Source organism: Enhydra lutris, unplaced genomic scaffold (assembly GCF_002288905.1).
Source record: "Enhydra lutris kenyoni isolate GAN:26980312 unplaced genomic scaffold, ASM228890v2 scaffoldscaffold66, whole genome shotgun sequence".
In the NCBI taxonomy this organism is placed as follows: Eukaryota; Metazoa; Chordata; class Mammalia; order Carnivora; family Mustelidae; genus Enhydra; species Enhydra lutris.
In genome coordinates, this window is record NW_019154150.1 from 9,848,597 (window position 1) to 9,920,685 (window position 72,089).

Here is a 72,089-nt window from a genome sequence, read left to right on the forward strand (position 1 = left end):
GGGTGGGATAATGAGCAGTAATGCCACCAAAGACAGATGGTTCAGCTAGGATTACGGTCTTGTCAGGGTGTGTTCGTCCAGCTGAACCGGGCACAGGAAGTGAGTGCTTTCAGGTAAAAACATGCACTGAACCCCTGCCATGATAACCCTGATCATCCCAGATGTATCACAGCAATGAAGGGAATACAGAACTCTCCAGAGAGTGAGCCAGAGAGCATGACGCTTGAGCATCATAAGCAAAACAGGCCATTGGAGTAAGGTAAACATTGGCAGGATACTTTTTTGAGATATGAGCTTATGGTTTTCTCATGCTATTTTAATCACCTTGGATTTCATGCAAGTAGCCTTTGTAATTCTTCCCTTCAGGGTATTTTTTACAGAGCAGGATACAGATGGGACTTGAGGTCAGAAGCTTGTCCTTCTCCTGTCCTCTGTAATGGCTCCCTGATAAATACTAGGTGTCCCAGGTGTGGAGTGGAGAGAGAGAAGCCTATGCTGGCAAGAAGAGAGTCCGGGACAGGGCTGGGAATATCTATGAGTCCCACATCTATGATGTTGGGAATGTCTGAGTCATGAGGACAGCACTTTGAGGAAGGTGGGGAATGAGGGGGTCACAAGACCTCAAAAGGATACTAAGGTGGGGGATGCTAGGCCCAAGGACCCAAAGCTCAAAGCTTCACCAAAGATTCTCGCATTCTGAGCTGAACCTATGCAGCCCCAACAGACTGAGACAATGGGTATGTCTCAGCATTAATCAGTGCGGACCTGTGACTTATGACTGGAAAGGTCTCCCCTTGGCTCTACCATTGTGAGTGACCCCAGGACCCTGGCACGACCTCAGGCTGGAGAGGAGCCTACAGTAACACCAGAAGTGAAATTTCCAGGTGATCCTCCCTGCACACCTGAATTCAAGACTGATTCACACCACTCCAAACGTATTGGCAGGAAGAGACTCTGCAGGAACCTGACACTAGAGTTACAGAGACCCAGAAGGAAACATAAAATGGAGACTGACGGTAAAGACTCAGCAGTATGGAATTAAAATCCAAACATTTAAAGCCCGGAGCCACACACAGTGCCCACAGTGGACCTAGACAGGCCTGGTGTTTGACCACATTGGTGAGGGTGACTCGCAGATTGTCAGCAAGGACACACAAATCAGAGCCTATGATTGGTAGCAATCATGCTTTGTGTGGTCCCCTTGTCTTTTGAGACCTCACTAACACTGGCCAGAGCATCCTTTCCCACAGCCTACAGGAAGCACAGTGAATTCCTGGGGTGGGACAACCAGGGTTTCGCCCTCTTAAGAAACTCAGGAGAATGGACAGGATCCCCGGAGATGTCAGTCTTCCTCCCTTTCGAGACAAGCCCTGAGCCAGCAATTCACTTTCCCTCAGATACAAATTCTATTACTCCATCCTCTGTAAGACTTAGGTCTATAGTCAGGTTTGTCCTCAAAAAGCAATTACATGGTTGTCAAAAACCATTAGGTTGAATACTTAACATTCGTGCATTTTATTGTGTGTTAAATAACACTCACCTTAAAACACACACACACACACACACACATACACACACACTCTCACTTGTTATGGGCATCTGTAAAATCTGGAAACAGACAAGTACATATGTCATCAAAGACATCTTCAATCTGTAAAAAGGGATACTTCCATGCTTTAGGACCCTCGAGACTTGGATTAGGTTAATGAAGACAGAATATATATAATATTCTCATTCTAAGGTGTGGGTCGGTCATTCTCAACACTAGGAATTATCTGGGTAGGACAGAGCACGTGGGCAGCCCAAGACATGGTGCTGGCGTGGTGGTGTGCACAGATTTGGGGCTGTGGTGGAGGAAAATACCCTTATGGCTTTTTTAAAAACTCAATTGGGAGGGGAGAGATCTAAGCTCATTACGAACCCACCGTCTTTCCTGGAGCAAGTTTATTTCCCCTCCCTAGGCATTAGACATTCAACCATAAAAGAAGTAAGATGGGTAAGATGATCTCTACATCTTAAATTTTATGATTGATTCTTTATTTAATCTATCTTGCAGCACCCGGGTGACTTGCATTATGAATCATAAAAGATGGAAGTGAGGCTTCCGATAAGCTACTGTCCCTAAGAAGATGCCGCTATTCCAAGTCTCCGAATGGAAAACCTAGGCCACACAGCAACTTGAAAATGAAGTGCCTTCTGATGGCCACACCTCTGAAGACAAATGCACATTGGATTTCCATGGTCCTAAATGTAAAATCACCACAACTGCATTTTTATAGGCTCCTTAGACTGGTTGAGGACCAGAGCAGACCCACGCCGTTGCCTTAGCACTGCACCTAAGCCACCAGCCTACAGGCGTGGGGCTGTGGAGTAGACCAGAGCTGAGAAGCTGACTGCCTGTGTCTAAAGACGGTCCGAATGTATCCTAGCAAACCCTCGGCAGCTAGCGCTAGAGCCCCGGCTGCTTTTATAGCCTAGAAAAAAATAGAATGCAGCCCAAGGACCAAACCACAGCCCCGTCACCAGCCTGTGCTGCATTAGGGCTAACCTTGGCCCAGATAAGTTCATTGCAGACACGGTGTTTTTAAAAGATGAAGAAAACAACAAGCCTACTGCAATGCAACCGCGGCAAATTCTATCCAAAGCAGACCCAGGAACCCAGCGCGGCAGACCCCAGTGTGGTTCCAAAAGTCAAGAGCACCCCCTGCTGTCCAGACTGCGGAAAGGCTGGTTTGTCCGTCAGCCTTTCTCTTCAGCAACCTCAAACCGAAGGTGCCTTCAGCTCAAACTGGGGGAGCCTGCTCAGTCTCCGAAGTTCTCTCCAAGATCTGTGAGCTGTTTGTATGCCTTTGTATTTATGATGGCCTAAAAAACGCCACACAAACTCAGTCACATGCTGGATCATTCGACTGATAAAGGAAAGGAAAATCATCAAAACATTCCTGGCCTCTGTTTTGCATTTGTTAGGATATCACTGGGAAGTTGTGTCCGGTGCTACTGTTTTTATCTGTGGCATGTTCATGGATCAGAACAGCGGCAATGGCATCCTCAAGGAAATATTTCTACTAAGTAAAAGTCAAAGGACTCAGCTTCGAGCTCTATAGCGATTGTAGAAAAATGGGGTGAAAACTGAGTCATCACAGGGGACTCAGGAGGGTAGAAGCCCACCTAACTCCAAAGAATGTAAACAGAACAGTAAGGACCATATTGGAACTGCAAAAGGCAACTTAGTGGAAATAAAACATCATCTATCCGATCTAACTGATATAAATTATGAGGCAGTTTTACCTGAAGCTAATTTGTAATTTTATTTTGCTTGTATGATGGAGTATGAATTATAAGGATAAGAAATGTATACCTGGTATTGTTTGAAATATTTGTTAAATTAGGGGTGCCTGGGTGGCTCAGTGGGTTAAGCCTCTGACTTCAGCTCAGGTCATGATCTCAGGGTCTTGATCTCAGAGCCCCACATCAGGCTCCCTGCTCAGTGAGGAGCCTGCTTCTCCCTCTTTCTCTGAGCTCTCTCCCTCTTTCTGGCTCTCTCTCACTCTAGCTCTCTCAAGTAAATAAAATCTTCTTAAAAAATTTTGTTAAATTATATAGAATGATTTACTTCTGACTCCTTCTAACTGCTCTCCTTATTTCTATCCCTCCCCCTCCAATACACACATACACTCGTATTCAGTGTTAATTGTTGAACGAATGGAAAAATTATGTCAACACAGAGCGTTCGCTAGAAATTTCTCCTTCTAAAAGGGACCCCGTATATGACTCAGCATTAATCAGATTTTGCCTGCAGTGGTGGTGTGCTTCATAACAAACTTCATAACAAGCTTCATAACAAACAACCCCAGGTCTCGATGGCTTACAGGGACAGCTATCTGTCTTCCTCACCCACATGTGCTGTGGGTCAGTTAGAACCCCTCTGGGTCTGCAGGCCAAGTTCAGGTCGGCTCCACATGTCTCTCATCTTTGAACCTGGCATGCACTTTTTGTGGCCAATGGCAGGGGCACAGAGGCCACACAGAGGCACATTTAAAGCCTCTGTGCCCATCACATCTGCTCCAGTTCTTTCAGCCAAAACAACAGGGTAAGGAAGTGTATTTCTCCCACAGAAGTGTAAAGAAGCCAGGATGGGGAGAGGAGGGAAGGTAGGGTTGTGGACAGACCATGCAACCTATTACAGACCCACATTTTAGAAATACTGCCTTTAAGGAAAGGGAGCATTTACATTCATATTTCTCCCTTTAAAAAAAGAAAATGTGTAGAAACTCCGATCCAAGTGGTAATTGAGTCTCTGCATTGTATTCTCTTTTCTCATTTCTGAAATCTCCACCAGAATAACTTAAACAAACTGAGAACTAAATCACAACCAGAGGCCAGACCTAAAACTTAAAAAGCTGAGATTGTGGACCAAAGGCCCTCAGAGGAGCTCTGGCCTCACAAGTTACAGACTTGTGAAAGACGAATTCCAGGACCCAAGCTCTCACCCCAGCTCTGAACCAAAGTAGCCAAAGATGGGGGTGAGTGGTGTTGTAGTCAGCCAAAAGAAGATCCAACAGGAATAGCCCTTAGCCCGCTGCCAAGGCCTGAGTGATTCGGGTCACAGAGTGACCTCACTTCTCCTCAGAGCTCCCCACCCTGCACTGAGGGTGTGGGTAGCGAGCTGCATGGGACACGGTTCCTGCTGAGAGTAGCTTTGCCAGGGCACTGGGCAGGCTGGCGAGGGGACCTTGATCCTGGCAGCTTCCGTCTGCCGATGTGGACATGGAGGGGGAGTACCCCACAGAAAGGAGGGGTTCCCATGGTGAGGTGGCTCCCTCCGTGGAAAGAAAGATCTGCACTGGCTGTCCCCCAGCGTCTGATATCATACAAACAAGACCAGTCTAATCTATGAGAAAGAGCACTTAGAAAATGACATGAAGGAGGGAAGGTGGGGGAGGGGCAAAACAGGTGAAGGGGAGGGGGAGGAACAGGCTTCCTGTTGTGGGATGAATAAGTCACAGGAATGAAAGGCACAAGATAAAGAACATAGTCAATGGTACTGCAATGGCATTGTATGGGGACAGGTGGGAGCTACACTAGCAGCGAACACAGGGTAACATACAGACTTGTCAAATCACCACGCTGTATCCCTGAAACTAATGTAGCATTGTGTGTCAACTGTACTGCAATTAAAATAACAAGAAGAGAGGTGCCTGGGTGGCTCAGTTGGTTAAGCGAGTGCCTTCGGCTCAGGTCATGATCCTGGAGTGCCGGGATCCAGCTCAGCATCCGGCTCCCTGCTCAGCAGAGAGTCTGCTTCTCCCGCTGACACCCACCCCCATGCACTCTCTCTCTCTCTCTCTCTTTCTCTCTCTCTCAAATAAATAAATTAAATTTTAAAAAAAAGAAGAATCACCCGATGTACAAAATTACAAAATGACTTCACAGTGTAGAAGCAGTAGCCCATAGTCATTAAAACATGGTGCTTCTGGCACATGGGTTAACAGGTTAATGAAACTGAATATAGTCTAGACATAGGGATGCGTGTACTGATGGAACACATGAGAAAATTTACTATATAATAAATAAGATATTCATTAATTTTTTTTTAATGGATAAGTTAAAAAATTGTCTCAGGACAGCTGGCTAGCCACTAGGGGGGAGGAAATAAAACTGAACTCCCTACCTAACTCCTTGCACCAAAACAAATTCTGGATGGACGAAATATTTATAGTTTAAATGTTTATAGTGACTAACATAACACAATAAAAATAAAATAAAATGGTCCCTTGGAATGGGATGTCATTTCTAAGAAAATAAATAAATAAATGTTTAAGAAAAACAGGAAACAGTGTTAATATTTAATCTCAGTGTTGGGAGTAGGGGGGTGCTCTGTAGGCAATAGATCAACATCAGAACCCAAAACAGGCAAGACCAGGGAGTGAGACCTCGAGAAGGGCATCACGTTTCCTTGAAAGGGAAGCGTACCAGGGGTGTGCCCCAGAGCACTGGGCAGCAAGCCGGAAATGATGTGTAGGGATGGCACTAGGAATGCTGGCTCTCTCCTGCCCAGTCCACACTGTCCTCTTCTTAGAAAAACTGCTCTCAATTCATGCTTCTCCAGAAGGAGCAGCCCACGTTCCCATGCCACTTTCCACCACCGTCACACATACCTGATGGGGCTAGCTAGCGGTGGGCAACTGACCCAAGCTAGCCAATCAGAATTCCTTTCCCAGGAATTTGGAAACAGATCCCTATGGGTGAGCCAGTTAGCTCCAAGGAGACACGCTATAAGGTCACGGAGAATCCAAAGCCAGAGCAGGCACAGGACGGCCGTAACTGTGAACAATCAAGACCCAGATGCTGGTGTGAAGCAGGCTGGTGTGCAGGGGAAGGGGAAAGAATGCCCAGCCCCAGGCCTAGCTCAAAGCCCCTGGGCTACCTCTCCACGAGGCTGGACAGTCAGTGCAGGTGACCTCTGGTTCTCGTGAGACCTTTTCTGTGGGGTCCCCATGACCGACCTTGCAGTAAGCCCTCTCTCCACCTGACTCACTTGCCCTGCTCGTCGCCCTTGCAGCATCATGACTCCTGATGTAGACGCAGCTTTTATGGATACACAGGCTAGGAAAAGCGCCCTAAGAAGAAAGGAAAAAATCAGAGCTAAGGGAGGTGGGGGAAGGGGAGGTCACAGCTGGCTGTATTCTGTTTGAGAGAGATCAGAAGGGACAATGAAGCAGACCTAAGAAAACCAGACGAGTGGAAACAGCGTGCAGTCACTCAGTCCTCAGAAGGTGGCCTGTGTCCCAGAGCTCGGCAACAGAATATACTCAGAAGCTGCAAATGTGGGACAAAACGTCCCATGGTGCTTCTGTTATTTTCAAGGGAGTAGGCAAAGCAGAAAAAACAGCGATGTGCAGCCCTTGGATGATTTTTAGGAGGGCTGAAAAGCCAGCCAGGCGGCTTGAAAGGAGCTGCCTCCCCATTACAAAGGCTGGGCTTTGTGATTCCAGGCGGGGGGAGCAGCCCTACTGACTTTTCATAACCTTCCATTTTTTCCCTGGGATTGGTTTCCACCCCTGAGGGCGAGTGTAAAGAAAGAAGCACAATAAAAGGAATTACCCTCTGGTATTAAGACTCAGTCCCTTCCTCAATCAGAGTGGTTGTGTGGGGGCCTTTGGGCCAACATTGGGCCTTTTGTTAAAATAGAATCAAACTTCACAGATCACATTTTGGAGAATGGAGGCTCTTCTTGAAAAGGTGTTTTTGCTTTTCTTTTTGCTTTTTAATGAGTGCAAAGGTGCAGAGCCACCACAGCTGGGAGAAAACTGTTGAGCCTCAAAAAAATGAAGGAAAGGGAAGGAAGAACCTTCTAAGCAGATGAGGGGCCGCTCTCCTTCCTGTCATGATTTTTCTAGCCAGGGAGGCTTTGTCAAGTGGCCACATCTCCCTAGCCAAGAATCTCAGCTGAAAACGGCTTGAATGGCAGCTGCTGCCTGAGGCGGGTGAGGAAGCAGGGGCCTTGCTGGGGGCACACCTGTCCAGGAGCCTCTCCTGGTGATCTGCAGGGCAGGCAGGAGGGCTGGGATGCGTTCAAGAGCCCCACCCCCTATCACAGTGTGGCTGGACGTGTCTTGGGATAAAAATGGATGGTTTGTCCTCCCTGCGTTTCCCTCCCTCTTTTCTTCAATTCTAGCTGGTTTTCAAAAGGTACATGGCAAGATAGAAAAGACAAGTAAACACCAGGATGTACTGGTTTTGTTTCCAAAATCCCATGGCAAACATTAAAGTGAGGCAGGTGAGGCACTGTCCTGTGGGCAAAATCTAAAGACACCCTCCCCACAAGAAACTCAGAAGTCAGGATAGATAATATTTTAATGTAATAGTTAAAAAATCAAAATGACTGAGTCAATTTCCCCTCAGGCTTGTTAAGTAATATTCAATAAATATCCTTGGTGTTGCTTAAAAAAATTTTTTTAATACAAAAAAACTCTGATTTGTAAGGTGTATCCTTAAATTTAGGGGCTGAGAGAGATCTTCATTCACCTCATCCCAATCCCAGCCCTGCCCAGGGGAGTATCTGGAAGACCTATGGAGAGTGTAAGAAGGGAGAAAGGAGCTTACAGAGAGAAAAGGAGAAAGAGTGCCTCCCTCTCCCAAACCATACAAAGGGATCCTTCCCAGCTTGAGGAAAGAGAATCCTACAGGCTCCAGAAACCCCAGGGATCCAAGTGGATGCCTTCTCAGGGGTCAGGACCCCAAAGGAGAATAATCAGTGTGACCAGACTATGGACTGTTGTACAAAGGATTCCCAAACCCTAGAGTGGCAAGGGAGAAGCAGAGAGGTAGGCTGGGACAGCGCATGTGACAGCAGGAACCCATGGGGACAGATCGCTGAAAGCTGTCCCCCTCCATGTGGCACTTCACAAGATCCCAGAACTGGAATCCCATGTGGAACAAATGGCTGAAGTCACTGTCCAGCAGCCAGCAGGATGGGGGTACAGCCAAAACATCATTCAAATGACAGAAAATAAAATTGCGTCATAACTGTTGCATATCCGTAGTTTCAAACTATTATTAACAACTGCCATATCCAGACAGGGAAACTGAAGCCAAAAGGTTAATTAAGCAACTTGCATTAAGCTTGGATTTAAAAAAAAGAAAGGCTGTATGCATCTACATTTGATGGAGAAACATATCAGTTTCAATATATCCATTTAAAAGGAAGCCTTAGTTTTAGAAAGAATGCTTATCAAATATTCCCTGTTTCCAGGGTTACCTCCATGATCCTCCTGCATAAAACTCAATGTCAAAGGCCTGGGAGCCTTGGCAAAGGCTGATGAGACAGGAGAGCGATCTAAGTGCCACCTGCCTTCCCCCACCTCCCTCCCGATATTCTTTTGGGAAGTTGAAACCGAGAATTTATGCACGCGTTTCCTATCAGATCAGGGGAGGGCCCAAGATCTCTCAAGTGAAATATACTTTCAGATCATGATGAAGCTATTGGCTTTCTGTTGACATAAATTACACGGGAACCACAATAGATGAAGCATCGTTTTCTCCCTGCTACGCGGTTTTGTAACAGCAGCTGGATTTCTCAATGCAATTTTTCTTAAGGTCAAATATTCTTCTCCAAGTATATTCGGCGATATGAAACTTGTCAGAACAAATCTAGATATATCTTTATGTTCTTGTATTATTCACTTCCCAGATCCTATCAGGGAGATAGACAAGGAGGAAAAAAAATATACCATTAACAACAAAGGAAATATCCGATGCTACTCTGTATGGTATCTGTGTAAAACAGAAAGAATATAACCTAGGAGGGAAAAAAAAAGAAAAATCTCCACTATTTATTCCAGTAGCGCTGCTTTCTTGAAAACAATTAGAGTTTTCACTGCTCTGGGTTTCCAGTTTCTAGGACATCATCACTGTAGGATACACGCTAGGTTTAAGAAGAGATTTCAAGGGGAAAAGGAAAAGATATTCAGTACGCATCAGTTGTAAAATGCACTTGAGCTGAAGAAATGCTCAGCTGGGCATATGGGAAAGCTTCTATCTTTGAATGAGGGAAAACAGTTGTGGAGATTCTGTCTCACAGCAACTCAGCTGTCAGTATTTGCCATGAGAGGGACGGCCAGAGTGATCCCACACTGACACCAACAGCAAGGTCATACAACGTGGGATTGAGATCCAGCAAAGGGGAAAGGTATGGTTTTCCAGGTTCTCTAGGCAAGATGACATGGAGAGAAGAGCCATGGCCTTCCACAGTTATGGATTTGGATCCCAACTCTGCCACCTTCCACCTGTGAGACATGGGTCCTCAGTTTCTTCATCAGTAAATCCGAGATTTCTTCATTCATGCAACAGATATGCATTAGGAGCCTAAAATTTTTCAGGCACTGTTCTAGACATGGATGATACCCAGGGGAACAAAACGGAGAAGGTCCCCTCTTTCCTGAAGAGTAGGTTCCGGACCCTGGGGTCACTGAAGGAAATGAAACAGGGGGATGGGACAGCATCTCAGGGAGGCAGCTTCTCGAGGAGACAGCCTTTGAATTGAAACCTCAGAGGGCTGAAGGAAAATCATTCCAGAGAAAGGAAAGAGCCAGGATGAAGGCCTCACATGATGCTGACTGGGCTTGAGAAAATGCCACGGGGTTTGTGTGAGGACAGCAGTGCTAGGGATGGGAGAGGAGTGAGAGATGCGATCAGTGAGGGAGGGAGGTCTGCTCAGCTTCTATAGGCCACAGTGAGGAGTTGGGCTGCATTCCAAATGGAACTGAAAGTCATTTTAAGATTTTATTTATTTATTTGTCAGAGAGAGAGAGAGAGAGCGAGAGTGAGCACAGGCAGATAGAGTGGCAGGCAGAGGCAGAGGGAGAAGCAGGCTCCCTGCTGAGCAAGGAGCCCGATGTGGGACTCGATCCCAGAAGTCTGGGATCATGACCTGAGCCGAAGGCAGCCGCTTAACCAACTGAGCCACCCAGGCGCCCCTGAAAGTCATTTTAAATGGCAGTGACAAGATTTTTTAAAAATTCCACTCTGGCTCTGATCATTCATGCAAGAGGTGTGGGGTGGGACACTAAAGCCTCCACCATGGGATTGTCTGGGATTCACTGAGAAAATATCGAGGTCCGAGCAGAGTTCCTGGCTCCACATCTGTGCTCCTAAATGACCACTATTAATTATAATATCTGTGGAGCCCTTTGAATATCCCCTTCATTCCATTTAATACATTACATGAAATGATCAGCTTCGGAGCCAGTCTCCCCGACAAGACAGAGCTCCTTGACAGTGGATACCAGTCTATATCCATCACTGTATTCTCGGGATCTGGTATAGGGCCTGACTCGTGACAAGCACTCTATCATACTTGCTGAGCTCAGAGCTGAATCCATGAATGACTTTTTCTTGATGGAAGGAACTCAAATAGTTTCTGTTCTTCCACTGTGAGTGTTAAGAGATGGAAATTCAGGTTTGCAAAAATGAGTGGGTTAGTAAAGATGGCTGATTCTCCTTAGCAGGCACCTTAGAGGAGCTAGGATGCCAAAATGGCTATAGATTCTAGTCTCCTCAAGATCCTTCCATCAAGTGGTGAAGACTGTTTCTTCATCCCTTAAATCTGAGCCAGCTGTGTGAATTGCATCAGCCAGTAACTGGAAGCCAATGGTGGAAGCGACTTCGTGCAAGCTCCAAGGCTAAGCCTGAGAGACCTCACAGCTACCAACCCCATGCCTGGATCCCTTCCTCCAACATGTCATCAAGCCCAGGCCGGCCTGCTGGATGGATGGCCATGTGGAAGCCGTCTGTCCCAGCCATCCCATCTCCTCTAACCAAGAACAACAAAGCACTGCCTAGATCAGGGCTGCCCCACTGAGCCCAACCCCAAGGAAAAATGGGCATTGGTGGTTAAAATCCCAGCTCCTCTGGCCAGGAGTGGGAGGATTCTAAGGTGTATCCTACACACGGTGTCTCAGAGCCCCCCACGCCCCCCGCCCCCCTTATTGGGAGCAAGCCTCAATTGTCCACAGCATTCCTCAGGCATGAACTCCTGCTTGCTTGGCTTTTCTCTCCTCCCCAGACTCCCTGCCCTACTCTCACCATATTTCTCAGGAGAGAGGTCCCTGTCTCAGCCTCTGCTTTCGAGAACACCATGACCCCAGAACTTTTCCCAGATGGGTTTAGCTTCCCCATCTCCTGGCCAGAAACCTCCAGTGCCACCTGCTGGAGCTTCCCTCCACCCCACAGCCCAGCTACAGGGCTGGAGCCCTGATGTTCACACAGGCCCTGAGAGTCTTGCTCACATGCTGGAACTAGTTCTAATCTCCTCCTTGGAAGAAAGGAAACCACAGCTGAGTCTATAACCCCTCTCTGAGCTTATTGATCCCTGGATTATATCACACTACCAGAGTCACCAGGGTCCACCCATTGAGGAAGCCCCAGACCCAAAGCCATTCTGTGTCCTGCCCTGGAGTTCGCCTCAGTCTGGGCAGCCAAGAATTAGGGGGTCCATTCCAGGTATGCAGGGGCCCTGTCAAGAGGGTCTGGAAGGACTGGGGAAGGTCCCTGGAAGCATGGCCTCCTGCTCATACTAGCTGGATATGAGAAACTCACAATTTCCCAGGAAAGCAGACTAAAAGAGGGTGTCTGTGTTTTGAACTTGCTCAGCAGAACTTCCATGCCATAGGGAGCAAAGGAGAAGGGCCAGATGGGAGGTGATGATCTGGTCTGGAGGAATGTATGCCCACATGTGGATGCGTCATGTGACCAGCTAGACGGACGGTCTGAGCCAAGAGGAGGAGCCTCGGCTAGAGACATACTGGGAGGAGGGAGGGTGAGGATTGTCTGCAAATCGATAGCAGGTACAGGTGAAGGGAGAGTATGGGAGGAAGGAAGAGGGTCTTGAAGGAATTACAACTATATTTTTTAACAGCTTTATTGAAGTATAAGTGACACACAATAAACAGCACATATTGAAAGTGTATAATTTGATAAGTTTTGACATGTATACACCCACAGATCCATTATTACATTCAAGATAATGAGCATACCCCTTGCCTCCAAAGTTACCTGGTGTTCCTTCATAACCCCTCCCTCCCTCCTGTCCCCAGGCAACCCCTGATCTGCTCTCTTGCTAGGATTAGTTCCCACCTTCTAGAATTGTAGGTAGATGGCATCACACAGAATGTAATCTGCTTTGGTCTGACTTCTTTCCTTCACTCTAATTACTTTTCTTTCCTTTTTTTTTTTCCTTTCATATTGTCCATGTTGTTGCTTGTATCAAGAGTTTATTCCTTGTTATTGCTGAATTGTATTCATTGTATAGACGCACCACAATTTGTTTGTACATCGTCAATGTAAGGACATTCAGACTGCTTCCACTTTTGAGTTACTACAAACATAGCACCTATGAATATCTGTGTACAAGTCTTGGTGTGGACATACACTATAATTTCTCTTGTAAATGCCTAGGGGTGGAATGGCTAGATCATACAGTCAGCATTCAGTTAACTTTTAAAGGAACTGCCAAATTGTTCTCCAGCGGGGGGAGATTACTGAACATCCCCACTGGCAATATACAAGAGTTCCAGTTGCTCCAGCTCCTCACCAACACTTGGTATGGTCAGTCTTTTCATTTTAGCCATTCTAATAAGTGTCTGGTATCATTTCACCATGGTTTTAATTTGCATTTCCCTAGTGACTAATGACAAAAAAACCTTTAGCAACTGGAAGAAGATTGAACCTATCTATACAAGAGACCCGAAGGAGAAGACAGAGATGCAGGAAGAAAGCCAGAAAAACGTGGCATCACAGAGGCCAACAGGAGAAATGGCTCAGAGAGAGTGGTCAAGAGAATCAAATGATGCTAACGGTGGACTGAAAATTCTCATTTGGATTTAGTGCCTTTGGTGACATTCTAGTAGCAACTGGTTCCAGCTTCCAGCCTCTCTCCATATTTGCAGAATAGGAGTCCACTGGTCAGCACCCTCTCCTTTGGTGTGTGGGCTCCAGCTCCCTCCTCAGAGCCCCTGAGGCAAAAACACCAGCTGTTGCCACTTTGCAGCAGTCCCACATTTCCAGAGGGGGTCACAGGATCTGTCTCCTGGGAGGCCCACTGTGATATGGAGATTAGCATGCAGAAATTTTCTTAGGAAGTGGTCTCCGGCTGGTCATCTCTGACAACGAAAAGAAGCAAGACTGGGCGAGGCAGATACTGGGATGCTGAGGCTGGGATGGCTCTTCGGTGTTGTCCCCCACTGGGGGCAAGGAGTTCGAGCCTTCCTTCCCTGCTCGGACCAGTCACTGGACACAGCCTGCCGCAGGAGGGAGTTGTGACCCCGGGGGATGCGACTCTTTGCGCTGAAAGTGATGCTTGTAGATAGTTACTGCGAGCGCTGCTACCCCGGGATCCTCTTCCTTTCATGTTCAAAAGCGATCAGGGTGGCACACTCGGCATCCACTACAATCGGTTTCTCCTCCACGTTTCCAGGTTCTAATCACCCAGCCTCTTCCTTTGGCTCCCCAGCTCAGATTGGAAGCCATTTCCTGCCATTAGAGTTGGCAGATCACTTCAGAGCCCCTGGTGCACTTCTGCAATGTTCCAATGCCCGCTTAAAGAATTTCTTACGCTAAACACTCTCCTCTCACTGTTCCCAGTTTCCTGATGTGCTCCTCTGCCCAGATGACTCCAAAACGATTAGGGAGGAGGGCGTGGAGTGAGAAGCCCACTCTGGTGGGCTGGTTCTGTGTCCCACTGGCTGGGTTACATATATAACCCAGAAAGGTCAATTTGGGAAATAGCAGGATTATGTTTTGCTTTCAGCTCATGCATACCCCCGAGTCATCTGAAAAGAGCAACATTTCCATACAGAAATCTAGAATGAATCAGAGAACATGTATCCTCCGTGTGTCTGCCCTGCAGGTAGGAATGTGCCTGAACTCTCTGAGCAACTTGGAGCCTGAGTGTAATCCATTTACGGCACTGCTGACATATTAATGCGCTAAATGACTCCCTGGTGATCGGAAAACGTTAACACAGCCACAGCCTGAGTGCCTAACGTCAGGTGGAAATGAATCAGGCTCGGGGATAATTGGCTGAAAAACAGTATAAAGGAGTGTTGTATGGGTAAGGATAAATCAATGAATTCTCCTTTCCATTTTTCTGCCAGCACCAGAGGAGATTTTCAGTAAATGCTGGACAGCAAGATCAGCACATCCCAAATAAACAGGTCCTGCCTCTTAATCAAGTGTCCGTCACAACATTTAGATGTAGTCATACTGGTTTTAGGAAGCATGTCGAAACTCGCCTTCCCTGGTTCCCCTCACCAGCATTAAGAAGTCATCAGAATACAACCCACTTCTGTCAGTTAGAGCACATTTTATTAATACAGAGAGACCACAATTCACCTTGTTCATCCTCCCAGGGGGAGTTTAGATCCTGGTAAGCACCACTCATATTGTTTGCCATGAACTTGATTACAAGGAGGAAGCAAAACACAGCATTGTTACCAAAAAGTCCTTGCTGACGTCTTATCGCCCCCCCCCCCGGAAAAATGTATTCAAGTCTTCAAATATACAAGTCTAAAAATATGGTACAACATTTAACATAAAGACTCAAGTTTATTTTTTAAAATATGCTTTAAAATATATTAAGCATCTCTCCTTCCCCTGATTCTCCAACGAGGGGCAGAAGCCCTCCGGGCGTCTGCGTCCTGGATTTCTGTCTCGGTCTCTGTCCCTAGGGGAGGGGACTGCATAGCACCCAAGACGGAGACTAGGAGGCTTGCTCAGCTGACCGTTTGTGCTGGCTCCGGACGTGGCCCTCGCTGCTGGGGGGCACCTCCTTCTGGAGGCTCCCTGTGCTAGTCTTTCCCACCGTTTCAATCCAGGGGTGCTGAAGGACCTGGTGGGCGGTGTAGCGTTTTTTGGGGTCTACCACCAGCAACCGGCTCACCAGATCTTTGGCAGCTGTGGGAGGAAGAGAAGGAGGGGAAAATGAAACAAATGCACGGGGCTCTGACTTTGCCTGTCCCATGCGCAAACGGGAATCACAAACACCCATATGGGCGCCCCGCACTAGAGGGCGCTGTCCCGCAGAACTTTCTGTGATGCTGGGAACCTTCCATGTCTGCACGACCCACACTGAGCATCTGAAATATGGCTGCCCAGGCTGAGGAACGGAATTTTTATTGTATTGGCCTTATTTAAATCGCAATAGCCATAAGTAGCTGGGGGGGGGGGGGGGCGCTACTGTGTTGGGACAGCACAGCTCTAGAGGGTGTCCATTCATTTCTAGAGTCAGGGGGCCAGGCCCACCCCGGACATTCATGGCGCCCCTCACAAGAGAACAAATGGAGGCCACACACCATATGTCTACATATCTTACATTCTGAAATCAATCATAGGGCTGTTAAATAAAATCTGTTCAATCTCCTTCCTAAGTTGGTAAATATGCCTTCACACTAACAAAATTGAGAAACTGTGAAGGAAACCTAAGTAAAAAATAGCACAAATTCAAAGTGGATTCCATTTTCTGCCCAAGATCATGACTGATTCTGGCAACTGCTGGGCCAGGTGGCAGGCAAGGGGGAGGAACGACGTCTCTGTGGCTTGCTGACTCTCCCTGGCCAGCTCCCTGAGCCTCCTTTTTAATCAGGTGAAAACAAAAACACACACCTCTCTTGGGGGATGACTCCTGCTCACGATCGGCAGCTTACCCAGCAATCAGCCCCTCCCTCTACACCACCGCCCAGCCGCCTCTTAAGCACGGAAGCCTCCAGATCTCTCCTACATCGCCCACTTCCAGCTGGGTGAGTTCTGCAAACAAAGCACCCTGGCACCCACCCCGACCAGCACCACTCTGTCCAGATCCTCAAAGGACTCAGTGGGGAGCGGGTCAGGTTTAAATGGGGAATTCTCAGACTCACGTGTACCGGTGTGGACAACTGGACACCCCCCCAACAGGTCCAAGCTCTCTCTACCCCTCTAAACAGAGGCTCCTTGGCTCCCCGGAGGCACTACGGGAAGTGTCTGGGTAAAAAGGTCTCCCCAGTCTCAGAAGTGGGCCTGCACCATTCGAGCAGGGAATTCTGGGGTTCTGATGAAGTGACCTAGAATGGGGGCCCTGGGTTCTGGAGGACACATCTCCTTGGCTCCAGAGTCCCCTCCCTCTGTGGGGTGGGTGTGACAGAAGCAGGGCCCTCTATGCCATGGGGCACAGGGCACGGGCCACCATAACTTTCTAAAATGATTTTTAGACCTTCAATTCCCAAGTCACCATTGGCTTGCTCAGCTCAAGACCCTCTCTCTCCCTGCAGCACACCAGCCCTCTCCCTACCTTATTTAAGGGGGGGGGTGAAGCTTTTTCCTTGCCTCATTCCCCCAACCCCAAATAAGGAGACTGAGGCTGGGAAGCGCAGTTCAATAACTAATCTTAGATTACATGGTTGGAGAAATTGAGGGAAAATAAAGTTACCACTCCTATTCACCTTTTAAGCCCAAAACTCCAAGACTCAAAACCCCTGAATATTTAGTTCCTGATTTCACAAGGGTAGCAAAGTGGTACCAAAAAATCAGTAGGAAAAAAGGGGAAAGACTGCATCTGGAAGGGCCAAAAAGGAGAAAGATCCCGCAAGCCTCTGCTCCACTGAAGATAACCAAGACCTTTACCCCCCTTTTTCAGAGCCTCTGAGCTCCAACTATACCATGCCACGACCCCCGGCTGCTCACGAAGGAAGTTATGCATCCCAGTCTGCTCAATTCCCAGCACTTCTATATACAAGATGACTGCGATCTCTCCAAATGAGGGTTTCCATTTCTGATATTCTTCAGTTCTGAGCTGCCTTCACTGCCTTAAGGAAAAGCATTCAGTGACTGCAACCAGGGGTCAAACTTATTCACTGAATCCAAAGCAAGTCCTGTTTCCCAGAGTGCTACACAAATAAATCTACACGAAGCTCACGGTTAACAAAGGATAAAGTACAGGTCGACAGCCCCCCTCCATGCCCAGTTCAGAGATGGGCCCTCTACCGCTGACCTAAAACCAGCTCTGCAGTCAGAACCCAGGACAGGCTCCAGCTCTAACGTTGCCTCATCACCTGCTTGGGGAAGCCAATCTCACCATCAGAAATATTGTCCCAGTAAGGGGCCAGGAACTCAAAGTGGCCCAGCTGGATGATGTTAAAGAGCTCGTCCTGGTCCCTCTCCGGGCTTCGGAAGGGGGGGAAGCCACACAGTAGGATATACAGGATCACGCCTGCGGCCCACATATCCACTTCCAGTCCATAACCTATGAGACAGGCAGAGACACAAGGGAAACTGAGACCAGGCTGGATCAGACAGGAGGAGAGAAACATGGGGAACTGTAGTTCTACATAACAGAGGACCACAGCTTTGAGTAAGCGCGAGCCACTTGTAAACACATTGGGGGGCATCTCGGCTCTTTCCACTGTTTGGCGATTGTGGACATTGCCGCTATGAACATTGGGGTACAGGTGACCCTTCTTTTCACTACATCTGTACCTTTGGGGTAAATACCCAATAGTGCAATTGCTGGGTCATTGGGTAGCTCTATTTTTCATTTCTTAAGGAATCGCCACACTGTTTTCCAAAGTGGCTGCGCCAGCCTGCCTTCCCACCAACAGCGTAAGAGGGTTCCCCTTTCTCCACATCCCCTCCAGCATTTGTTATTTCCTGCCTTGTCAATTTTGACCATTCTAATTGGTATAAGGTGGTATCTCAATGTGGTTTTGATTTAAATTTCCCTGATGGTTAATGATGATGAACATTTTTTCATGTGTCTTTTAGCCATTTGTCTTCTTTGGAGAAGTGTCTGTTCATGTCTTCTGCCCATTTTTTGACTTGATTATCTGGAGCCGAGATGCCCTTCAACAGATGAATGGATAAAGGAGGTGTGGTCCATATATACAATGGAATATTACTCAGCCATCAGAAAGGATGATTACCCAACTTTTGCATCAACATGGATGGGACTGGAGGAGATTATGCTGAGTGAAGTAAGTCAAGCAGAGAGAGTCAATGATCATACGGTTTCACTTACTTGTGGAGCATAAGGAATAACACGGAAGACGTTGGGAGAAGCAAAGGAAAAGTGAAGGGGGGAAATCAGAGGGGGAGACGAACCATGAGAGACTGTAGACTCTGGGAAACAAACTGAGGGGGCGTGGGGGGATGGGTGGCCCGTGATGGGTATTAAGTAGGGCACATATTACAATGAGCACTGGATGTTATATACAAACAATGAATCATGGAACACTGCATCAAAAACTAATGATGTATTGTATGATGACTAACGTAACACAATAAAAAAAATAATAAACACATGGGGGCACTTGGCTGCCAACACCTACAAGTGGGGGATCGACACCAGTGTTACCCAAAGCTTGGTCCTCAGACAACTGCCAGTTTGTAATCCTTTATTTCTGGTCTGGGATAAAAAAAGCATAAGTAAACATTTGGAAACTCATAGCAACTGGGCATGGCCACGACATCCAGCTGCATGGTCAAGGACAGGTCTCACTGAACAGAGTACGGGGCAGAGTTCAGGGGTTGTAGAACACACATGGTGAGTCACACATGGCATGAGCAGTGACCTCGTCCCGTGTGGCAGAACTTCATGTGGGTCCACACTATATTAGAAATTTTAAAACCTTCACCAGAGATAGTTCGAGAAGCCCTGGTCTACCCCAGCAGCTTCTCTGTCCTAGTCATTCATTGTCTCCTCACACTGAAAAAATATTTTTACTGGCTCTCTCCTATGATTATAAAAAGCCTGACATTACTAGCTATATCCCCAGGAGTGCACAGACACACACAAGCACACACCCACACACACTGATACTTCCTGTAACAAAATTAGGATCACATTGGACATATTTTATACTCTATTTCATCCACTTAACACATCATGGCATTTCCTATACAGGAATTTCCTATAAAGAATATTTAAAAAATTCTTCAAAATTATGATTTCTAATAACTGTCAGTATCCCCTTTATATAATGAATCCTTTATGTTGTAGTCTAAGTGTTTACTAACTTTCTTACACCATAGTTCTGCGATGAACATCCTAATCTATTAAATATTTGGGCACATCTCTGACTATATTCTTGAAATAGCTTTCCAGAAATAGAATACGGAACATAATATACTGTCAAGGTTTTTGATACGTACTCCCCAATCATCCTCACAAAACCCAGCAACAGCCACATGGACATTTTCAAACACGCTCTAACTTTTTACCTTTGGGAAAGGAAGCCACTCAGCAGCTATAATTAGGAAGTTGGGTATTCATTATTAAGCCCCAGAGCAATGGTGACAAGACAAATCAGCAAAAAAAAAAAAAAAAAAAAAAAAAAAGAAATAAATCACTGCTGACCTCTTTATGGCCAACTTCACTGGCCTTTCCTCAGCTCTGTCCTGCCTTTCACACTCAGGAGCATTCTCGGCTTGGCTTGCCCTCCCATCTTGAAATTCGCCCCTTGACCTCTGTGGCACCATACTTTCCTCGTCCTCTTCCTGCCTCTCCGCTGCCTCGTCCCCTGCTAAACTGTCCTTCCATCTCCATCCCCAGCTCTGGGCCTCCCTCCAGAGTCTGTCTCTGGTGGCCCTTCAAGAGGAGCTCCCTCCTTTGTCCACCTGGGTTGCCATTGCTGAGTCGAGGAGTCTCAAAAGCACCCGCTCAGCCCAGGGCCTGACCTCCCTGCCAAGTGGACAACTCCCTGTGTCCATCGTCATACCTCTACCAAATCAATGTGTTTAACATTTCAACCCACCCACCCCATCCCCCAAAAGAGCTTTCCAGCAGCCTGTCTTAGTCAGTATCAGCCCCAAGGCTGTGGTTTCCCTCAGCATTCAGGGAGACTATTGCTTTCCTTCTTCTCCTACCCAGGGCATCGATGCCCCCAATAAAATGTCTGTGATTGCTCAGTATGCTTCTGTCTGCCATGGCCACTCTGCTGGCCACACTGAGTCCAAATTCTTCTGTCAGCCTCCCCAGTTGCAAAGAATCCAGACCCAACCTAGTCAGCCAACTGAATTTCCCTCTACCACACTGAGATCAGTCTTCTCAACAGCTCTACCAGCCAACCTCCATGCATAGTCCAGTCTCCTTGTCTTCCCTTCCCTGATGCTTCTGCTGCTGGGAAACTCTCTCCCTTCTCTCCACCAACACCACAACCCATCCAGAGCTTTCCCATCTTACATACGGCACCTACACGGATTTCTCCCAAAGTGCCACGGTGGCTAAACAGTCATTCAGGCCCTGGGCTGAACAGTATTTGGAGCCATACAATAATAATAACTGTTTCCTTTTTATGTACTTTATAGAATGTGTCACTAAAACAGTTCATTGGCTCTTCATATAATATACAAACTGGTAATAAATATTAATCATGGGGTTTGAAATAGGACACCCTGTTCTTTTAAATGCAAAGTTGTTGAAGGAGTTTTCAAGCCAATTACAAGTTTTTCCCATTAGAGGTAGCCATGGGTCAGTGGCACAAATGGCCTTGCTTTCTTGAGTTCCCTGGGTAATTCTCCACCATCTTTTATCTCAATCTTCTGCCAACACACATACACACACACACACACACACACACACCCAATCCCTCCTCTGTAAGGGCAGCCCAGATGAGGAAAATGTCCACATGCTTTGGTCAAGATCTTCTTCAAATATTCCCATTAAAATTCAAGTGGAAGCCTGGTGCCAACTCTGAGATTTTTGACTGCTCCATATTGAAAAATACAAAATACCAAATTGTAAAAATAAGACATTTGCTAGTAAGTGAGCCAGATCCGATGGAGCAAGGTATAACGCCTACCTTTCTCAGAAAGAATTTCAGGAGCTACGTAAGTCGGAGTCCCGCACACAGTAAATATAGGTCTCACCACATGCTTTGCAAGGCCAAAATCAGCCAGTTTCAAGGTGGTAGATTTGTCCTCGTTTCGCTGAACCTGTAAAAAAACAAAATCTCCAAATCACCAAAATTGTGATGAGAACAAAGAAGAAAAACTAGTGAGACAACAAGCATGCAAGGTCAGGATAAGCAAAGAGATAAACCTACTCGAGCTTGTAGATGATAAACCCAACCTGATTTCAGTGATGGATTCTCACATTTTCAAGTAAAACACCAATGAGTTAGACTTTCTGTGTTGTCCACTACAGAAGTGCCCTATGGCCACAGATGGGTATTAAAATTTGTATCAAATTAAACATTTAGGTTCTCAGAGGCACTAGCCACACTTCAAGTGCTCAAGAGCCATTGATGGTTAATGGGTACCTTATCGAGCAGTGGAAATAAAGAACATTTCCATCATCACAGAAACTTCTATCGGTCACCGCTGAATTAGAACAAGGATCGATGATATTTTGAGCACTGACTAACATTAGTGAGGTCTCAAGAATGCCTCTGGGGGATGCAAAATTGGGCAGAAGAAAAAAAAGAAGGGGAAAGAACTAGGAATTAAAAAGCAGTGGAGAAACACTAGGTACAGACCCTAATTTGGGGGCTGGGGGAGGCGTTAAGGACCAAACAGACCAGGGGTCTTTATTTCCAAATCTAAGAGTTGCCTCTGGATGGTCTTGGACAGATGTCTTTATTCATCTAAGCCTCCTTTTAAAAAGGAGGGAGGTGATAATATTCAGCAATTAGGCTTCTGTCAGGAGTTCCAATCAAGGTCCATAATGTACCCTGCAAAGTCCTCATCTAAAGTAACCAACAGTCCCAGGCCGCCAGGGATTGGAGGGCTCCCAGGATGTGAGATTATCATTTTTAAAAACTAGGACAATCTCTGGGGCACCTGGTTTGCTCAGTCCATTAAGCATCTCCCTCTTGATTTCAGCTCAGGTCATGATCTCAGGGTCCTGAATCAAGCCCTGCTCTGGGCTCTCTGCTCAGCAGGGAGCCTGCTTCCTGCCCATCCCCCTCTGCCTGCCTTTCTGCCTACTTGTGATCTCTGTCTGTCAAATAAATAAATAAATAAATCTTAAAATTAAAAGAAAAAAGAATGGATCCCACCCAAATCTCATTCTTTCAAACAAATCCCAGTGACTGGCTTTCTGCTTGTTGGTAAACCAGTTCCCACAGCACAATTAGTGTACCCTGTCCCCATCACCCTCAAGGTATCTACCTGCTGGATGATGTGTTAGGAAGTGGTGAGTCTTTCCTAAAGGAAACAAATCTCAAAAAGTGAGCCTAGCAGGTACTTACACCACCATGCAAAACGTGATAAAAGTAAAGATACATTATATTTCACATAAAAATGAACAGCAAGGGGGCAAACCTAGCATATTTTGCAGTAAGTGAAGGATACATTGGTTTCCTCCATGCTATGCAGGCGGTTTTCCACTCCAGGGAAAGGTTAAATCATCGGGCACATCAAAATTCCAACCTTCTTCAGTGCTAGTTGGTACCCAAACAAGTAAGGTAGAAGGTCACCCATAGGTGGTCTGGCCTCCCAACCTCAGAGAGAGTTAAGACTCAGAGCAGCAGCCATCCCCCTAGGAGTCTCACCCTGGCCAAGTCTCAGGACAGCAAGAAATAAAGGCACAAGCCAAAGGGTTCCAATGCCCCTCATTCCTGGGAGGCAGGAAGCAAAGCACAGCCCAGCGATACCTGCCTGCTTCCAGCTCTCTGGCTGAAGCAGCTCTGGGTCCCAGCAGTGGACCCCTGCTCTCCACCAGTGCCAGACAGCCGCTCCTGGTAGCTGGTCTGTGCAAGCCAGGAAGATGCTGGTTCCCTACGGGGAAGGCATTCCAAGCCCCTTTAGCAGTCTTGCCACCCATCATTCTGATCTCATGTTCACAGAAAGCAGCCCACGCGATCTCTAGCAGGGAGCTTTGAATGGTGGATTCTGCAAGTGTGGCATCTTTTCCTCCCCCGTCATCTGCCTCTTGGGAAAGGTGCAGCCCACACGACACCTGTCGTCACATCCTGCCTGGCACTTTTACTCCCAACAGAAAGGACAAAGCTGGGGGCTGTCAAGGTCTCAGGCCCAGAGCGGATTTTATCCATAAAGGGCAGAGAGAAGAGTGGAATCTTAAAAAACAAACAGAGAAAAGTCCAAATCCAAGAAACAGAGAGTAGAACGGTGGTCACCAGGGACTGTGGAAAGCTGGTGGTCCAAGGGTATCAACATTTAGTTCTAAGACGAATACGTTCTGGGAATCCAAGGTACAACATGGTGACTGTAGTTAATCATTCTGCATTGTGTACTTGAAATCTGCCAAGAGAGATCTTAAACATCCTTATGAGAAAAAAGTCACAAAAAACAAGGCAGCTCTATGAGGTGAAGGACGTGGAAATTAACCAGAGTATGGAAATCCTTCCACAATGGACACACGTATTGGATCATCTTGGTGGACACTTGAAATATATCACAACTTTATTTGTCAATCACACCCCAGTAAAGCTGGGGTGGGGGGAGAAAAATTAATGCAAGGTTTTTATTAAAACATAAATTTTGTTAAATATGAGATTAAGTAAATTTACACTTGGGGTTTTTCCCAAGGCACGTTCTCAACAAAACTTTTATTTTCCACTTAAAAAAAAATAATTACAGCCCCTATGACTGTCTTGAAACCCAGACAGACAGACAGTGCCCTGGGCATCCTGGCCATGCAGCAGAATTGCCCCCAGGAACAGAGAGCCAAGCTCCCCCCTGGAGGGCCCCTCACGAACCCAGCACCACCTGCGGGATTGATGGCAAGAGCCCTTTTGGTAACAAATCGGTAAAATCAAGGTTGAGGTGACTGGCTCTGCCCCTTCCTGGCACAGGTCTGCCCCAGACCCACTTGCCACTGGTTCTGCTGGAGGGGGACTCGGCGGCTTCCTCATGTCCCGCACTGAAATAATCTTTTTGCGGGAAGATTCGGTATCACGTACCAGTTACAAGCACAGACTTTAAAGACCCAACACCAGCAGACTCCAGCTCACCATTCACTGGTGTAACTGGCTAAGTAGTTACATTTACTGGTAACTGGCTAAGAAGCCCTCTCTATGCCTCTACTTCCTCATCTGTAAAGTAAGATGCAGATGAGATGTGTGGTGAGAATTTAATGAATTAACATTTGTAAGGTGAGATAAACAGCACCCAGCACCTAAGAAGCAAGACATAAATGTTAAGTAAACCCTATTATTTTAGCCTCTGTAAAGGAGGATTGGAAAGATCAGGACTGACTTCAGACAAAATGAGAAGTATGGCAGGTTGCTCCTGATAATCTTCCTTACCCAAACTGAAGGCCCCCATATGGGCAGGGCACTGGTCCATCCTCTGCTGTGAAAGTCCCACTCCCCTCCCAACTCTTGCCTGCCCTGCATCTCATCATAGAAGCTGAATGCTCCCGGCAAAAGTGAGCAGAGCCATTAATTACTGAGCTACAATTAAACAGGGACAACACTAGCTGACAGCACCCCAGGAGAGAGGCTCCTTGGGACCACCTATAGGAGAAATTATCAACTTGTCTGCAGGCAGATGCTCTCACATCTCTAGTGGAACATAAAAAGGTTCCCAATGCTCCTAGCAGTGCCTTTAAGGGGGCCTAGGGCAATAGGAAGACTCCGGCTCTCCCTGTACCCCAACAGAGCCATGGGCACAGCGACACCCAAAATTGCAGCGCACGTACTCCCCGGTCTCCCCATACAAGAGAAAGTTCTCTGCACTTGCTTTGGATCCTGCCAGTGAGCTTACATCTCTGGAAGCAGAATGTGTCTTAATTACTGAGTCTGAGTTACAGCAGGGCAACCCAATCGATGTCTCCTTAATTAACCTAACTGGAGGGCAAGTCACAGATGCAGACAAAAGTGCAATCCGTCTGTGGTCTGCACAGCAAGAAAGAGAGAGCCCAGAACGAGACAGAGAGGTAATGATGAGAATAACTTAGACTAGAAAATCGGGTTTGGAAGAGAAGTACAGAAAATAGTGGTGTGGTGCCTCGAGTTTCCAGCTGGACCATCTATGTTAACCACATTTGCTGGGTAATTGCTGAAAAAATGTGTCCCCCACCCATATTTGCATTCTCCCAACCAAATGATCAGCAGGAAAAGCATCTGGCAGCCTTGATACACCAAAATAAAATATGCTCCCATGAGAAGGAACAAGCTAGTCCTTTCCTCAGAGAAACCCCCCAACTCCAAACCCTGGCTCCACTGAAAGACCAGCAGATTCAACCTAGGGGGGACTCGGTCTTTTGTTTTGCACATTTTTTAGGTTTTCTGTCCAGACACTAATGCATGCATTTCCAAACACCAAAGTCGTGTTTTACATTATTCCATATTATCCTGCAAGAGATAAAAAGAAGAGACAAAAAGTCTCTTCAGGGTTTCATCTTGCTCCTGTGTCTCGGGATCATCCCCACGTCACCCCCCACAGCAGACGCTCAGTCCCGGGGCTGGCTGAGCTCTGAGGAGTTGTTCTTCCCTTCCAGAAAGTGGCTGGAGACCACCGGTGTTTTCGTTTCTTCTATCTCTATGATGAGCTTCTATGATGACATGCAGGGCAGTCTCCAGCTTCTGCTCTCGGTAGGGACGTTACATCCTTTGGGGCCATCAGCGCGACTCGAGGTCTCTCATCTACTTCATCTACGTGAGCAGCTTAGTTACATTTAAGGTCCTGCACTGACTGTGTGAGTTTCGTTTCGTTTTGTTTCAACAGACACCTCCCATTCATGGCAACAGAGCAATTTCTCTCTTAATCGTGAAATCAAATCAGTGACATCCTCCCAGGATAACTCTTCCTCCTAGCATCTGTGAGACTTCTGAAACCATCAGCTTTTCCTCCCAGTCAGGAACTTGTGTAAAACACCCTCCCACCAATGACTGTTCACCTCTGATTGAAATCCCAACATGGAAGAGATCCCTTTATCCAGCAGCTCATCCCGTTTGTGGCCAGTTTAACTTGTGAGGAGTTTCACCCCTATGTTGATTCCAAATCCCACCCTCTACACGGTTGTCTAAGTCCGCCCTCTGGGAGGGTACTGAAGAAAGACACATTCATGATCCCCGGGTCATCTCTGGTGTCTCTAACTTCACATCTGAGGACGCACCAATTGATCCTGATAAGACCTATTCTCCTGATCATCGCTCCTTTCTCGCTCCTTCCTACACTAAGTTCACTGCCTGATCCAAAAGCACCATCATTGCTTGGGAGCCGGTTAGAGACCTAGGCTGCCCAGACCCACTGAACCAGAACCTACATGTCGACAAGACCCCAGGTTGATGCATGGCCAGGTTCTGGATGATCTCTGTTTCATCGATGCCTCTTTTAACAAAGAATGCCCAGAAATGAACACTACATGTCACGTGTGATTTGATCAGGACAGTGGACCTCAGGCCTTTCGGTGGATGGAACACTGGGTTGCCATAAAGACAGCCAATGGGACTACACCCAGAGTCCCATTCTGATGCCTCTTCCTCTAAAACTCTTTGTAGGGGATCAGAACATGCCACCCCAAATTAGGCCACTTTGAAATACTGATTATTAAACAAATCCTATTTTCCGCTCGTTTTCCCATTATTTTACTTGCTACAATTTGCTGCCCCTAAAAGCCTAGAAACCCTTTTTCCTTTATCTTGTCACTTCTCTAAAAATTTATTGTTTTTTTAAGAAACTCTATAAAGCCCCAAATTCAAACTACTGTTTGAGTTTCTCATCCCAGAGTTCCTCCCATGTGTGTGTGTGCTGCGTTCATGCACTCCATCTGTTTTTCTCTCATTAGTCTGTCTTTTGTTGACTTAATTTCCAGGGTCCTGCCCAAGAACCCAGGATGGTGGAGACAAAAGTGTTGTTTTCCTCCCCTACACCTTCATGGGCCAGGTTTGGCTAGGGCCCGCCCACAGCCCCCATGCGCACATCTGAACTTTCTCACCCACGTGTCTGTTTCTCTTTTTTCTGGCACATCGTCACTCCCTGCTCTGGGCCATGTTCCTTCCGGGGCTCTGTTTTCAGCTGCCCTCCAACTGCAAGGGTGTTAGAGATGCATTCAAACGGCACTGTGAAGACTGCTGAGCCATCTGCATCCATCACCCCCTTTTCCAGGCACACCAGTTCCCGATTTGAATCCGGTGGTCTCTATTATTTACATAAGCACCCATATAACACCTGGAGGGCCCCAAAGCTTCAAGAGGAGTCTTTATTTTTCTGAACAATTAACAACCTCCTGTCCTTCAATGGTACCTCAATTTAAATCTGATCTTGCAATGTTCATCTCTGAACAGAAGATGGCAGCAGAGTAAACACCAAACAGTAGGCAACCCCCCTTCACCCCCCCACACCTCCCCCAAATTCAGATGTGGTTACGCCTACACCTTACTTGATCCATAATGGTCCTTCCGGCCTTTTCCCGGCACAGTTCCATTTGCAACTGGCTATGAGGGCTTTATGATCTTAGAAACCAACTCACACTGAAATATACCAATGCCTAGAATCAACTTATGTTTCAACAGCAAAAGACACCCTAAGACAAAACAATGATTGAAAGCACCAGCTGAAACGAAGTCTTCCCTGGGACCTGTCGTGACAGGCCAATGACAAGCCTTCATCCCAGTACTTTTCTAGCTAATTAACATCTGATATTTACCCAACAAATATGTAGATGCCTATGGTTTGGCAGGTATCATTCTAGGTACTAGGAATAGTGGATAAAACAGGTAAAGTCCTTGCTCTTATAAAACCTTCTTTCTATTAATAAATAATATTCAAACGAATATGTAAAGTCCTGCAGTGATAAGTGTGGTAAGAAAAGAAAAAGTGAAATAAAGGCTGTGTTGTCTGGTATAGTTTCCCATAACCACATGTGGTTATTTTATTTTATTTTTTTTAAAGATTTTTGTTTATTTATTTGACAGAGATCACAAGTAGGCAGAGAGGCAGGCAGAGAGAGGGAGGAGGAAGCAGGCTCCCTGCTGAGCAGAGAGCCCGATGCGGGACTCGATCCCAGGACCCTGAGATCATGACTGAGCCGAAGGCAGAGGCTTCAACCCACTGAACCACCCAGGCGCCCCAACCACATATGGTTATTTTGAACAAAATTTAAAGTTCAGTTCCTCAGACACCCAAGGTACATTTTAGGTGTCCACATAGTAGTGGCCATTGTACTGGGCAGTGCAAAGACAGGATATTTCCATGATCACAGAAAGTTTGACCAGACAGTGCTAAAACTGACAGCAGCAGGAGTTGCCATTTTAAGTGGGGTGGTTAAGGCAGGACTCCCTGAGAAAGTAATATTTGAAAAAAATCAAGGGTGAGGGTGGTGGGGTTATGGACATTGGGGAGGGTATGTGATATGGTGAGTGCTGTGAAGTGTGTAAACCTGGTGATTCACAGACCTGTACCCCTGGGGCTAATAATACATTATAAGTTTGTAAAAAAAATAAAATTAAAAAAAAATCAAGAGTGAGCCATATTCAAATCCTAGGAAAAAGCTTTTCAGGTAGAGGAAATCGCAAGGGGCATGCTTGGCCCGATGTAGGAACAGCAAGTAGGGGCAGGAATAGAGTGGGTAAAGGGGTAAGCAGACAGAGTAGAGCTCTGAGAAGAAGCCAGAGGCCACATCCTGCAGGACTTTGGAGAAATGAACCTGGCTTTTATCCTGAGTGTGACAGAAAGCCAGTGATGACTCTGAACACAGGAGTTATAGGGTCTGATTTATATTCAGAGATCACTCAGGCTCCTGGGAGGAAGATGGCCTTTAGAGGAAGAGGGAGGACCAGTGAGGACGCCACTGCCATAGTCCCTGCAGGAGATGGTGGTGGCTTGGTCTCAAGTGGAGGAATGGAGGTGAGAAGTGTCATCCTAAGGCAAAGAGAAGTCGTGAATGGGAAGAGTAAGGTAAGGGGCTCTGGGGCAACTGAGATTCCTGCCACCAGCAGCTGGGCCAGCGGTGGCCCCATCTTTGTGACAGAGAAGGGGGCGGTGGCACAGTCTGAGGGTGAGAGCTCACCTGGAGTTCAGCATGGAATGGAACATGGAAAAGTACAAACAGGGCAAACAGACACCTTGGGGAGGGTGTGTGTGTAGTTCATAAAAGTGGGGTAGTAGCTGAAGGGGGACCAGGAGAAAATAAGGTTTGTTTTCTTTTTTTTAAGATTTTATTTATTTACTTGACAGAGAGATAGATAGATAGACAGCACAGGGGGAGTAGTAGGACAGTACGGGGAGCAGCAGGCACTTCTTATCTATGGATTCCTGAAAGCTGTAGTCTCCCACATTTGTCCTACATCCAGCAGTCCCCCCAGATCTCTTGAAAGAGGACTTGTAAGCAACCCTGTGACCCCACAGTGGACACGGAGAGAAGCATGAGGAGGACGTGGCAGCAACGACCCACCCCGAAATGACCCTGAGCCAGCCCCACGCTGAGGGACCCATCCTGGCCAATGAGATAGAAGAAGGTGTGTGTGAGGAGCCCCTGAGCCAGCGTTCCTGCCACGATAGGAAGGGAGAACACCCACAGCAGTCCACCCCCCACTTTCCCTGTCATTTATGTGAGTGCGACAATGTGATCCTTGGAGTGGGCATCTGGTGTAGACATTTGGGGGCCCTGAGGGAGATGGCAGCAACTGCCTTGAGATCTTTGACCTGCTCTGTTAACCACTCCTGTAACCACCTGTCTCCAGCTTCTGGTCACTGAGACAACAAGATGTCTTCATTGTTGGAGCCCTTGCTCTGCAAGGTGTGCTCAGCAGACCATCAACATCCCCTGGGAGCTTATTATAAATGCAGCATCTCAGGCCCTTCCCAAACCCACTAAATCAGCACCTTCACCTTATCAAGATTCTCATGCATGTGGCAGTTTAAGAAGTGCTGATTTACCCCACTGTCAGTCACATGGTGCCCCCGCAGCTGGGAGGTAGCTCAGCAGTAACTAGGAGAGCCCGTAAGGGTGTCCTCTCCCTGTCCTTGTCCTCTCCTCAGCCCTTACAATTCCTTGCTCCTCTGGGTCCCAACATGCAGACAGTATCTCCACGGGCACATAGCTTTATATCTCTGCTTCCAACTCCTTCCCAGAAAGGTAATGTCCTGACATAAGTCACCAAGCCCATCCCAGTTTGGCCATGCACATAATTTATCCAAATTCCCAAGGTCAAGGTCCTACCCAGTGAAGCCAAAGTTATGACCAACAGAATTACTATCGTCACAGTCACCATCACTTACTCATGGGCCTCCAGGGGTGTCCTGGGATCTGACAAGGTCAAAACGTCAGAGATGGTTCCCACATGGAAAATTTACCATCTTGAAAAGGCGCCTGGGGTCAAATGTCTGAGCGCGCTGCCCACATGAGATTCTTCAACAAATAATCTTTCAACCTGATTCTATATATTCTAGCCAACTAACTGAAAGGGATTTTAAGAGTTTTGTCTTGATACAGAAAAGTGGAGTCTCCTTGCCCAAAATGGCAGTTAAAAATTAAAGGCTGGGGGGGGCGCCTGGGTGGCTCAGCGGGTTAAAGCCTCTGCCTTCGCCTCAGGTCATGATCCCAGGGTCCTGGGATCGAGCCCCACATAGGGCTCTCTGTGAAGCAGGGAGCCTGCTTCCCTTCCTCTCTCTCTGCCTGCCTCTCTGTCTACTTGTGATCTCTGTCAAATAAATAAAATAAAATCTTTAAAAAAAACCCTATAATTAAAAAAAAAAATTAAAGGCTGGGGAGGGATCAACAGTGTATCCGCATCCACACAGAATGCCCAGTTCTACGGAGTCCTTAGCCAGAAGGCTCGGTAGGAACATTACAATCACATTGGCAAGGTTTAATGCAGGAGGCAGTGGGAGAAGTAAGACCCACAGCTGAGTTTTCCCCTCCCCACCTCTATCTCTGTGCCTTTATCTGTTTTAATCTCTCCCTCTCCTTCCTTCCTCCCTTCCCTCTTTCTTCCCTTCCCTTCCCTCTCTCCTTCCCTTTCTTCCTTCCTTCCTTCTTCCCTCTCTCCCTCCTTCCCTCTCTCCCTTCCTTTCCTCCTTCCTCTCCATATCCTCACATGACCCCTAACACGTAGGACATCCAGAAGAAGCTGAAACAGAGCCAGGGGTTCAGATTACTACAATTAGACAACCAGATCTTAGACTCTGGACACTCGTTGAAGGGATTTACCAATTTGCTTCCTCAGATTAAGGGCATTTTGAAAATACAGATTTTTTTTTTTAATTTTTAAGAAACTGAATCTTAGATCCTCAAATGGCTCACAAGAAATCATTCTCAGAGCAGCAACAACACACATGAACACAGGCATTAGGAGGACATTAGCAGATCGCTCTTCTTTACCTTTACTAAAGGACCCGAACTTCAGGACTCCTTGGGAGAATGGAGTCACAATTTTAGAAGTGATTTAACAACATTCAACAACATTTTCCATCGTGCTTTAAAGTTGTCTCTGTTGCTGATAATTCCTGATAGACAGTAAATTACCAGACATCCACCTTTGCGGAGGTGACTCTTTCAAAAGGAACAAACAGAAGAAAACCTCAGTTTTCAAAATGACCTAGTATCTAGAATTTTGAAGACTTTAAGAAATTTCCTGAAACTTCTGGCTGTGTGGTCAGGCCTTAGACAATGTGTGGGTTCAATGACCATATGGATACTTTTTATTTTCCTAGAAACTGTTAAAACGCAGACGGCGAGCCACTCTCACTGACATAAACCTAAAGTCATAACTCTGGTGGGTCCTGCTGGAATTCACCTGGGATACTTGAGATGATCTCTTATAAACCTTTCTTCTCACAAACTTGATCGATATTGGCCAATGACCAAAAGGCTTGCCTCACTGCACTTTTTCTTTAATAATTTCATGTTATGGCTAAAATCCCTATTTCTTGATTTTGTTAAGAATACTTTAACAAGATGTGCTTCATAGGCGCCAAATGTTTAGTGAATGCAATTGGTATTTAAGTGCATTCATGAGTACTTGGACCGCTAAGGAGAGGCCCCAGATGCCTGTATCTTAGATGCTAAGGGGAAAGGAAATTGAAACTGGAGCTGGAAAAAGATAAATCGTGCAGGCCAGGGAGAACTGTGTACCACAGCACTGCTCATGGCACTAAGCAATGAGTCTTTCTTGTGCATCAAAGTAGACATGGAAAAAAGAACCTAGAGAATTAAAATTAAAATGATTGGATAGGTTTCTTTTCAAGGGAGAATGGCCAGGAGTGTGTTGGGCCATTTATTATCCTTCCAGATTTTCCTTACCAGCCTTGGGGACGTCGGTCACTGCCCTGTCCTAGTTGCATTCAGCAGTTAAAAACCGAGAAAAGTCTGTTCCTTCCCAGAACCCACGAAAGGCCAGAAAGAGTACCTCCTTTATCCTTGGTGAGCTGTGACCTGTCCCCCCAGCTGCCTACCACCGTTTGCCCTGGATTCCAAGGGTCTCTGCTCCAAGAACTTGGCAGCCACAGTTCCCTGTCCATCTCCTTCCTTTCAGCCTGTTTCTAGAGTGGGCACTGTCCCTTCTTTTGCCCTTCCTCTGGGACAGATCGTCTCAAATGACCTTGCTCCTGTCTGACCTCTTTTCAGGGTCTTCCCCCACCCACTCGCTCAGCCTTCTTTGCCATACACAGCATCTCAGCGGTTGGCCATCAGGAGCTTGGCCTGCTCACCTCCCATCCTGTGTGGGCTGCTGTCATCATCCTCACCTCTCGGGCTCCTGTCTGCCCCCTACTCTCCTCCCAGGGCCCCGTCAACACCACACGGCGCGTTCCAGCCCCACCAAGGGAGCACACACTGGCAGAAGAAGCAATTAACATTTCTGCAAGCTGGAAATTCTCATAATTAAAACTTCTTTTGCAAGCTCTCAGGAGTCAAAGTAATCCAAAGGGAAGAGGAGCGCTAGCATCTTATCAGGAAATGTGATCAGTAGAAATAGATAAACTCAGCAATATAGACCTAAAATTGTACCCCGGGGCCCAATTATTAGACACGGATATTTCTGTTGATTAAAATAACGTGATAAGCTTGCTGTATTCATAAGGACCTCTTTGCACATTCAGAAAGTCTCTAAAAGCAGCAACAGTTAGAGTCACTCATGTAGTCAGATACTAGCTCTAACGTGAAATCACCTTCCTAAGTTTAGCAAAGTCAGATCTTAATACAGACAGTGACCATATCCTGAAGGACAAAGAAACAATCACTTTGATAATACAAAGCTCAGAACAAGCAGAAAACACTAAATTAAAGGCAACTGAAGGAAATTCATTCATTCATTCATTGACTGAGGGACAGTGGTCGTCACGGTGGTATTTGCTTATAGTAAGTCTTAGCAGATCAAGCAAGTTTGTGAAGTGTTTATCAGACCAGCAGGCTGAGAGATGACACCCTTCTAAGCCCAGACAATGAGCCCACTGCCAAATCCAGTGCTATCAGAACTCTGTCTGAAAAGCCATAAACACTGACATTAGAGAGCATTTAGACTTGACACAACAATATGTTGAACTTTACTCACCCAGAAAAAGGACTAATGTGACTTATTATAAATGTGACAGACCTTTTCATTTTGATCAAAGCAAGCAGACAAACGACCCATGGCACAGAAAAGAGATTTGCCTATTTCACCGAAGATGACTCAGATGTGGAGCTTTTTTGCAATTTCTGAAGGAGCCATACCACTACAAAAGGGGGGGGAGATTAAAAAAAAGGTAAAAAAGAAAAAAGTGGGCTTCCTTTGAAATCAGAGAAAAGGGTCTAAATATAAGTCACAATCAACACCAATAAATAACTCATGTATTAAGATTGAAAAATTATACTTCCTCCGCTGTTGTGCCCTTCTCTCAGAAAACACACACACACACACACACACACACACGAGCCCGCGCGCAGGTACAGGCACGTACCCACTTCACTGCCCTTAAGGACACTAAAGACACACATGTCCTGACATTTAAATCCACGCAGAGTTGTCAAATGACCTCTCAAAGGCAGTCAGCTTGTCCGTACTAAACATAGTCCCTGCAGTTTCTCTAATTCCTCAAGTAAACTTCACCATGATATCCAAACCTGTGCCTTCTCTGTTTTAAAAACCACTGATAAGTGAATCCCATTACACAAGTGAGAGCCTCCATGGCCCAGGAGATAAGCTGCTCCACACACTGGTTCAGGGACCTGGCTGAGAAAATGCCAGCTGAGATGCCTGTCCTGAAAGAAGACAATCCTAGAGGATACATTATCTCACCGCACACACCCAAAGCTTGTATGACCCTTATAATGCTTGATGGGGCACACACCCAAACTGTGCAGCTCAGGGAGAACACCCAGGCCTCTAACCAGAACCTCTTCTGCTGAGACAATTCACTGAAAATATCCGAGGCTCATTCCAGCATGTCCATTATCAACAGCGCACAGTGCACCACACACGGAGAACGCCCGGGCTCAGACCCAGAAGACAGGAACAATCAAAAAGCTGCTGAAGAAAGGATAAGAACACTCAGCTAACGCAGAAATGAAATTTTTTCAAAGGGAGACATGCAGTCATCATTCAGACCTCTCAGGAAACCAGTCAAACAGCTTCTTCAGTTCTACCAATTTGGGCAAAAACAAGGTTGCTTGACTGAGGGGTCAACACAGACTTCATTTCACCAGATAATTCGTTTCATTCACTTGGTGTTTCTGTTTGCCTGTGGGAGCAGGTTACAGACGGATGAATATACCGTGGAATGATGCTACAGGCATGAAATTTAGGAAAACAGGCTAAAGCCCTGCCAAAAAGAAAAAAAAAAAAATGTGGCTCATGAGATCATTTTCCCCATTCACTGGTGCTCTATCTACAGCCATCTGGCTCTGGATTCCTGCTCTCGATAGTGACCTTAACATCAGAGTCATTTCTAAAGTGGTAATAATGATGGTAGGAACCACGGGTGGAATGCTGGCTGTTTGGCAGGCAGCACACTCTGGTCTGAATTCATTCTTTCATCTAACTACTATTTAAAGATGGTCTGCCATGTGACAGAACTGTTTAGGTTTTCGGGTAAAGTCTGAACAAAACCAAGTTCCTGCTATCATGGAACATGTGAGAACATGGAACAAAAGAAAAGGAAGAATAAATAGGGAATGTATCAGGAGGCGATCAGGGCTAAGAAGAAAGTGAGATGGGGCTCCTGGGTGGCTCAGTCAGTGAAGCTTCTGCCTTTACCTTGGGCCATGATCCAGGGTCCTGGGATCAAGCCCCGCATTGGGCTCCCTGCTCATTGGAGAGTCTGCTTCTCCCTTTCTCTGCCCTTCCCTCCACTCGTGCTCTCCCTCTCTGTCTCTCTCTCTCTCTCTCTCTCAAATAAATAAATAAGATCTTGAAAAAAAAACTGTGCGATAAAGTGCCAGAGAGTGACCACATGAACAGAGACCACCAAGAACACACCTGCAGCTCAGGAGCACTGGGTTTACTCACTCACTGCAACAAAAGAGAAGGCACACCACTGGGGTCCAGGAATTCAAATAAGATTTTGTCAAAGGACTTTAAGATTTGGGTTGTTAGGTGATTTGGGGGAGGGCTCAAGAAAGCAGGGTTTTGCTCCAAATTAGCTAGTGTCGGAAGTGAGGGTAATTCTACAATGTGGTGTCTCAGTAATTCTTACCAAGAAGGTAGGAGGAATGAAGTGAGGCAGTTACTCACAGTAACCAAAAAGGGATGTGTGGCCTTATGTGTGATTTGGAAAATCTTGGTTTTGTCTGCATTTGGACATGATTATAAAGGGGTCTTGCTTTTGCCTTGACCCATCATGGTCACAGTGTCCTCATCTGATGTTGGTGCTCTGTGAGACCATCTATCTTCAACAGGAAAACCCCGCAGCTGAGGTGTGAATGCCAGGCCAGCTCCCAGACGTCCTCCTTCAACCGTGTCAGACAAGAACTGTTAATATTTCTGTTTTATAAATAAGAACACCAAGGCCCAGAGATGTAAAAAACTTATCCTACAGCAAGTAACTAAGAAATCCAGGTTATCTGACTCCAGAGGCAGCCTCTCACCCCCTGACAAAAGGCCAGGGGGTGTTTCCATGGGAGGGTGATACAAAGCCCACAGGGACAGCTCCTGCTGGTACCTAGGCCAGAGGCAAATGCACAAGAAATTAAGTGCACCCGGGCACTGTCAAGGCAGAAGCATCATTCCCCCAAGAATGAGGAAGCATTTCCCATTTTATTTAAATGGAAAGGTTGCCAAAAAATTAATTAATTAATTAATTTAATTAAAAGGTTGCTTTTTCAATAATTTCATCAACACCCACAGGTCTCAGCAATTTATGACCTAAAACCAGAGTTTTAAATCCTGGCTCAAGAATGTTAAAATGACATGAAGGCCGTGTTCCAGAATCTGGGGGTAACAGCTTAGGAGGCATGCTTCCCAACCATGCGGCAGCCGGGCTTACCAGCAGGTTTTCCGGCTTGAGGTCCCGGTGCACGATGCTCTTGTCGTGCAGGTGCACCAGCGCCCGGCACAGGTCCATGAGCATGAGGGCGGCGTCGCGCTCGGCGAACTTGACGCTCTCGATGATGGCGTCAAAGAGGTCCCCGCCCTGCACGTACTCCATGATCAGGTAGATTTCCGCCTCCGTCTCGTACACCTCGTGCAGCTTCACGATGTTGGGGTGGGAGAGGCTCTGGATGATCAGGATCTCGCTGTCCACCATGTCCTCCTTGCCCTTGAGCTTGGACTTGTCGATGATCTTCATGGCGTAGGCCTGCCGGGTCTCGCGGTGCCGGCACTCCTTGACCACCGCGAAGTTGCCGTCCCCAAGCACGCGGCCCGCCTCGTAGTGCTTGTGCACGTCTGTGGCCAGCAGGCCGGCCGGTCGCCGCTTCCGGCCGCCCCTGGGCTCCCTCTCCCTGCGAATGGCCGGCTTTCTGGCCCCTGACGCCTGCGTACAGGGCTGCTTCTCCCGGTCTGCGTCCTGCTCGCCCCCGCGCGGCCTGGGGAGCGCCTCGGGCTCTGCCTGCTGCTCCCTGGGCTGCCAGCCACCCGGCCTGTTCCTGCAGGCGCTCCTGGCCTCCCTCTTCATGTCCCGCAGCCCCTCCTCTCTGACCGGCTGGGCTTCCCCAAGCTCCCGCTTGGCCTTGGTGGCTGCCTGAGCATGACCTTCCTGACATTCGGGGTCTCTGTCCTCCTTCTTGTCCGGGTTTTTCCCGGGCCTCCTCAGCTCCTGAGTGGGGTTCCTGGTGCTGCTCCTGTGGCTCTCGCCCTTCCACCCTTCCTCCCCTGCTGCAGGGTGGGCCTCAGGGGACCGCCTGCAACTCCTGGTCCTCACCAGCTTCTCCGAGGCGTCATACCTGTGGCACTTCCCCAGGTCCAGCTCGCTGGTCCCCAGGGACAGCCGCTCCCTCTGCAGGCCCTGCTGGAGCTCCCACTCTCTCTTGCACTTCTCACATCGGATGATCTCACCAGAGGTCCTTTCGATCTCCACACCCAGGTGCTTCTCTCCGCTCGCAGGTCTCTCCAGAGTGGCTTCCCTGGGCGGTCTGCTGCCGGGCTCGGGGTCCCACTTTCCCCCGACCCACTTCTTCTGCGGCCTGGCCCTGTCCCCCAGCGCTGGCTCCATAGGCTCCTTTCCCTGATGTCTGCTGGCCGCCTTGGACTGGGCAGCCTCCCCACAGCTCTTGGCAGTCTCAGTCTCCCCACGGTGGTGCCCCCCTCGCAGGACCCTGCTGTAAAGCCTGCTTCTTAGCCTGGGAGAAGGGGCTCGGCTGTGCTGGGTCAGTGTCAGCGCCCGGGCTTTGCTGGGGTACAGTTCTTCTATAGCTATCTGAATGTTCTTCAGCGTCAACGGCTCTTTGCCCATGGCTATGAAAGCATCCCCTTCCCGGAAGAAATCCGAGACACTCCTGATCTCCCTGCCCTTGAGGTTAAAGAGTTTTCTCACACGATCATTCTTCCATCTGGGAAAGCCCAGGGCCTCTGAGATGTCGGCCAAGAGCTGCTCAAAGCCCTGCACAGACCGTCTGTTGAGGAGCAGAGTGATTTTCCGGAGGGGGTGCCCACCCAGCTTCACCACGGTCACCACCCTGGGCTTCAGCGTACTACTCTCAGCATGGACGGAGTGGAGGCCACTCTGAGGGCTGAACACGGGCACTACGGAACCGTGTGGCCCCAGCAGTGGTTTCTCCAGATTCCCTCGGCCAGCAGGCAGCCATGTGCCCTGCAGCTTCCGCTCTGTGATTCTCGAGTTTAAAGATTTTAGAGAATGGTCACACAGGCCTCGATGTCCTGCAAGAGGAAAATGACAACACAGCGTCAGTCGTGATGGGTTCAAAGAGCCTTTGGCCTTCGCCAAAGCTTTACTGAAGGTCACTGATCCTATCATGGTTTTATGTAAGTGTGGTCTTTAAGGATCTGCTTGAAATCTTGGAGCCTGTGCACTTTGGGTCTAATCCCCAGTCTCCCCTATAAGAGATAAGGAATGCAGAACGAGGCTTTGTTGGGCCTGATGGCTCCTCCGAGCCTCCCAGGAGCCCCCAGTATGCGCCACACCATGGGAGTCCTCACTAGGCAAGGCCTGACCCTGGAAACACGACTTCTGCTACCCTGAAGTGAGCTGTCTTTCAGGGATATACAACTGGGATAAAAAGGTCTAAGCTTCACTGCCCAAGAAATACCAACAAGAGGTCAGAACCTTCTGGAACCTTAAAGAACCCAAATCTCACCCACCTCTCTGCCAAGAAGAGTTTTCTCAGCTTGACTTTGAACTCACTCGAGGTGAGGTGAGGATGTAAAGAGGTGATAACCACAGACTTAAAGGCAGATCTGGATTTGAATCCTGGCATGGCCACTGGCTACTGGTGTGAATGTGGGCAAATTACTCATGTTTCTGTTTTTTCATCTAGGAAGTAGGAATGAGAACATCTTCCCCCTTGCAGCATTTTTGTGAAGAGCAAATGGGAAAATAATTACAGTTCACTTAAAGGAGTGTTTGGCACACAGTAAGGACACAGTAATGACCAAGTATTAATACTGTCCTTACAGTCTCAATATCTTTTGTATGATAATTATCATTTTGGTAGTAATATATTGGTAAGGCAGAATTTACTTGACCTCACAAGAATTCATGGACCAGCATGACATAGTAGGTATTTCTTAGGGTTCCAAAAAAAGAAAGAAGGAAGGAAAAGAAAGAAGGAAAGAGAGAGGGAGGGAGGGAGAGAAGGAAGGAGAGAGGATGGAGAGGAGAAGAAAGAAAAAAGGAAGGAAAGAAATAGAAAAAGGGAGGGAAGGAAGGAGGGAGGGAAAGGGAAAGAGAAAGAAAGACAAAGAAAAAGAAAGAGAAATGAAGTTGAAAGGCGTTTCAGTGTAGGTATAGAAACTTTCTTCTCTGAATGGTTTTTCTTCCCAATATTAAGGGGAAAAAAAAGGAAAAAAAGAAACCAAAGTCATATTAATGTTCATAACTTTAACAATGAATGAAAATGTGCTCATTCTCAATGTATTTCCTGATAAATTGTATAACTGAATAAAACAAGACATATTTCCTGATCAACTGTGCCCAGCCAGAATGAAACAGTTGAGGTAAAAGTGGTTCAATTTCCATTTTGGTTCAGGAAACAGGAAAACGACAGAATGTGTCACTGAGTTACCCCGTGAGGGTGGGCTGCGGATTACTTACGTTACCCCACAGGACCCATCTGTCCTACCCTACATGTAGGAATCTGCCATTTATGCTTCCTTTAAAAAGAGATTAAAGATAATTATTTTTATGGGCATTTGAATCGTAGCAAGAACCCCAGTTGTGCCAGGATGCACAGTTTGGCCCAGCATATTTACACAGAATGTTTTTTGTTTTTTAATTATCACGTACAATCTGTTCTGAGATGACTTCCATCTAGATGCAGGTGTCAGATTACATGACAAGTAGTGGCTGGGACTGATCTCACGTGCCATGAATGTATGAGCCTAACACATTTACAGTTCCACTATTTATGGACATCTGTTCTCCCTTTTCTTCTCATAATCTCTGGGACCTGCCTCCATTTCTGCTGGAGAGAGAGTTGAGAGGAAGAAAGATCTACAGCAGTAATACATGTCTGTGTTTACTCTCAGGAGAATTAAGGAAGGATACCAAGGAAGACGACCTTCAAATGTGTGTGCACAAGGGGACTAGTATTGTCATTTGTTTTCCTTGTGGTGCCTCTCACGGAGTTGGACCTGCTACACGCATTTGTCAGGCTAAGTGAATGGAAAAGAATTCTCTGTTCCAAGGAGTGGGAAGGAGAGGGATTTTTAGGGAAGAACCCAAAAGACAAGGGAGCATTTGACAAATACATTAGGGATGCAGGAGGAGTTTAGCATGGAAGGACATTCAAGAGGGTCCCAGAGAAGGGTCCAGCAATGGGAGGTCAGGGAACCATATAAGAGTCCTCGTGGAACAAGACAGACACTGGTAGTGTTCTCACATTGAATGATGACCGAGGATGACAGTAAGGTGAATCATGATGGGACCCGTGGCCTCAAGGTCCCAGTGAAACTAGAGCGTTTGGATATGGTGATCGATGACTTGGTCCTCTGGTACCGAGTTGGGGTGGAGGAGGGGGCATGCTCTCTGGGGGTGACGGCACCAAGCCAAATTACTTCAGATCTGGCCCTGACTCCTGGTGGTGAGGGAAGTAAACTGGGAACACCCTATCCCTGAACCCAAGAAAAGCTCCATAAGAGTGGCCCCCATCCCAGGGCACAGACACGAAGGACATGAAGACAGAGCAGCTCTGCTCCACCACCATCAGGCACACTTAGTCCATTGCCCAGGCAATCACTGACTCACTCAAAACCTCCGGTGTCTGGGGGCAAGAGTGAGAAATCAGTCCTCACCTCTCCAACATAACTGGGTTCTGGTTGCATCAAGCTACTGGGGAGTGCTAGGAAAACATAACCTCAAGGTGCAAACCTTCCTCCCCCCTTAAAAATCCTTAGTCCAGAGCAAAGTTTTCTTCTTTAAAGGTGAGAGAATCCAATCAGGAGTCTCTGAACGCCTGGTCTGTACGCAGGGAGATCAAGCAGGGAGAGGAAGGATATAGCACAACTTTGAGTCTCAGTCTCCAGCAATAGCCTCACCTCCCAAGAACAGCAGCACAGTGGAACACTCAGACTAACTAGAAGCAGCAGTGTCCTGGTACCTACCCCCATCACGCCAACCAGAAAGACAAAGACCAGCCTGTGTCTGCTTATCACCAGCAATTTATAAAACTGATTAAATGGAACCACGTGAAACTGCCAGTACTTCCATTTTGGTGGGCAAAAGAATGGAAATTCCATGTGGCTCAATCTAAAATTATCTAGGATAATAACCACTGCTGTGTCCCCACATCAACCACAAATAGTTAAAGAAGGTACAGATAGTGAAAATTAAACACCCTAATTCCCGGTCCTTGGTCACCTGCCGCTTCCCAGAAAGTGACGCAGAAAAAGATGCTGTTGTAGCACTCTGTTTTTCTAAGTTTCTACAGCAACATAAATTGGCCTTGACTTGACAATACTGCTGCTTTTGCCTCATATACCCTAAATACAAATGTTTATAGGGTTTCTCCCCAGAGTCAATCTAACCCCCCACATATACACACAGCAGAACAAACAATGCTTTTGCTGAGCCACTCCTCTGCTCAAGAACCTACGGTGGCTCCTTATTACCTTCTTGGGGGCCAAACTGAAACTCCTCAGCTTGACATGTAAAGCCCTCCATAATCCAGCGCCTCTACCCATCCCAACCCCACAGCTCCTTCACTCCTTACATCCACCCAAGACTCACCATCTTGTAAGACCTGGGACCCACATCCGCCTCCAGACCTTCCCTGACCTCACTTTCACAGTCAGCTCCCTCCCCGGAAGCTCTGTTTGTTCCTTAAGTCAACACTTCACATGAATACTTGAGACAGATACTGACGCTTGGCTGCTGGCTATCTGGTCTACCCTTCAGCACATCTATTAAAAATACTAGGCACTGCGGGTTTGGGCAACCAGTTCCCAGTGCTAACATCCAACATGAATACCAAGTCTCAGTCTGCCAGCTCTCCTTGGAGACAACGAAGGGTTACTCCTTTCAGCTCCGGTGGACATCACACCCCAGACCTCCCAAAGAGATTAAATAAGAGAGGTGGAAGAAAGCACGATCACAGACATCCATTTACCACAAGGAAATCGGCCAAAGCAGTGTTTATAAAGAAGACTAATACAGGCAAGGGAGAGCATGTGATAGCTTCATTTTAGAGGCATTCGAAGAACATTAAACACAGCGTCAGAGACCTCACTTAAACCCTGATTCTACCAGGCTCTTCCTAGCCATGGGACCTTGGGGAAGTTTTAGACTCTCTCTGAGCCTCAGTCTCTACCCTGCCAGCCTCACTCGTACTGAAAGTGCTCAGCCTGTGCTTGTTTTCTTCCATCTTTGGAAGAAACAGGTCTTGTAACCTTGGATTTCCCCCAAATCTATTGTACATCTCGAGAGCAAAGAGAAAACGATGCTAAATGTGACTCAGCTGGTGAATTTGTCATCCATGCAGTGATTGAAATAGGAAACCAGTAAGGACGGGATAATAAGAGGAACGCTCCAGCAAACTGAAGCAGTTCTGGGAGGCTAAACGAACTTCCTGCTCCCTGATCCTAGGATCCTCTGCCTGGTGTGAGCCAGTAACTGCATGGGCATTTTGCTCTTATTGCTTGTAATGGCTTTGGTCCCCAGCAATCCTGTCTTCTATCTGCCGCCACGATTCAGATGAGCTAGCATAACCTGACTCTACAGTGGTCAGACCTACATCCTTGCTACCACAGTGATGGGAAGTCACCTTAACCCAGTTTCCTGCATGATCACTTAATAACACTTCATTTACAAGGCTATTCATGGAGTTTAGGATCAAGATTTAAAAAAGAAAGGAAGAAAGAAAGAAAGAAAGAAAGAAAGAAAGAAAGAAAGAAAAGAAAAGAAACTATCCTGCAAAATTAATCTTTTACTCTTCTTTTTTAGTCAGAACAAAAAGAGTATACCTATTCCTAGTCATTTTTAAATCCTAACCCATATGTCTAACAAAGGAAAACTATGTCTGAGGTCACCACTAACTTTGGAATTCTCACCTTGATTCCTAGAGAGCTATAATGACACACGAGAAAAAGAAATGGGAGAATCACACCAGATTACTATCAGGCATAAGTAACACATCATCACTTTTTAAGCCTTTACAAATTATGGGTACTAAAAGAAATGGAAATTGGTGTTTCAAAACATCTGGTAATAGGCAGTACAAAAACAAAAAGTGACTGGAAGAAAGTCAAGGCATCTAGTGGGATAGAACCTCCTCTCCTAGTAGGGGAGTTCCTCCTAAAATACTTTCCCTTTTCTTGAACTCATATTTCTGAGTGGTTCCCCCAGACTGATCACGTTTGGCCCCAGGACGCCGCACTGAGGAACTTGTTCGCTTCCATTCTTTTGTAGACGATGAAGAAGGATCAGCTGGAATCGTTTCCCTTTCACTGAGTAATCATTTGTCCTGGGCTTTTTCCAGGGGCTATTTGGGAACAAACTCATTTTGTTCATATGCAGATTATGAAGCAGGAGAAACATTTGTGAACTTACATTTGATTATGCAAACATCCCAAGGAGGGTTTTCTAAACAAATAAAAAATTGGAATGCAGCCTCCAGTCGCTAAACCTCGGAAATGCTACTGTTTTTGTAACTTGCAAGCCTAGCCAACGTCCATATTGATCAAAGCCAGAGAAATTAATAAGGGTAAGGTAATAAGATGAACCTGCCATGCTATTTATTGGCCATCGTTACTGGTGACGCTTCAGTCTCCAATCAATGCTGTCGCTACTTAATCTTTATTACCAGCAGTACGCGAACCAAGACATCAAAACCAGTAATTAAAAAGACCTTTTCCAACTCTCATCTCAGAGGTGCCCCTGGTCTGGGTTGTCTTTTAATCTGCTGACCCACTCATGCCAATTCTCCTATGTGCCTCCCAGCTTATTGGCACAAGAAACTTGTACGGTCTCTGAGTGAAGGATATTTGCCAGTCCTTGTTATAGGCTGCCTAACAGATGCCCAATATTTCGTTCCTAAGCTACTCACTGATTTAAAGATGGAATTTACTAAACAAACAAACAAGAAACAGAATCAGATCCGTTAATCCAGAGAACAAACTGGTGGTTGCCAGAAGGGAGGGTTTGGGGGATGAGCAAAATGGGGGAGAGGGTGGGGGAGATACATGCTTTCAGTCATGGAATGAAAGACACAGCCCAGGGAATAGAGTCAATGATATTGTCATAGCGATGTACAGTGACAGATGGTAGCTACACTTGGAGTGAGCACAGCATAACATCTAGATTTGTCGAATCACTATGTTGTACACCCAAAACTAATCTAACATTGTGTGTCAACTGTACTTAATTAACAACAACAACAACAACAACAAAAAAGAAACCAATGAAGAAAAAGAAGAAAGCACGGGGCGCCTGGGTGGCTCAGTGGGTTGAAGCCTCTGCCTTTGGCTCAGGTCATGATCCCAGAGTCCTGGGATCGAGCCCCATATCTGGCTCTCTGCTCAGCGGGGAGCCTGCTTCCTCCTCTCTCTCTCTGCCTGCCTCTCTGCCTACTTCTAATCTCTGTCTGTCAAATACATAAATAAATCTTTTTAAAAAAAGAAGAAGAAGAAAGCACAATGGATACTGACCAGGCAAAACTGATCATTGCCTTGGACACCATAGTCCAGGGAGAATGCCATGTGAACATGAAGGTGGTCATCCACAAGCCAAGAAGAGAGCCCTACACCGGCTCCTACCCTCATGGCCCTCAGAAGGAACCAACACTGCTAGTTGGTTTTCAGACCTCCATTACTAGGAGACACTGTTGTTTATACCACCCCCTCCCCCTAAAAAAGAAGAACTTTACTGTCTCAGCTACTTTGGAGTTGCAATGAGTTAGTTAGAAGAGGATTTTCAAGTGAACAAGCTTACATATTTCCTCACTTTCAAAGCTCATCCCAACCCTCTTGGTAAGAACTCCTCCCACCCTTGGTTTCCCCGCTCCCTGCTCCCCGGATCTCACCCTGCACACACTACACACCTCATTACCACACCACACTTCTCACTTCCTCTTCTGCTGGTTTTATTGTGTCTGGAGAACCTCCATGTTCCACGCAAGCTAGAAAGCATATTCCTCTCTCCCCAAACATCGCAGGACACTCCACGACAAAGAGGACCAATGACCAAGGGAGGAACTTCCTGTCATTAGAAAGTAGGAAAGTAGGAACTTTCCTACTGTCATTAATGTGCCTCCTTTGGCATTCAGCTACACTGGCTAAGCCAACACCTCCCATCCCCTGTGTACTGTGTTCCATGGAGCAAGGCTTCTCACGTGTTAGAGCCCACACACCGCCTGCGAACCGTGTTCATGTACAGGAACTAATTCAGCCAGTCAAGGTCTAGGGTGGGTCCTGAAAGTCTGTGTCTCTAACAAGGTCCCAAGTGATGCCTACGCTGCTCGTTCAGGGACCGCACCTTGAGAAACACAGATATAGAGACAAGTTCCAGAGTATCCTTCTGGGAATGCCAGTCAGCTAACAGCAATTTCAAAGTGGCCCACAAACCAATTCCTGAAAGTAGTATTACAACCCACAGTACCTTTATTTTCACAAGGGGAGTAAGGAACATATGGTATGTAATTAAAACACAATGCGAACCAGTGCCTTGAAACCGAAAGTCCAGTCAGAGCTCCCTTGCCTGAGTTCTCACTGAAGTGCAGCCAACAGAAGCGAAAGAGGGAAGGACCACTTCGACGACCCAGAGTGGCCCCACAGCACTGCACTCACCTGGGAGCTTGTTGGAAATGCAGAATTCCAGGCCCTAGCCCAGACCTACAGCATCAGATTCTGCATTTGAACACAATCCACAGGTGGTCTGGTGCATCTGGAAGTTTAAGAAGCCCTGCTGCAGACTACCTTTTGCATCACCGAAGTGGCTGGCAGACCATGACGGGGGAGGTTATGAAGTCCTCGGACTGGTGCACATCCCTTTGATTATCACTGAAAGCATGGCCGTGTGACCCAACCCCATGCAAGGTGGGATCCAGGGACAGCTGTCACCTAGGGGCGGGTTTACTTCTCTGGAATGTATATGCACCAGTTGCCCGAGGGAGCGAGCGAAGAGGGAAGAGGAGGTGTTTTGTGCACACGCACCAGACACCTGGAAATAAGAAGGAGGAAGTAAGAAGATGAGAGAAGGTGGCAAAAGAGGCCGTGGAATGGCTTCTGCACCCGCCCTTCCGATCCTCAGAGCACAGGGTTAATAAGGGACACGGAAGGAGCTGGGTTTTGAAAGCCTGTGTGAGGCTCTGCGAACCAGATGACAAGATACAAGAGTAAACAGAGGCAGCCACCCTGCCTTCCCCAGCACAGCAGAAGAGGGCAATGTGGGGTCTTGGGGACACACAGACAGCAGGGGTGGGGGAGTGAGGAGTGACTTAACCTCTGGAGAAAGAGTAGGAGCTGCCATGTACATCAGCACAGATGACACCCTGTCCTGGGGACTCGGAGGACGCTGGCTGAGGTCCTGTGTAAGCAGGAGGGGCCACTAAAACTCCAAGCTGGGCATTAATATTAATGTGGCCTCATTTGCTCCCAGGGCCGGTGAGGCCTCAGACAATCCAGGGACCACAAGAATACCATTTCTCTCCAACAGCTTTTCCTCCAGATGAACCCTTCTCCCACTTTCTGATGATTTCATCACATGAAGCTTTTATGCTTCTCTTTTCCTTTCGGCTCTGGGTTTGCTGAGGCTCACCAGATGCTACCCTGTCGCTCAGGCTGTCCCTCATTGCAACATCCAATGCTGGGTTGCTTTGAAGGAAGCTTCCCCTGGGGATAGCTTATCCTTCTGTCTCACCCCTGGGTTTACTGTTTCCTCCCAACACACCCCAACTCACCCACGATCTCATCCCTGGGGTGTCACCTCTCACTCAGTAAAATTCCAACAGGGCATGGCTCCCAGACCAGGCTGTTGTTTTCTATGACCTGGATTTTTAATCCCAATTGTCTGCGGTGGCCCAAGAAACTTGATTTGGGTTGAATTTTGCTTTTCTCTGTGCTGTTCAGGGAGGCTCTTTGGAAGGACAAAGGACAATCTCCAGCTGACTCGATGCCTCCAAGACCTCATATTTTCCTTTTCCTGACTGGTCACCCAAAGGCCTTCCACAGACCACCAGACTCCACTGACCTGTGTCCTAACAATATCTAAACACACTGGGCTAGATAGAGTCACACCACAGTCCATTTCTCTAGGGGAGGCGGCAGAAATAATTCTACAAGCAAAATCCATCTTCTTTCTTTGAGAGAGATTGAGCACATGTATCCCCTTTCTCATCTTCCTGTTTTGGTTTGGATGGACCTCAGATTGATGCGGAGACACTGGGAATATTTGAACCATCTGAAAATGCCTGGTCCTGCAGACTCTCTGACCCCTTGTTTATCAGCTGCTCACCTGCAGGGCCGGTAGACACCTCCACTAAGCATTATTATACAGGACCACAGAGCCCATGGATTCCTTAAAAGCCCTTTTTAAATGATTTTGACCTCTTGATCAGACAACCACCACATACACCATATAATTAAATAGCAAGCAAGTAAAGCAACTTAAAAGGAAATGTTTCCAAAAAACACATGTTTTGGAAACAATAGATGTTTCCCTTATATTCAGGAGTGACAACATATTTGGAAAAGTACTGAGGCCTTTTACATAAAATAATGATAAGGGAATACTATGAATTATTGTATGCTAATAAAGAAGACAAGTTAATAAAATGGATGGATTCCATGAAAGATACATATTACCAAAGTTCCCTCAGGAAGAAATAACCTGATTAGCTCCACTGCACTCTTTATCTGAGGATTGGGAACATCAGATGGAGAAATAACTTTCCATAAATATTGAAGATGCGGTCATCACACAATTGATCAGGTTTACTGGTAAAAATTCTCAGAAATTGCTTATGTTGAAATATGCATCCTTTGTAAACAAAAGTAATGCCTTGGACCCACTCTAAGAAGGATGCAAAGGGAGTCCTAAGGAGGATGTGTGGGAGGAGAGACTGTGTGGGTGAAACTCTTTGTATGTTAGAACCAAAAGGCCAATAACCCAACACCCTCAGTTTTCAGAAACATAGACAAAGGGGTACACAATGGGCCCAAGGCCACACAGCCAATTAGTAAGAACACAAAGTGTCAATGGCCTCAGACAAATTTAGGGATGTCATTTGTAACCGTGGAATAAAGCAAAACTCCAGGGACCAACAAGAGGAAACAGAGCAGGACGCCAACTCATCAACAGAACCTAGGCAAAGCAGCCTCAGTTTAGCTCTGCCCTAATTGTTAAAGCAGCCAGCATCCCAACTGGGCAAAATAAAGTCACAGAGTATTCATGCCGCTGGCAATAAACAAGTGAGCTTTTTCCTGCTATCCCCATAGACAGAATGATCTAAAAACACAACTCCCTAAAGTGTATTAAGATTCCAAACAGAGTGATGTTGGGGTAAAGCAAATTGAGGTACAAACTTTTCTTCCTTTAGGGAATCCAAACAGGATTTGGTTTTCCTCTAATCTAAAAGTAGGGAAGTCACCGTGCCAAGACCAGGCCCCATAAAGCTCTAGCAGTGGGCCCAGTACCTACCCTGAGTGCCAGAGCCCAGAGGGACCTTGCCTTCATCTCTGCTGGTAGAGTACACTCGGTCCTCGCTGCCATGGGGGCCTGCATGGCCACCACCAGCCTGGCCTCCCAGGGGGATGGCCGTGAAGACCGTAACAAGGTGACAGGCATAAGGTCATCTGCGCCTGTAAGCACTCAGTCCATCATGGTTCAATCACACTGATGATGGTGGCACCAAGGCCAGCCAGCTCCTCTGCTAAGAAGCCAACCTCTGGGGCGCCTGGGTGGCTCAGTCGGCCAGGCGTTTGACTTTTGGCTTTGGCTCAGGTTATGATCTTGGGGTCGTGGGGGCTCCGTGCCTGGCAGTGAGTCTGCTTGAGATTCTCCTCCCCTGCTCCTGTCGTGTTCTCGTGGGCGCACATGCACACACGCTCCGTCACTCTCTCTCTAAAATAAATAAATAAATCTTAAAAAAGCAAAAAAAAAAAAAAAAGAAAGAAAGAAAGAAAGAAGAAGCAGCAGCAGCCAACCTCAGTGGGCAGAAAATGTATAAGGTTCCTTCAAAGAGCCCAACTGCTTCACGTAGGTCTTCTGAGAGCATCATTTATAAATGTTTTAGCCAAGATCGGCGTCTCCAGAACCTCGATACGAGTAAACCGTGGCAGGTTCTGGGGTTAAACTTCTCCAGGGTCCCTTGCAATGAGCTCTTCTGACATGAAATATGTCATTGGCAGGGACGGGGTCTACTAAATAAATGGACCTCGCCTGGCAAGATTCCAAGCCCACAGACCCAATGCCAGGCAGGCGGTAGGCTGGCGATAAACAGGTGTTGCGTGAAAGAACCCAATAGTTCCTTAATTGTGTTAATGATAACAACCTACCGGCTGAGTCCACAATCGCCAGGAAGGTCGAGGATGACCAAAGAAATCCTACACCTTCTGTTTCTGCCCCCAAGTCTATCTAAAGCTACTCAGTTATCCACATTCCTCAGTTATCTACATTCTCGAGGGTCAGCACAGTCATGGATGGAGGTGCCCAGCTCGATCCCCCTAGCAGGCGGTGGCCCCCACCCACCGGTTCTTACCAACTTTGGCTATTAAACGGTTACCACTACTCTCGTTTCCAGAATTACCCTCTGCTGACTGGAGACACCCACCCAGGAGGTTACACAGCCACCACCACTTTCACCAGTGTGGCCCACAATCAGTGACTGATGGGGACAGGGAAGGATACCAAAGACCAGTCCCTCACCCAGGAGGGCCCAGTTTTGTGCGCAGTGGAAGCTCCAGAACTCCCGTGGGCTCGGGCTGCGTCATCCTTGCTTAGCTGTGTCCCCTGCTCCCCCTTCCCCCTACCTCCCTTCTCCTGACAAGTCTCCCTCAAAATCATATACATAAGGATCCTGAGCTCAGGTTCTGTTTCCAGGGAACATGAACTTTAACCATTGCCTAAAATTATGAAAGGCCTTTAAATCTCAAAATAAAAAGGAACACTGAGTGTTCTGCAACATGTTTTTTCAAATTCATTCTCAGAAGCATCCCCTCTTTCATGTTTCATTAAAAACAAAGGGCAGTTGGGGCACCTGGGTGGCTCAGTGGGTTAAGCCTCTGCCTTTGGCTCCGGTCATGATATCAGGGTCCTAGGATTGAGCCCTGCATTGGGCTCTCTGGTCAGCAGGGAGCCTGCTTCCCCCCCTCCTTCTGTCTGCCTCTCTGCCTACTTGTGATCTCTCTCTCTGTCAAATAAATAAATAAAATCTTTAAAAAGGGGGGGGACAATTAATTACCCAGAAATGCCTAAAGTGTGTTCAAACTATTTCTCTCACACACACCATCTTTCCTACCTTTGGTCTGGTCTGCAATCGATCATCTAATATCATTTCTCCAAGATGTCTTCCATGAAGATCCTCAACCGCTCCATCCCCCTCACTCAGCAAACTGCGGCTGCTTCCCTCCCAGCTTACCACTACTGGTGTTACAATATTTACCTGATGCTCTAACCCCTGTCTCCCAGCCCTCCAGCTCTGTACCAGCTAATATAATGGGCACTGACTACATGGGGCTATTTGCAATTTCAATTTAAACTAATTAAAATTACTGTGCCTAGGCTGGGTGGCCTAGGAGACCCTCAGTAAGTAAATTTCCCAATATCTAATTTTCTAACATTTATACTAAAAACTGATGTTTTCTAGGATAGAAAAAGAACTGTAAGAACCTTTAAGAAAGAGTTCCTTAAAAAGCACCAAAGAATATGACTGTTACTGGTTGAATTTTGAGTGGATGGTAGTTAATTGTAGGTTAAGAAAACACAATGCCAGCCTCCAGATCGAGGCAGCCAGCTAGCCAAAAACTGCTGAGAATTTTTGACAGTTATTCAAGGCAGCATGGAGAATATAAAACTTTCCTCGTTTATCCCCCCTGGGATGGGCAGATATTTAAAATTCCACTCCCTCCTCCCCACAGAATAAAAACCCATCATGTATGTTTTTTCTTTGTTAAAATCTTCACTTAAGACTACTTAAAAGCCCACAAGTCCTGTTTATGGCCAAGCAAACAGTGGGGGGAGGGGCAAGATAGAGAGAGCTATCACTCTGTCTCCCTACCCATCTCCTCTCCATCTCTCCACCAACACTTCTCCACCAACAGCTTCACAAAGACACCTACTTTGTACTCATGATGAAGAGAGCAAGCTAAAAAAGAGAACCAGGCAGCCTCTGCTGTCTTTGCTCTGTAATGTAGACAAAGCAACTGGGGAAAAAAGCCAATAACTAACAAATGCTCCAGGGAGCATGGGAACCACAGGGGTCTTTCAACTGGTTCTTGGATTTTTTTTCATTTATTCTTTATTTCTCCTTAATGTGAGCGTGGACACCTGTTTCCCTTTCACACTATGGGACATCTCTGGAAAAATACCATCTTCAAAACCAGCAAGACATCTTCAGCTATGCCATTCTTATGGAAAATGATCAACTTCTTTGAATTCTAAATTAATACTAATGGCATTAGAGGGAAAGCACTCCAAGGTTCAAACAGCCAACACACAGTAGACTTAAAACTTTGCAAAGGAGCTTCTTCAAAATTACATTACAGGGCGGGGTCTACAATCCTTGGTCATCGGCTGACTTCAAGTTCCAAAAAGAAAATGGAGCTTCAATCTAATACACTCAACTGCTTTCTGTCTCCTTTTCCTTCTTGAATTAATATGGCCAATGATTTTGGTTTTCTTAACTCAAACACAAGGTAAGACCCTGCCCAGGGCTGTGGTGTCCTTTTATTTTGTTCTACATCAACAGTGTACATAGAGCCTCACTGAAGATTACTGATATCATCTTTTTATCCAGACTCACAATATAAACATGTTATTACTAACAAGTGTCAATCATCTAAGGGAAGACTATGATGTTGGGGCTAGTGATGACTAGTGCCAGTCAGAGACACTGATGAGCAAATTTACCTGACTGTCCATTCCAGAATATGAAGTCTTCATCAGTTAAACATATCCATTCTTCCTAGGGCACCTGGGTGGCTCAGTTGGTTAAGTGTCCAACTCTTGATTTCAGCTCAGGTCATGATCTCAGGGTCGTGAGGTCAAGCTCCATGCCGGGCGTGAATCCTGGTTGGGATTCTCCCTCTCCCTAGTCTCCCCCAACTCACTTGCATGTTTTCTCTCTCTCTCTCTCTCAAAAAAAGTCAATTCTTTCCAATTGTAATTTGTAGATTTGATGCCATTTAAGTACTGATGCAATTTTTGAGAGAGGACAGGAGAGAGATGAGAATGAGTAAAGAAGATAGTAAAATATATTACGGAACTCCAATTGCAAGATCTTGGTACTTACACAAGAATAGCTGGATTTGAGGAAAAAAGAAAAACTGTAGCCTCAAAATAGATACCACCTTGCATGAGAATTTGATGTATAATACAAGATCATTACAAACTAAACAGAAAGGTAAGAATCATTTTTACTCAGTACTGAAATAATTGGTTAATAATTGGAAGTGAAATGAATTTGGATTCCAGATGACTTAAAAGCCACAGAAACACATAAATAAATTGTATTTTGATATTAATCAAACCACGGAAGGGAGAACGAGTTTGGACACTGGAAGCATTAAAGGAGGTCACACGTGTAAGATCCCAAGCTCTCAGGCATCAGCACAGGATGGAGAAATGGAGGATGGACTGACTTCGGTGTTGGCACCCCACATGGACAGAGCTGGCGCCATGTGGCAGGTAGGTAGGGGCCTCAAAGGCCAAGCTCAGCAGCTACCATAAGAAGGATTCTTACCGCTAAGAATTCCATGTGGACTAAGCAGCCTTCGTCCATCTCCAACCCTCCAAGCAGGATGGACACAATGGCAGTGTCCCCAGTCTTATCTGTTCTGCAAGAGAAGCAGCCCACAGGATTCCACCCAGAGTCCAGTGGCCCCATTCAACCCAAAAGGGTCTTGGGTTGGACTCTCCCAAAAGCAGAGCCTGGGTCAGGATTTGAGTTGAGTTGGGAGGTGACCCCAGCACGTGCGAAGGGCGAAGCAATGAGGCTCTACAGCAGCGCAGGAAAGCTGGCCGCTGCTGTGGACAACCTGGGCTCGGCTTGGAGAGGAACCTTCTGGGGGAACGGGTAGAATATGCCCGAGGGTTGTCCCACCAGAGGGGCAAGGTAACTGTGATATTCACCCGCCCATTCTCCTCCATGAGGGGTTGGGGGCAGCACCAGAGGCATTAACTCTCCAGCACTTCTAGCTTTCTCCAAGAATGGGCAAGCCAGTCTCCTACAGCCAGAGAAAGCCCTCAAATGCGGTTGCAGCAGCTTGTAGGGGAACCATAAGAACAGGAACTAAGGCCAGGGCTGATAGCATCTGCTAAAGAAGAAGAGCACACAGATATCTGGGCTGTCTGCCACAGATGGAGGGACTCGAGGATTCTGGTTACAGCCCATCGAAAGTTAACACAATGTCTGAACTACACAGAACACCAGCTTCACCCAACCCATTCCCAGAAGAGACGTTCCAAAAACGAGGACACTGTGGCCAGGGACATCCGCTCCTCCGACCAGCCCTGATGCCTAGCAATGGTTCCCAAAGGTGCCCTGGACTAGCTCGCGGGTGCGGAGCCAGCTCTTAGGAAAAATGCTCCACTAGTCTTGGGGGGAGTCCAAGATGAAAAGACACAATGCCTGTGCTCCGGTAGCATGTGGTCTCTGGAGATGACAGGTCAGCACTTCCTTACAGACCATTTGTCACCAGTTCCAAAGAGATGTAGCAGAGCCTGGGTCCCCTGGAGGACGTCAGAAGCTCTGCCATGAAGGTCATGGCTGTGCCGAGGCCAAGAGATAAGTAGCAGTTGGTTATGAGTGAGAACACACAAACGGAAACCACTTCTGGCAGCTTGCTCCTGGGGCTTCCATCAGGTAGATTAGGTTAATAACTCACACAAAGAGGAAACACCAGGTTACATTTTAAATTATTTCCTGCCCATAACTTTAATTCGCATAAGATCTCACTCTGGCCACCCCAATGATTTGTCTTCAGTTTGTGACCTTTTTATTGGTGTGTCTGTTTGGATGCCCTCGCATTCTCTGACCACGGCTTCCCCTGAGGGCAGAGTTTCCAGATTCCTTGTTACATAATTACCCAGAGATCGTTTTAACCTGCGCCACACCTGTTCTCTCCTTGGAGAATTTTGAGTATCTCTGTCCAAAAAGAAAGAAAGAAAGAAAGAAAAACAGACTTGGTGCTCTTAAAAACCAAAAGCAGATAACCAATCTCAATTTATATGATCTGACAGCTTCTCTCTCAGAACCATCCACGATTTTCTCAAATATTTTTCACTTTCTCGAAACACGGAGAAGACACAGAGGATGTGCCTAATCAGACCACAGAGAACCTGCTCCAACAGGTCAGGAGTAACGGGCACATCAGAAAGGCTAACAAAGCCAATCCTATCATCCAAACCAGCACTAACAAAAAGTCCTGGAGAGGAAAAAACAGACACTACAAGATGCTGCCGTTCCTCAACTCGGTTCAGGAAAGCTCAAGCCAGTCAGGAAAGATGGAACGATGACTCTAGGTAGCCCAGCTCCAGCCTGGAGCTCTTCTGTGCTTCCTGTGGACACAGGTGGCCCTCACTCTGGTCAATGGCACCGTCAGCCACCCTGACCCCATGGTGATGAGCCATCTCTGACTCCTCTTTCCTCCCCACACCTCCCCCAGCCAGTCTCCGAGTCCTGTGGATTCCACCTCCCAATCTCTCTCAAATCTGGCACCTTCTCTCCACTTCCATAACTACTTACAGCCTCCGTGCCTCCCCTTGGCACATGGGACCTGAACCCCCACACCCCCTCCCCACCCCACCCCTACCTCTACCCCACCCCTGTCTCTGGCCCTCCACTAACCTACCCACGCCTGGGCAAGCAGTATTTCTGAGCCACAAAGCCGGGCATCTGCCTCCTTCATTAAACACTCCAGGGTTTTTTTCCCACCTGCTTCTCAAATTCCCGAGGATCCTCAGACACATTCCAGGGGTTTGCCAGTTCTCTCCAATTATGTTTGTTTAACTTTGTGCTTTCATTTCTGTGATAATCTTTTTTAAGATTATCCATAGAAAAATCAACAGAAACACAGTCTGGATCGTGTGAACAAACATGTTACGCTAAGTGCTGCCCGTAGTTTCACAGACTGTTTTTGTACGTTTATGATATAGTTAGCGACCGGAAATATGTCACAGGCTAATAAGAACATCACAAATCAGACTTAACAGAGAGACCTAATAAGAACTGAGCCATTGGGCAACCCATGTAGCACAACACATAGCACACCAAATTCGCAAGACCTGATCAGTTGTTTTTAGAATCAGAAACAGTGATTTCATTGTAGCGAAAATAACCTCGTCCATCACACTAATTTCATCCAGTTCATTTGAATTTCTCAATTTGTGGCTGTGTTGATATTTTTGCACATATACTTGTTTGGTTTTTATAGTCCTATGCAAGCTCCAAGCAAGTACAGACCTATTTCATGCCGCTACATCTTTGAACTGTATTATAATAAAAATAAATCAAGCCGCCACTAGGAATCTACAACATTTTGTTTCCTTTAAAGGAATTCACATATTACTCCCATTTGAGAAACTCTGGCCTTGGGAACAAGGCTTAAGGTCCGTAACAAGTCCTATGTGGGAGAGACGGTGATGTCCTCTGAACTTTCCATTCACACATGCCACCCTGCATCCTTTCCCAGCCCCCTCCCAGGGAGGTCTGACCAATGGGCTGTGGGCACGCGCAGGCGATGCATCAGTTCCAGAGCGAGGCACAGAGGAGCCAGCGAGCAACTCTCCCACGATCTCCTCCTGCACCGGTGACTAGAGAGGTCACATTTTCCAAATGGTGTGACTTCAAGATGGGCAAAGTTCTGGCAACTTGGCCCTCTGCCGACCTGCAGGGACAAAGAGGATAAGGGACAGCTACCCTTGATTGGGTTAAGCTATGAGAATGCTGGAGGTGATTTGTTCCTACAGGAAAGCTTAGCCCATGCTGACAAATACATTCTCAGGGACAGAGCTCAGCTTCCCGGTCCCAACCCTTCTCATAATACTCATGCTCCCAACAGCTCTTAGTTCAGTGCCTGAACACACTGAGCTGTTTCATGACACCTGACCTTTGCACATGCTGTTCCTTACTCCTAGAATGCAGCCCAGCATGTGGGGAGAGTAGGCGCCATTTGATCGTCTGGCCAGGAAGAGCTTCTTCCAGGGAGCTGGTCTAAGACACGTGAAGGAAGTTAGATCCATTACCCCTGCCGGGACCAAGTCCAAGCTATCTTTGCCCCAGCAACAACCAGACTGCCCAGAGGGCCCAACCCTCCCCATCATCTCTTTAAGCACAGTGCTCCCCAGACCTAAGAGGGGCCTGGGGCCTAGTACTCAAAGAGTGGTCTCCAAACAAGTAACACTGACAGAACTTAGGACTGGTGAGAAAAGCAGAATCTCAGGGCCCACCCCAGACCTCCTGGATCAGAATCTGAATTTTAGCAAGATCCCCAGATGAGTCATATGCCTAAGAATATTTGAGAAGCACTGGCCCAAGGCACCCAAATAGAATCTCTTCAGCCTAAAAGGTAACTCCAATAATAATACTTTCCATTTGTAGTAATATCTGCTAAGTGCCTTACATCACTAAATTCCCAGAATAATTTGACCATGCCCATTTCACCAATGAGGAAATGGAGGCTCAGAGTACTTACCCCGCTGAGGATCACACAGCTTTGAAGCTATTTGGAGGCAGTTCCGATGGCCTCAAGAGCTCTAGCCCGCCCCCCATAACTACACACTACAAGGCACCCTGCCATTTGCAAAATTCTGTAAATGCTTAGCCTTCCAGACCAGCCCAAGCACCTCTGGAGACCTCCTTGTCCCCTCTTACAACCACTAAACTGCTTCTCTCTATGCCATCACTTCCTGCCTACATCACAAGGCCTCCACACACACCAGCGTCCCTGAGAGAATGCCCGTTCTCCCTGGGTACTGATGTTATGGACTTGCTCAAGAAGTGTCTGATGAGTCAATGAAAACACTTCCCCTTTGATCATCAACAACCCTCTGAGGTTAGCTAGACAATTATTATTAAATAAAGAAAGTCGAAGATACTGATATTCCCCAGGAAGTATAGCAACTTGGCCCCAGGTCATGAAGAAGCCGCAGACCTCTGGGGATGGAACTCCACTCCCTGATTCTCAGTACAACTGTCTTCTTCCCCACTTCTCCACTCTCCCTGCATTTCCCTCTCCTGACCTACATTACCAGCCAGTTAATAAAACATCCTTTCCAAAGAACGCCCCCACATATGCATCTTCAAAAGGGGCTCTGCTTTACCGCCTTTAAAGGGTGGTAAAGGGTCCAATTTAGACGTGAACAAGTCACCAAAGGAAAAGGTGGGAAAGTGTGGCTACCACAGACAATGAGACTAGCACTGAAGCTCCACTGTCCAGCATTTCCCTCTCCAAGCTTTGCCCACAGCCTGGCCACGATAAACTAAGACTTCATCTCCGTTTTTCCGAGAGCATCATGGGGTTCTCATGCGGAGACTCTCCCTTCTCACACTTTTTTAGCTCGCCATCAAAGAACACGGCTCAAAGAGCTTTCAAACCTAAATGAAGTGAGTTACAGAGCATCTTTCCGTCGTTTTCTGCCTCTGTTCTTTCTCTAGTGAAGTCTTCTATGGCACCACCCAAAGCGTCCAAATACTAAACTGAAATGCTTTTCCATGCTGGACAACCCCAAAATGCCTTTCCTTTTTTACTTCCCAAGGCCCCTGCTTCTTGCTACCTTGCCCCTTAAGGAAAAGCCCAGTGCTTGGCTACCACTCTAGATGCCTTCTTGGTTGTGACGGCAATTGTCAACTCAACACCAGCCCACCAGAACACCTCTCCAAGCAGTAACCCAGACTGCCCTCGCAGTTCCTAACACAGTCACCGAAGCACAGGACCACCTAATGCCAAGACGCTGGGTGAAACACAGTGATGGCAGCTGGGCCAGCTTCAATTTGACCACTGTCCTCTTGGACAAAACACGGAGTAAAGGAAAGAGATGGAATCCACGAGAAGTGAGGTGATGGAATGACTAACATTGGTGATGAATAACAACTGAGTTCCCTCCACAACTTCTCCTCACTGCCACCCCACCCCCAGCAGGCGAATCCGCTGAGAAGGTGTCCCCAGGCGCCTCTGTGCAGCCCTGGCGCGGTCTTCTCTCCACCCCCCAGCACCTCGCCCCCAGAGCCAGACGTAGAAGGCAGTGTAAATGCGGTCTTAGATTTGAAATTAAGTGATGGGAGATTTCACAAACTCATTTTTTTTCCAGTTAGTTCCAAATGCTTTGCCCATAGACTTTATCCTGATGGTCTTTAGTTCTTCTGTGTGTTTCTTAACCTAGTTCTAAGGTGTTCCCTTTCTTTTAGCTCAGCCGGATAGCTCGGGAGGCCTGGGTTCGAATCCCAGCTCTACCGCTCCCAAGCCCTATGACCTCGGGCAAGTCAAGAGTTCTGGGCACGGCTGTCGTTCCACCTTCCTTACAGGCTGTGAAAAGGATGGAAGGTGGTCAAGTCCAGGCAAGGCGCTTGGCACATTGAGACGCTCAATAAACGTCAGCTGCCTGCCAGGTGCATGCACTCTTCCGCAGCCCCACGGCACCTCGAACGATGCCCACGCGTTTCCCGGGAAGGCCCCTCTGGCTGGCAACCGAGAGGAAATCAGCTGCGGACGGCGTTATTCCCCTACCCCCCAGCCCTGAGAAAGCGAGTTCCAGCGGGTGTACGCTGGACACACACACGCGGACACACACACGCGCACACACACACACACACACAGCGCTTGGGGAACCCCAGCGGGTCCGGCACGGCGGCCCCACCCCGCATGGAGCAGGGTCTCTATGTCCCAGACCCGCTGGGGCCCGGGCGCGGGACACTTACCCGGAGGGGGTGGCGCGGGCCGGGCCGGGGGCGGCGGCGGGCGCGGAGTGGGCGCGGCGGCTGGCATGGCCAGGCGGCGGGCTCGGGTGCCCGGGGCGCGGCGATGGCAGCGAGGTGCCGCGGCTCGACGGCCGAGCTGGAGCGGGGAGGCGGGGCGCGACCGAGTAGCCGCCCGACAGCGCCCGCCGGCGCCCGCCCTCACTCCTCTCCCTCCCGCCGCCCGCCCCGCGCCGCTCCCGGCGACAGCCACCGGGAACGTCTCCGGGGGCGCCGGGCTTAGCAACCGCGCGGCGCCGCAGCCTCGCTCCCCGCGCTGGCCCAGCGTGCACGCTGCACTGGGCCCTGGAGGCGGGGCGGGGCGGGGAGGGCGGGGAACTGGCTCCCACACCCCTACTCCGCCCGCTAGTGCCGGGAGGTGGCCCTCGGGGACCCCTGGGCAGCCCAGCCTTCCCCGCCCCGCCGGATCCAGCCTTCCCGCACTCTTTCCCCGCCCTGCGCGCCCTGGAGCCAGGCGGGATCCTGCTTTGAACGTGAGCCTCGCCCACGTTATCTGTAGGTGGCAAAGCAAAGACAGCCTCAGGAACCCCACAGCCCTTGCGCATCCCAGCAGTTCCGAGTCCAGACTTCCCGCACCAGTCGCTCCATCCCACCCCATTCCCACTACTCTAGCACGCTGACCCCAGGTCCCGCAGCCACCTACATCCTGTTGCCCGCGAGATTCAGAGACGTGCTCACACTCTGACCACACCAGTGGCTTCTAAGGCACAGGCTTCAAAACAGCCCTCAGCCTCATGTCTTTCTGGTACCCTCTAAGGACTGCTCAGTACCCCTTGCTTTGTTGTACCCCTTCCAAGTACCACCCGCCCAATCCACCTATTTGCAGATATCCTTGCAATCATGGTCCCAGGCCCAGGGGACCTATATCCTCAAGCACCGGCTCCCAGGCCCCTCCTGGGAGAGATGGTGAATGCAAGGGACCACCACACACACACCACACACACCTCTCACGTGGCCACTGACAAGATTACAGAAGTGATCTTGCTTTTGCCCTGATCCGTCAGGTCACAGAGCGACTTGGTCCAATGTTGATGTTCTGTGAAATCTTTGGGGTTCAACAGAACACTGAGGCTGAGCTGAGAGTACCAGGCCGGGTCCCAGATGTCAACATCTGTCTGTCTTTCTCACGTAGAACAAGTCTAAAAGAAGGCTGTTCTTGCCTCTCAGGGATGACCTCAGGACCAGATATCATTCCAGGCTTCTAAATGCCCACCTTCAACAGATTGCCTTTTCTCCTCGGACTCAGGCTGTTGCCTCAGGGTCAGAGAATGGCTGCAACAGCCCCATAAAGCTATTGTGTGAAAAAGAAACCTCTGCTTCTGGCTGACGCAATGACCAGACAACCCAAAGCGATCATAGTGGACCATAGTCAGCAATCCACTCCACCAACAGTGACCAAAATGACAAGCAACCTGCCTCCAAGTCACTCACCGTCTAGTAAGAGGAGGCAGATAATGAAATTATCGAGTATGGTTATACATGGTATGGAGAAAAAGGACCTAAGGAAAGGGGGAAAGTGGTTATTTTAAGTTGGGTAGTCGGGAAAGACCTCACTGACAAGGTGACATTTCAACAAAAGCTTAAAGGAAGAACCACTTTGGAAATTTCTCTTGGAGGTAAGGGCCTTTCAGCTACTTAAAATATTTTCTTTTTAGAAGCCTTTAACAGCCACTCCTCCTGGCCCCATCATTTATATTTTAGGAGTAAATAAAACTGAAACTGAGTTTGTGAAAAACTAACTTGTGGAAGAGAACTTGGATGACTTGTGTTTTCCTTTTTGCCAAAGCAACAGTCCATCAGTGTTTAATTACTAGTTAGGTAATCATTTATATTTTAATTAGATACAAATGAACACCTTAACTGAAGTTATCAGATTACCTTGCAACAGTGAGGGGCAAATATGATGCATCTTGTTGAACACTAGGGAAGACATCACAGGTTGCCTGAATACTTCTTCCCTCTTTCTAATCTAGAAATAGACCCTAGTGTTTAGCTGAGCACCCTGCAGCCTGCAATAAAGAATACATATCCTGGGCTCCCTGGCAATCAGGAATGGTCATATGGAAGTCTTCTGGCCAATTAAATAGAATAGGTTGGGTTGCGTGGGAGTTTCAAATAGGCTCCTTAAAGACAGATATGGTTAATAGGTACATATGTTCCTTCGTCCCTCTCAACCTCCTTCTTTTGTCCAGGATTTCACACATAATGTTCGTGGTTGGTTTAATTATTATTTTCAATTCTTCACCCCACCCCTTAATAGAATCAGACAACCCACCCTTTAAGGTACATGGAATGTACTTCCCAAACCTTGATTTTTTTTTTTTTTTTTTTTTTACTTTTTAGAAAAGTTTTTATTCTTTTAGTGTAGTTTGGTTTCTTAGCAAAATGGAGGGTAGGTACAGAGATTTTTAGACTTGACCATTTTTCTGACTTTGGCCCATGAGATGTTATCAGACATAATGGGAACAGAGGCTTGGAATGTATTCCTGTGATTTGCTTTAACCATTGTATGCTTCTGCCCACAGCCCAAATAGTTGCTGGTCCAAGCAAATGTCAAGAAACATGTAGTAGACCTAAACTTGGACCTGCTGCTGAATTCAGCCAACCCGCAGACTAAAGCAGAGCTACCCCCACCAGACTTGCAGACCTAAGAGTGAGATAAAGGGCAGGTTTGTTTCTCAGCATTATGGCGAAAGCTAGCACACATGATGGTTGATGACGGTTGGAGCTTCAGCAGCCATCTTGGGTCATGTGGTCAGTCACCTTGAAGATGGAAGCCAAGCCCTAAGAATTATAAAGTAGAAAAAAATAGAACCCTGAGTCCCTTACAACATCATGGATCTATCATACCATGCTTCAACTACCGACTTTGGACTTTCCTTCTAAAAGAGCGTGAACCCTTGTATGTTTAAGTCACCATAGTCAGAGTTAAGTCCATTGTTACTAGCTCCTAAGTGATGATTTGCATCAATTCACTCAAAGATGAAATCACTTTATTTTCATATTAAGAGAAACATTGATCACATACATTTCCAATCATTTATGTCAAATAGAAGACAGAAAGATCCATCATGCTTACAGCGAACCACTTAACTAGCAACTCATTGAGCATAGCTGAAGACAATGGAGTAATACTCCTGTTGGTCTTGTCAAGATATCAGAGCTATTCTGTTTGCAGGTGATCCAAATTCACCCATTAGCTCAAGATGACAGGGAGCACAGGGTAGTTGAAGGCTATCTGAGGAAATCTCATGAACATCCAAAAGCAGATTGGCTACCACCTCGTGACCTGACTCTCAAATGTCTCCTGCATATGATGCATCTGAGACTCCAGTTTCTCTAGGAAGGAATATACTAAGCCCAGCTTATTTATTCTGACAAGGGCACTTATACTGGATCAGCTCTTTTGAGGGTAGGTGTCCATCCCTGGCCCAAATAGCCATGGCTCTGTGGAAAAGCAGCTAGAGGGAATGGAATGGAAATAAAGCCTGGGGGTGGGGGGTGGACATGGTATAGGGATGAGGGCCTTTCAGAAGCTGTGCCTAAGTATCCTAAGCCTAGAGGGGAAATTGTTGATGGCAGGGAAATTGACTGACATATCCAGGACACCAGGTAGGCTTTGTTAAGGAAAGAACTAGAAAATTTCCAGGAGGTCAATCCCAGGTAGGATACCACTGCCAGAGAAACTTGCAGGAAAGACCTAGATAAAGGGATAATGAAGCTTCTAAAAAGAAATTGCTCTACTTCCCAGCATTACCCAGGATGATTCCAGATTGAGATCGAGGAAAAGGAGAAAAATTCAGCATCTTAACACAGACAACTATTCCAACAAATCTGCAATGTGCTTTCTCCAGTGACACTTTACATGTCTCCTCACCATGTGGATAGGGCATTTTAGACACCTCCCCACCCCCAGCTGTCACAGCATCTCTCCCTTCCTCTCTAGATCCCTAGAGAGATTACTATACCTTCCTCATCTCCACTCCTTCCCTTCTGCCCAGCTCCTCAGACCTGCTGGGATGGAACTTGCTTCCTATCTTTCTGCCTTGCTGCTTTAACTACACTGTTAACAATCTTATCTGTGCCATTCGGTGAACACCGCATGACACAGTCCTTGTTTTATTTCATCTCACTGCAGCATGTGATCTGTCTTGAAACTCTCTCCTCTCCTGGCTTCAATGGTAACTGTCGCTCTTCATTCTACCCCACCTTCTCAAAGCAAACATTTTTACTGCTTTGTGGGTCTCTCTTCCTCCACTCAGACCTTAAATTGTTCTGTCTTATGGCTTTGCTCTTGGCTTTGATAGACTCACTGACCTGGCTGACCTTATTCAATGCCTTAGTGCTAACTTCAGACCAGTTTCATCTCCCCTCTCCCAAGACCAGCTCAGTGGCCTACTAGACAGCTCCTCAGAGACCTCTCTTAGGCACCTCTCACAGCTTATCCAAAACAGAACTCATCATCCATTCCCCCAGATTCCGTTCCTCCTACTAGATTCTTGGTCTCATTTAATTCAGTTGTCCAAGCCATAAACCCAGGAATGAATGTCAACTCCATTTCCAGTCACCAAACTCTGTCCTCTCCCCAACGCCTCCTCCTTGCCAAACTGCCATCGTCTTGTTCACACTCTGATTACATCCCAACCAGCACCCTGAGCATCTCCTTCCTTGCACTGCTATATCCTTTCCATACTTAACACCCAGCCTTATTGGACTGAGGGAAATCTTTCTCAGTATTGTTCTATATGTTATGTAATTTCTCCACTAAAAATCTGCCAATGAAAATAATAAAAATCTGTTCTGAGAGTTAAATTTTAAACCCCTTAGAAGGGTCCTCAAGGTTCTTCAACCTCTAGTCTTGTCTACCTATCAACCATCAACTCCCGCCATTCCCCCACAGATACTGTGGGCTTCAGCTAGCACACATTCCTTTCTTTGTCTCAGCTGCCCCTAAGCATCCCTTACTCCAGCATCACCTCCCCCCAGTAGTAAACTGCCAAGCCATGATCCAAGCCCTAACTAGTCCGTACTCACTACCAGCAGAAAGATAAGAAAGTAGGGTGTTTGAAGTAACTGCAGCATGGCCAATCTGATCTCTCCCCAGTGCTGACAACTGACCCAGTCACTGGCACATTCCATTCAGTCAGCGATTCTTACCTACCTGAAGTCAGCCCAAATGCCTCCATCTGGCTTGAAAGACTTGTCAGGCTTGGCCTGAGTCCACACCAGTGACAGGTTTTCAAAGGGAAGAAGTCAAAACTACTGCCTAAGATAAAATACAGTGTTTCAGGTGGATGTCCTTCATGCCTGTAATCTCTCTTCTCACTCTAGTTCAGATAACTTTGTGTCAGCTGTGTGTAGACATGAGTGAAGGAATACATCTAAAATGTTACTACTTTTTCTGGATAAAAGCTCCTGTTAAAATTGCCATTGCGGCCTTCCTGATGCCCAAGAATATGGCACTCACTGCTGCAAAAGTAAGACACAGATCATTGTTTCTGTATTCTAGCAATGAAAACAAACCCATTTTCAAAACTACTAATTAATGTTCAAATGTGGAATAGTAACAAATGGAAAGTTGAAAACATTCTCAAGTCCTTAGAGTAGAGCAGTAGTTTCAGGGCAAGTTTTCAAGTCTCGGAGGGTATTACATGACTTTTGAAATAAGCAACATTTCTCAAAACACTGGGCCTATAATTAGATACTAGGTACAACAGCTAGAAAACTGAACTGGGTTTAAGTCTGAGAAAACTAAACTTTAATAAAAATATATGTGGAATCTCTTACTGAATTACCACACTTGCTCTCAAAGAAAGGAGAGTAAGTAAATGATATCCTGTCCTAAGATTCCAGGAGAAGACATGTAGGCACACATATACACAGATTTGCAAAATGTATACATATGTAGGGTTCATGCCTATGTATGGGACACAATGAAACTGAGAACCCTATAAAGAAAGTGGGGCTCAGATCCTCTTATATAAAATTTTAAAATGAATTTATCAGTGACTAGGTTGGCTTCAGATGAATTTTTCTTGTTCATCTAGATGTCAAATATAAAGAATAGGTTACCTAGGATATGGGTGCTATCCTCAAAAAGAAACAGAGAGAAAGTGAACAGATCTTTCCTGGTTCCTTTTTTTTTTTTTTTTTTTTTTTTTTAGATTTTATTTATTTATTTGAGAGAGAGAGAGAGCAAGAGAGCAGTAGCGGGGGGAGGGGCAGAGGGAGAAGGAGAAGCAGACTCTCTGCTGAGCGGGAAGCCTGACAGGGAGCTCAAATCCAGGACACCAGAATCATGACCTGGGTGGAAGGCAGACACTTAGCCAACTGAGACACCCAAACACCCCTCCCAGTTCTTATATTTAGCTGAAGGGTTCCTGCTCTAAGGCAAGGATCTGCATATACTGTATGAAACTCACCTCCAAATCTGGCCCATTGCCAGCATGTGTAAATAAAGTTTTATTGGAATACAGCCGTACCTGTTCCTTTATATATTGTCTATACTGCTATTGAAGAGTTATGACAGAGACTGTGTATTCCACAACACCAAAAATATCTATTACCTCGTTCTTTATAGAAAAAGTTTGCAGAGCCTTGCTGTACTGTCAACACATTTCTGTGGTCTGTTTTTTTGATGGTATGGAGAAGAGCAAGCCACCACAGTGTACTTATTTGTTGTATGTTTAATAACGGTGAAGACTTTCCTGGAAAAAAAAAAATTCAAGCTCTTGGGGCACCTGGGTGGCTCAGTGGGTTAAGCTTCTGCCTTTGGCTCAGGTCATGATCTTGGGGTCCTAGGATCGAGCCCTGCATTGGGCTCTCTGCTAGGTGGGGAGCCTGCTTCCCTCTCTCTCTCTGCCTGCCTCTCAGCCTACTTGTGATCTCTGTCTGTCAAATAAATAAATAAAATCTTTTTTTTTTAAATAAATAAAATCTTTTAAAAAAATTCAAGCTCCGCATTCTCAGGTTTAAGGCAGTCATTCTGATTTAATCTAACCCTTTCAGTGTCCGACCATTCAGTAGGTTTACCCTCTCTCTGAACATTCTCACAATACCTACCAAGGAGGGAAGTCCAATGCAAGAGAGGAGATAAGCATTTCTTTTTTTTTTTTTTTTCAGATTTACAACATTTTATTTGCACAGTGTTGTTTATTTAAGTGACATCCACTGAGGAGGTTACAAATTGAACAAGAATCATTGGGAGGAGAAGGGAGCAACAAATATTTGTGTACATGAGCTTTGAAATTTGTTTCAGGCCATCTATAGAAGATTTTCAGTAGACATCTTTTTTTTTTTTATTTCTTTTCAGCGTAACAATATTCATTGTTTTTGCACCACACCCAGTGCTCCATGCAATCCATGGCTTCTCTAATACCCACCACCTGGTTCCCCCAATCCCCCACCCCCAAGCATTTCTGAACTATAGGAGCTTCCACGAAGGGACACCTCTTGCAAACCACGTAAGTCTGTGAGATAAGGTCATCTTAGCATTTTTCTGAGGCTGTCCTCTGTTTTTAAACACATAGCAAAGCTGAGAATTGGAAAGCTTAAGAAACTCACCCAAAGTCACACAGCAGCAGTTGCATAGCTAAAATTGGAATCCAGGTCTGTCTGACTACAGGCCCATGCTCCATCCACCATGTCTTGCTGCCTGATGAATTTATCCACTTACTCATCCAGTAAATAAATACCAGGCACTATGTTCAGTCATTATGTCACCATGCCGGGCGTTGAGGACACAAAGATCCTAAAAAACAATGAAGAGTGACGGATCCCACAATAAGATACCTTCCAAATAAGATTGCTGTGACTCCCTACCTCAGAATCCCCCTCAATCCACAATCTAAATTTTTTTTAAAAAATTAAGAGTAAGACTATCCTTGTGCTAATTCCATGATTTTATTTTTCTAAAAGATGTAGTGTTGAGTAATTAGGTCGTAACCCTGAAGTCAATCCATTATGTATTGAATGTTGGCACGATGTCGGAGAAGCAGCTCATGACATCTGAAACAATGTCTCAAGACAATTCAGTTTTTCTTTTATCTAGTTTGCTTTTGAATTTCTATTAACCTCCACCGCAGACATAATTCCGATGTCCTGTTGGCATGGAATGCACCAGATTGTGATAAGTCAGACACAAGCGCTATGCTCTCTAACCTGGTTGTCATTATTCTTTTAATATGGTTTTGGGCAATCTTTATTGTCTAGAGCTTAAAATATTGGAAGTTTCTTCCACAATTTTTTTTAAGATTTTATTTATTTATTTGACAGAGAGAAACACAGTAAGAAAAGGAACACAAGCAGGAGCACGGGAGAGGGAGAAGCAGGCTTCCCGCTGAGCATGCGCGGCTGCATCCCAGGACCTGGGATCATGACCTGAGCTGAAGGCAGACGCTTAACAACTGAGCCACCCACGTGCCCCTCTTCCACAATCTTGATAGAGCATCTTAAGTTTACAATGGCAGCTCTGGATACTTAAGATAATTATATTTATTTCTTTCCACTGACTCTTGATAGCCGTATGAAGTGTTTCATCGAAACCTAAAAGGGTAAAGGAAGTAGTATTGTAAACGTTGCCTCTCTAAATAATTTTTTTTAAGTAATGTTTTAAATGTAAATAGTGAAGACTCCAGTAGAAGCCTCAGAAGTGATGTCTGTGCTGTGACAAGTGAATGATGCTAGGGACTGGTGTGTGGTTCCACACGCACAGGTGGGGTTTTTTGCTATTTAGTTGAAAAGCAAGTTGGAGGTTCAACAGGGAAGACATAAAATCTGATCGTCACTTGATCGGCAATCCGCTGAACCCTAATGCTGGAAAACAATCTATCTTGAACCCATGTTGAAAAAAATGACAGGAAGTCATCTCCACTTTTCATCATTTTCAAACGAAGTAGAGTGACACACCCACAGTTATAGGTTAATCAGTTTCTCCCCCACTCTTTCCAGAATGTTCCATGCCCCCAGTGTGACACTGTTAAATTGTTCACTAAGGGCTGAAAGAAAGAGCAAGACTACAAGTGTGGGACTCCATGCTGTACTCCTTACAGCAAAAACAGGAGTGAATACCTTGTAAAATCAGCTGCAACCATCAAGACAGAATTATGCCTGTAGAGAAACCAGAGAGGGATATTGGCAAAAGTCCTTTATCAAATGACAATATGGGGAGTCGCATCAGATCAGTGGAATACAAGGGAAAGGGCATTCTGCACCATGTGTGTGTGGTAGAAGTCACTTCAGCCTGGATTTGGACAAACCACCGCAAAATGTCGTCAGCTCTTGACCCAAACATGAGGGGAAAGTCCTCGATGACTCTCACACTCTGGGAGAAGAGTTTATTTTTGCAGCTGTGCTCTAGACTGGAAAACAAAGGTCGGGGTCAGGACTGATGGAGACTCAGCCACCTGGGAACCAGAAAGGAAGATTCGGGGCCATTCCACACACAGCCTTATCAACAGAGGATATTCAGAGGTCAACAGCATGCCTGCTGGTCCTGGTACCACGTCGAAGGAGCCAGTGAAAATCATGAACATGATCAAAGGACAGCAACGGAGTCAGTCTTTGCTTTCCCAGCATGCTGTGAGAAGGAATGAGCACGAAGACTAATTCTGCTTTCCCACCCTCAAGGGTGGACTGCTCAAAAAGTGTTATAGGGAATTATAGAGGTGAAGATGAGATTGCAAAAGTGGCTTTTTCGTGCCACTGATAACATAAATAGAAGACTTCTTCTATGATTTCAAGTGGCAAGTGTCAGTGACGTATGCAGGATCTTAGAGAAGCTGAAATTACAACCTCAAAGCTAATAAATATATCACAACTGGAAATATCAAAGATGAGACAGCAGACAATTCTAGAGGGGGGTTGAGCTGTGGCACAGATGAGTGCATCACTGACTAGGACCTTCACCCTACATTTTCTTTTCTTTATTCATCAGAGAAAAGTCATTATCATATTACTGAGCATGGTTAAAGGCCACATTCAAACACTGCACCAGACCATGAAGAAAAATCTTTCCTGGGCCAAGTCAAGCAATAGCAGAACTGGATGCAGGAAGGAATCTCTTCCAAGTTCAAACATTTACCCTCCAGGGCTCAGAGGGCAATGTCACTGTCAGCTTAACAGACTTTGAGTGTAGTCTTCAGCACGCGATTTCTGAGTGATAGTCCAATTCCAATATCCAAACAAACTAATAGAGCTATCAAACACCTGCTGGTTTCCTGAGCGCCTGCAATTGTGATTTAGCAGAAATAAGGAGTTAGGAAAGAAAACAGAGAGAGAGTGAGCCTGACCTCCTGTTCATGCTGGCAGATGTAGATACCCATGTGAGTGGAGAAAAAAAAAAAAAAAAAAAAAAAACCTCCTCTTCTAGGTGATCTGAAACTATTGCTGTTCATCTCGACTTTTTAATGTCATGCTTTGTCATATTTGAAAACTGTGATGATATTTTGAACCTAAATTTGGTAAGTTGCCTGATCCAAATCCCCATGAGTGGTCCAAAGTAAAAAACAGAATAAGTTCCCAAATAAGCATGTTAAAAAATAAAAATACCACTGCAGCACAGTTATACTTGCAATATGAAATCTGGGCAGTCACGGCTGTATCTGCATATCCATTGTCTTTTTTGTATGTAGTCCTTGAATTTGTCTTTACAGTTGCATAGAAACTTCCTGGCTTGAAATTTCAAGAATGCTGCAAGTCTTCCATGAATCTTCAGACCATCCCACTTGCAGTGAGAGTGGGTGGAGAACATGAGACCCAAGGAAATGAAACAGCCTTTTCTGTGTCACTGAAAAGACTAAGGATGAAAAAAATGTCCTAACTTTGTTTTGGTTCACCTTCAATAATACCGTTTCTTGCAACATTTAACACCAAGAAAATTGGATAAAACCTCCTCACATTATCCCTAAGTTTCAGAGAAAGTAGAATAATGTAGATTTTTTAAGCTATTTTCAGGAAAGCATTTAAAAAGCACAATTATCTAACAAAGCAAAACTGATAATTATATAATTCCACAGCACTTGGCAGCATGATAACTTTAAAGGAATGGGTGGGATTCGCTTTATTCCTTCGTGTCTACAGAACTTTGTGCCTCAGATCTCCAGAGATCTCTGGTGCAGAACAAGGTTATCACCAAGGAAATGTCTTGCAGGAACAGCCACTGTATTTCAGTCTTTAGGAAAACAGAAGTTGAAAAGTGCGAATGGAAATTAATGGTAATGAAAACAGTCAAGATATGGTTTAAAGAATGTTTTCTCTGAAAAACAAAAGTAAATGACACACTATTAGTGACAGAAGACTTGGCTCCCAGAAAGATGGCACCTCCCACACCTTGAACTTTAAGAAGGTATCACCTTGGTTCTTGGACAAAACCTCAGTTATAGTACATCTATCATGTACTAAGTTCTGTGTTGCTAGCTTTATATGAATTGTCCTATTTACTCCTCACAACAACTTATTTGTAGAAATTATTTCCACTTCAAAAATGAATCAGATGAAGTGACTCACCAAGACCAGCTAATAAGCAACAAAAACAGGATTTGAACCCAGGTCTGTCTGCCACCAAAGTCTTACTATATCACACTACATCACACAGTTGCAGGCTGGGAAATGAGTATATTGGCTAGTTTTGCTGTGTAACAAATAACCCCAAAACAGGGACTTAAAATCACAATTGCTTATTCAGCTCATGATTTGTGAGTTAATGGTTTAGGCTGGGTTCTGATGGGCCATTCCTCTTGCCTTGGCTGGGCTCACTCATGCACCTGTAGTCAGCTGATGAGTTGGCTGGAGGCTATCTGGTGGTCCAGGGTGGCCTTGGCTGGCATTGCTTATCTCTGCTCCTGTCATCTCTAGTCATAAAGCAGGTTAGCTCAGGCCTGCACACACAGGAGTTTCTCAGTGTCCCAAAAAACAAGTGGAAGTGTGTGAGACCTTTTGAGACCTAGGCACATCACCTCATTCCATCACATTCTACTTTCCACAGCAAGTCATAATGCCAGCTCAGATTCAAGAGAGGAAACATAGACTTCACTTCTTGAAGAGAGGAGCTGCAAAGCCGCAACGTGTACCACCTCTGTGATTTTGTTCCCAGAAATCCACAGCATTTTTCTAAACATGAGAAAGCATCAGAGGAACCCAAATTGAAGAACAGTCTTCAAAATACCTGACCGGTATTCTTCAGAAGTGTCCAGATCATGAAAGATAAGGAAAGACTGAGGAACCGTTACAGATTGGTAGAGCAAATCAAGGAGACATGAAAACTAACAGTGACATGGGTTTGTGAATTGGATCCTGAAACAGATAAAGGATTTTGGTGGAAAACTGGTGAAATCCAAATAAAGTTACAGTTTTATTAAAAGTAAAGTGTAGGGCGCCTGGGTGGCTCAGCGGGTTAAGCCTCTGCCTTTGACTCAGGTCATGATCTCAGGGTCCTGGGATCGAGCCCCACATCAGGCTCTCCGCTCAGCAGGGAGCCTGCTTCCCTATCTTTCTGCCTGCC

The 72,089-nt window shown here is 46.5% G+C and overlaps 1 protein-coding gene across 1 annotated transcript; it reads right to left on the minus strand.

Moving 5' to 3' along the window:
* Positions 1–15,259: 15,259 nt before the first annotated feature.
* On the minus strand, positions 15,260–38,389 carry LOC111159163 (doublecortin like kinase 3). Its single transcript, XM_022521594.1, has 4 exons — positions 36,838–38,389; positions 21,327–21,459; positions 17,606–17,773; positions 15,260–15,453 (listed from the first exon to the last, which is right to left on the minus strand). Exons 1-4 carry the CDS (start codon positions 38,242–38,244, stop codon positions 15,260–15,262), a joined length of 1,902 nt encoding a protein of 633 aa, XP_022377302.1. The 5' UTR covers positions 38,245–38,389.
* Between the last annotated feature and the right edge of the window lie 33,700 nt (positions 38,390–72,089).

Bases quoted from the DNA above. Each gene is read 5' to 3' on its own strand.
- LOC111159163 (XM_022521594.1), bottom strand. From the start codon at position 38,244: ATGGGCAAAGAGCCGTTGACGCTGAAGAACATTCAGATAGCTATAGAA. The intron at 21,460-36,837 runs GTAAGCCCGGCT...GTTTTTTTACAG, and splicing joins TCAAGCCGGAAAACCTGCTG to GTTCAGCGAAACGAGGACAA. The intron at 15,454-17,605 runs GTGAGATTGGCT...TTCCTCCCACAG, and splicing joins CTGGGACAATATTTCTGATG to CTGCCAAAGATCTGGTGAGC.